Source organism: Lissotriton helveticus, chromosome 6 (assembly GCF_964261635.1).
Source record: "Lissotriton helveticus chromosome 6, aLisHel1.1, whole genome shotgun sequence".
Taxonomy (NCBI): domain Eukaryota; kingdom Metazoa; phylum Chordata; class Amphibia; order Caudata; family Salamandridae; genus Lissotriton; species Lissotriton helveticus.
The window spans coordinates 1,750,951,651-1,751,023,739 of record NC_136067.1 but is presented as its reverse complement, the minus strand read 5'-3'; positions in this window follow the sequence as shown (position 1 = coordinate 1,751,023,739).

Below are 72,089 nucleotides of genomic sequence, written 5' to 3'. Positions count from 1 at the left end.
CGAGATTGTCGCTGCCCGCCGCATCTACGTGTTCGCAAGTGTTTACTCCCGCGATGCGTGATCACGGGCCTTTATGACGTACTCGCGTTGCCAAACTCTCGCTGTGCAAGGTGGCAAGCCTCGATGACGTCGACAAACTCCCGCGGGATCCTGCAGCAAGATCCAAAATGGCGCAGCACACGCAAACATGGAGAAAAACAACTCTGCAAACGCTGAATGACGGTAAGTGAACGCTGCGCGCCGCAAAATTGTATAGTATTCTAGTTGGCAAGTGCGACCAAGCAAAAAATCCGCTTGGCAAGGATTTACGAATTTTCGGCAAATTCGCGAGAGTTCGCGGATTGCGACATTTGCCGAAAATCTGCAAAATCCGCGAGCGGAACGGATTTTACGCCCATGCTTACAAATATCCTTAATTGGCATCTCATAATGACGATAATAATACTGTCTATTTGGACAGATCTCTGATTACCACTTTCCTTCTCCACATCTTTAACTTCACCCAGATCCATAAACTTACAGCGTGGGCGACTTCCTTTCAAAGCCAGCATAGGAAATTGTATAAAGAACTTAAAGAAAAATTAACAACACAACAAAGGGACCTGCAGAGCTAATCAGAGCTGCTAGCATACCACAAACTATAAACATGTGCGCCTATTTCTCTCATTTCCTCATCCATGACGATGTGTCCAATATCACGTTTATCACACCTCATTCATAAAATGGAAACACTCTTCACCTAGGCTTCACGCAAAGACTAACACACACCAACATAGAATAGTATGCTACCAGAGTGGATCAGCACTCCACATAGGGCTAGAAAGTAATATAAAAATGCCATTTTACAATTCTCAGTACTACAGTAATTCCAGTGCTATCACAAAATACATCCAGATTGCTAAAACCCAAACTGAATCTCTTTGAGACAAGCTATATCACCCTCTGGCAACATGCAGTGGCCTAAATACCGTATCCATTATTCCTAGAATTATCCACTGTTGGTGAAGTTGTAGCCCCTTTCTTCCCAGGACCACTTTTACAACCATATTTTTAAAGAAATTCCGTGCCAGCTTATACAGTTAGCTTTACAGTCTCTCACTATTGTTTTGGGATTGCTACTATGACTCTTTGTGGCATTCATTGTGATGAATAACATACCAAATAGCCCAAAAGTGGTCATAACGTCAACAACGTTAGTATTCGACTAATTATCACTGTTCCTAGATGATTAGGTTCACAGCAGTTTGACCGAACTCTAGCTCCAGCTCATTGAAAAAAGAACTTAATCAAAACTCACCCTACTTTCTGTTTTCACGTAGGGCACTACACATGAGCACTGCACCATCACCTCACACCTTTTTATAGAACCTTATCTCAATGTAAAGACTTTGTTATAATCTTTTACCCTGCTGTAGCTATACTGGCAATTAAAGGCCTGCTCCTTCTGCTCAGGCCTTTAACAAGGGAACACGCCTTTCCTGGCTGGTACAGCCAAGCAACGGTGGACTAAGGCTATTACATCATTGCACCCTATCAGGGCAGAATGTTCTAACAAAGGCCTCAGTGACTAAGGGAATTGAAATCCTCTCAGGCTCCATGAAGCCTTTGTACACTGCTGTTGCTGTGAAAGACAAACATTAAAATGTTGGAGCTTTTACCAACCATTAGAAAACTGGAGCTTCAATGGAGCTCCCAACACTTCAATGTTGTAATTTGTTTTAGAACATTGGAATGTTGTGAGCTCCATTGAAGACATGGAGTAGCTCAGAGCTTATAATGGCTGGTATATGCCAGAGCTCCAACATTCCAAAGTTTGTCTTTTTGTTTCTCCCTTTTTAATTTAGAATATTTAACCTTTAGTGGTTGGAATGTTCTAATAGCCTTATAGCCCGTTGCCGAGGGCTTTACTTGTTGTTAAAGGCCCTCTCCCTTGTTATAGTACCTCTCCTGCGGCTCGGGCCTGTAGCTCGGGATCATGGGCCATATGTATCGAGGTACCAATTAGCGATTCTGTAATAGCGATTTTTAAGAAATCGCTATTTCAGAATCGCTAATTGATATGTATCAAGAAAATCACATTTTATTAGCGATTTCATGATATTTCTTAATTGCGAATTCGCAAATTGCGAATTTGCAATTAAGGAATACTTTCCCATTCATTTCTATGGGCCAGGAGGCCCATAGGAAGGAATGAGAATGTATTCGCAATTTGCTAATCGCAAATTTAAAATAATTTCAAGGGTGCAGGGATGTCCAAAGGACACCCTGTTGCACCCCTGAAATAAGCATGGGTGCACATACATGCCCTAAGGGAATGTATGTGCATCACATGGCACTTTGAAAAATGCCAAAATGGGCATTTTTCAAGAAATTCGCAAATTACAACCAACTTGAAATTGGTGGTAATTTGCGATTCCTTAGGGACAATTAGCAATTATTTTTAGCTTCATACATTGCATTTAAGGAATCGCAAAATTTGAGATTCCTTAAATGCAATTTCCAGAGGTCTTCCTCAGCAAATTGTCGCTCCTTTAACTCTGGGCATTGCCCATGGGGAAAAAATTGTAAATTTGCCCATTCCTGCAACAAGTGTGGGGGCTCCCATGCAGCAGGATCATGCACCAACCAGTCAGGGGGAGCTTCCAAGCCCTCAAAAGATTCGGGCAGCAAGCAATAACATCTTCACCATACAGCCTCCCTTGACCCACCCCCGCCTGAGTTGCTCCTTGGCGTAGTGGCAGGCCGTATAGCAAGCGTTACTAAGGGGCCCTCGCCCGTGATCTTGAGTAGGATGTTACCCCTCCTGAAAGAATATCCGCACTCACGCGGCAGGCGACTGCTGCTAGATGCTTTTAGCGAAGGCTTCAAGTTACCCTATGTGGGCGGTGAGGCCCCCAGAGAGGCAGAGAATTTGAGATCTGCAAGAGAGTTGCCACTTGTGCTCAAGTCCAAAGTAGCTAAGGAGAGACTGCTAGGTAGAGTAGCTGGCCCCTTTTCCGGCCCACCTTTTAAAAATGTTGTGGTGTCACCACTGGGGGTTGTCCCTAAGAAGGAGCCAGGGGCCTTCAGGCTGATTCACAATCTCTCTCACCCTGAAGGGGCGTCTGTTAACGATGGGTTGGAGGAAGGGTCTTGCTCTGTCTCATACTGCACGCTGGATGTGGCTTTGGATTTGGTGAGAAGAGCTGGTGAAGGGGCTTGGTTGGCCAAGGCCGACATAGAATCAGCCTTTAGGTTGTTGCCGGTGCATCCCAGTAGTCAACACTTGCTTGGTTTCAAAGTGGAGGGAGAGTATTACTACGATCGCTGCATGCCGATGTGTTGCTCAGTGTCTTGTGCATACTTTGAGGCATTCAGCAGCTTCCTCCAATGGGCGTTGCAGTTCAGCTATGGGACCAGCGGAGTATCTCATTACCTTGATGACTTCCTTTTTGTAGGGAGACATGGAACTATGGAGTGTAGCGAGTCTCTGCAGAACTTTCAAGAACTCACCACCACTTTAGGGTTCCCTTTAGCGCCTGGTAAAACCGTTGGGCCTGCGCAGGTTTTGACTTTTCTAGGGATTGAGATTGACACGGTGAAGGGGGAGTGCAGATTACCAGCAGACAAGGTTCGGGATCTGGGTCAGTCCATCGTGTTGGCTCTTGGCCAGGACAAGGTGACGCTAGGTTTCTTGCAAGGTCTCCTGGGGAAACTCAACTTTGCCGCCAGAATCATCCCGGCTGGAAGGGTCTTTGCGCGCAGGTTGGCGAGGGCAACCGCGAAAGTCCGGAAGAGTTATCATTTGGTGAGACTTAGTAAAGGCATGAAAGAGGATCTTAAGATGTGGGCAACTTTCCTGGCAGATTTCAACGGCTCTGTTGTTTGGAGGGCACCTTGGGCAGGATCCCCGGAGCTGGCTATGTTCACAGATGCATCAGGTAGGGAAGGATTCGGTATTATCCTTGACACGGACTGGTGCGCTCAAAAATGGCCTAATGTGTGGAGGAAGAAGAGGGTGACTTCTAACATCACTGTGCTAGAATTGTTTCCTATCGTGGTAGCTTTTCACCTTTGGCCAGCTAAGCTAGCGGCGCGTAGGGTCATAATGTGGTCAGATAACCTGGCTGTTGTTCAGGCCATCAATTCGCAGTCTGCTTCTTGCCCCTTAGTTCTTTGCCTACTCAGAGAGTTGATGAGGGTGTGTCTGGTTTGCAATGTAGAATGTAGAGCGCGGCATATACAAGGGATCCAAAACACAGCTGCTGACGCTCTTTCTCGCTTCCAGTGGCACAGGTTTCGGGAGGCGTGGCCGAGAGCAAAGGAAGAAATGACAAGATTCCCAGAGCACCTGTGGTTCATTCTGAATCTGAGAGGCGACTAAGATGTCTAGGCGAGCTGGCGTTGGCGCCTCGAACAGTCAAGCGTTACCGGGCAGGAGTGCAGAAATTCTGTGCTGTCACCGGAGAGTGGGAACAAGAGCAGCCTTCTTAGAGTCCAGGACTCATGATTTTATCCTATGGGCGAAGGATGAGGGCAAGTCACAATCTTGGGTGTCGGGGCATTTGTCAGTCATTAGTCACCGCGCTAGACTAGGGGGACAGCCTGACCCAACCTACTCCTTTTTAATAAAGTCAGCGCTGAAGGGTTGGTCTAGAAGCTAGCCCCGCATTCCGGATAATAGAGCAGCGATTGATTTTGCAACTTTGAAAGGCATGCTGGATTACACAGACAGGGCCACAAGTTCAGCTTTTGAGGCAGCTCTTTTTTCTGCAACTTTTGCACTAGCCTTTTTTGGCGCGTTCAGAATAGGGGAGATGGTGGCCACCTCGAAGAATGACAAATCAGGCGCAGCCTTGTGTAGACAGGATGCCACTTTAAGGGGGGATTGTCTGTCTATCAGGTTGAGACAATCCAAGACAGACCAAGGAGGGGCGGGCAGGCTAATAGTGTTGAACAGGTTGGAAATTGCCAGGTACTGCCCCGTGCGGCTGGTTGAGACTTACCTTGCACAGCGGCCCCCTGTGGAAGGCTACTTGCTGATCCATGCAGATGAAACACCCCTGACAAAGTACCAACTACAGCGCATTATGGACACTTGCTTAGACTTATCTGGCAGCAAAAAGAAAGGGAAAAGGTTCTGTAGCCACTCTTTTAGGATAGGAGCTGCAACCACAGCATTTCAGGCAGGTTTGCCAGTGGAAAATATAAAGCAGGTGGGGCGCTGGGAGTCTAATTGTTATAGAAGATACATCCGCACTTGAGGGGTGACACAGTGTATTTTCTGCCTGTAATTCATTGTAAATATTAGATGTGTGACTGTCAGTCAGTATATTTGATTGCAGTGTTTGCAGTGTTTAATTTTGAGTGACGTTAATAAACATTGTTTTAAGCATCTGCATCTTTTATTTGTTAGGCAAATATGTCTGGGTGGCAGGAAATGTCAGAATCCTAAACATAGCCCGGTGGGCTGACAGCGGAAAATGGAAGCATGGTTTCGCAACTGCAAAGATCAGGTGGATAGTGTCGGCTGACTTACACTGGAGCAGCGTGAAACTTGTATTTCAGAGGTTGTTGGACGGGGGTGAATCTCCTCCAGACGTGTTGATTTTACATCTTGGGGGCGAGGAGCTGGTCCACTTGGAGCGCAGGGTACTGCTACAGACAATGAGGGGCACACTGTGCGATTTGAGCAACCTCTTGGGGCCTTGTGAATTATGGTGGTCTGAAATTACTCCAAGACTGCATTGGAAAGACGCTAGATCAGGGGTGGGCATTGAGACTTCCCGCAGGCGTGTGAACAGAGGCATGCGCAAGTTCACGGAGCAAAGGGGTTTCGGATTCATAAGGCACAGCTTGCTACACACCAAATGCACGGGCAGCTTCGATGAGGATGGCGTTCATCTATCCGAAGTAGGGATTGCTATCTTCCTGCTCGACCTATCAGAAGCAATGGCAGCAGCGGGTTGTAGATAGGAGAGAAACGGGGTGTGGGGGGACTCTGGGACGGCGGCTGCCGCACCCAGAGCCTTGGCGGAGTTACAGGGCAATCCAATACAAGAAGGTACTCAAGGGTACCCTCGACAGGAGCACCGGAAGGGTGCGTGAGCGAATTATCCCCCAGGGAGATCCACGGCAGATCCTGGAGGACCGACGGCGCCCCGTTAGTCCTTCGGGCGGTTGTGCACCTGAGCAACCGGGGGTTGCCAACGCTCCGCCCCCCCCCGAGGGGGGGTGGCCTGAGTAATGGGCGAACGAAGGGTTCGCCGGGGGAGGGGTTAGACCTTCCCCCCAGAAACTGACAACACCCCCAAGGTTAACACCGCGGGGGTTATGACTCATCAGGTGGGCGGGTCGCGAGGGGCGGCCTGCTCTGGATTGCCCGTAAGATAACCCAACATGTTGGCATAAGGTTATGCTAATATAATTGCAACAACTTTCTCCATCAACTTGTGTGGTGTCAGTTATTGGGGAAAGAGTTGGTGGTGTTAAATAAAGGTCTGGGTGGGGGCCGATATTGGCACTATGCCCGGCTGCCCCGGGACACCAAAGGTGGCCACCTACGAGGGCGGCCAACCTTAGTGCCAAGGATGGCAAACACCCTGAGCAGTCTAGTGGTCTGGGGGGACCAGCGGTCCCCCCGTGAGGTCACTTCCTGTAGGAAGGGGGAGGGGATGGGCTATATAGCCCAAGGGGCGAGGGTCAAGCGCCCTCTTTGTTCTTGTGCAGCGGCGAGTGACCCTCTCCCCCTAACCCCAGGCTGACCGTGGGCCACGAGACGACGAACTGCCCAGCGTTTTCCCTCCCATCCGCTTACCCTTTTCTTGGGCAGTTTGGGGGGGCTGTTTGTTGTACTAATGACTTATCTTTGTGTTGCAGGCGGAGTTACAGGGCAATCCAATACAAGAAGATACTCAAGGGTACCCTCGACAGGAGCACCGGAAGGGTGCGTGAGCGAATTATCCCCCAGGGAGATCCACGGCGGATCCTGGAGGACCGACGGCGCCCCGTTAGTCCTTCGGGCGGTTGTGCACCTGAGCAACCGGGGGTTGCCAACGCTCCGCCCCGCCGAGGGGGGGGGGCCTGAGTAATGGGCGAACGAAGGGTTCGCCGGGGGAGGAGTTAGACCTTCCCCCCAGAAACTGACAACGCCCCCAAGGGTAACACCGCGGGGGTTATGACTCATCAGGTGGGCGGGTCGCGAGGGGCGGCCTGCTCTGGATTGCCCGTAAGATAACCCAACATGTTGGCATAAGGTTATGCTAATAAAATTGCAACAACTTTCTCCATCAACTTGTGTGGTGTCAGTTATTGGGGAAAGAGTTGGTGGTGTTAAATAAAGGTCTGGGTGGGGGCCGATATTGGCACTATGGGATCAGTGCATCAGGGGACAGGCAAGAAGCAGCAGCATCCATCGGGATGAGCAATCAACAACACAGGCAGCCCCTACGGCCTGACATAACCATGCTTTCTCCCAACCCAGAGATGTAAATGCCTAGTATAGGTATCCCCCATATCCGTTGCGTTTTCCTCACACATATATCGTACAGGCAAATCCTAAAAATGATTCACTAGCTTTTTCTGCCTCTCTTCTCTTCACACCACACACTAGTACTTAAACGCGGGCACATGCAAGGCTTGTGAAATCACACACGTTGTAATTCTATTCTTGTATTCATTGGTTAGGAAATAGTAGTTTCACCTCCGGGTGAGAGTGTATCATTCACAAAGGTTTAAAGAGGGTCCGGCGTGGACTCTTGTTGCAAGCGCAGAGCAGGTATTGTTGCTCTAGCTGTAAGATCAACATTAAAACAGCAGTTTTATTTCACATTAACGTTTATGAAATACAATCAAAGATAACACTTTGAATGACCTCCTACATTTTCCATAGCAACACGAATTGATGGTCTCAAAGAAGTGCTGGAGAAAGGCTTATATCTATTCCTAAATGCAGGGGGTAGGAAGATTATTGACACTTTTCACTAAAGTTGTGTCACGCTATCCCTTTCTTTTTTTACCCCACGTCCCAGTACACCTTTCCCGGAAGAGCTCCAGATCCAAGCACGGATGAAACCACATGTGGGCTAAAATGGGGGGGAAACTGTTGAGAGACTTATTTCTATCTGGATCAAGAGCCGCTGGGAAGTAAGGCTTTTTTTTTTTATAGGAGAGCATAGGCAGATCCTCTTGCGCCTTTCTAGAGTATTGTGTTTGACACACAGATATCCCACAACAAGTTGACAGTCCCTTGGAACCCCAAGTTTTTCACAATAGTGGACTAATCTATTCACAGTCACTGAGCTGGTTTTATCTGTGGATGGTGGAGCTCGCTGGTTGCTGGGGCAATGAGGGCCAGATTTCACCCTGTGTTTGCTTTTGCTTATGCATAATGTTTACAGTTTACCAAAGTGAGCCCCCCCTACAGAATCTGGTAGCAGCGGGCTAATACCTGCCTGCCCGTCAGCCCACGGTATGAAGCAGCGGCCTGCAGAGCTCTGAGTATACTCATCCCTGCCCAACCACCGTGCACCCCTGTCTGACCAGCTGCCTGCAGGCCACAACCCCAGCTCTGCCAAGGCTTTGTTAGAATTCGTGTTGATTTACTAAATACTTTGGCAACTAAACTTTGGAAATCAGGGGCCCTGCTCTCTGTGCATGGAAGCCCGTATGGTACGATTCAGGATGCAGGACATAGTGTACTGTATTTTGTGCATTGCAGGTGTCGCAATGCTGACCATGATTTGATGTGCAGGGCATGCAGTAATTTGTAAGCTGTGTTGCACCCTCTCTATAGGGCATGGTAGGTTATGCTTGGTGTGTTACGTATTTCAGGGTGCTGGGCATGTGGTACGGCATAGATCAAGACACAGAGCATAAGTTATACTCTCTGGTGCGACGTTCATATGGGGCAGTGCAGACCTTTTTCACACTGTGTGGTGTTTTATGGTGATTGAAAGGCATGGTGTAGGGTAGCAATGCATAGTACATCAGCAGACTTATTACAATTCCCAATTGAACAAAAAAAACACTGTGTGTGTACCATCATGTCTTACACTTACATCGACTTCACAGAGTTGTAGTTAAGGGGGGTTGGAATAGTCCCTGATCTGCCCAGTCCCCACAATTGTTCGGTTCCTAAAATGTCCTCAGTCAGAGAAAAGGCATTAAAACAGCTTTCTCGCTGTCTGGTTCTCTCGGTATGCAACAGGACTGAAAAAGGAGAATGTTAAATGAAAGATGTAATTGCTGTGGCCCCGTTTTACAGCTGCGCCAGAAACCTGATTGCTGCCATGTTTTTCGGTTAGCAATGACTACTGATCACCGTTTTAGGGCCCGATGTAGGTAGGAATCATTTACCGATTTTTAATTACCGAATTTTACCAATTCGGTAATTAAGAATCGGTAAATAAGAAGGGGGGGTATGTAGGAACATCCAGATGTTCCATTTACCGAATCGGTAAATATCTGTATTTACCGATTTGGTAAATACCGACCGGTAATGCTCCATTCATTCCTATGGGCTTTGAAGCCCATAGGAATGAATGGGGCATTACCGGTCGGTATTTACCGAATCGGTAAATACAGATTTTGACAAGGGTGCAGGGGGTGTCACTTTGACACCCTCTAGCACCCCCAAAAAAGGTTCGGGGGCCATGTGGCAGGCATACCTGCCCTAAGGGCAGGTCTGCCTGTCATATGGCACAGGTGTGCATGCACACATGTGCATGCACACCTGAATCGGTATTTTAACATCAAATTGAATTTGATGCTAAAATACCGAATCGGTAAGGCTTGTGGGACTCAGAAGAGTCCCACCTACATACCAAATTTACCTAATCGGTACATATACCGATTCGGTATTTTACAGAATCGGTAAATTTACCGATCGGTAAATTTACCGATTCTGTAAAATATGTGTCCCTACATACCAAAGCTCAAATACCGGTCGGTAACGGCCGAAAATACCGATTTTCGGCCGTTACCGACCGACCTACATCGGGCCCTTAGTCCCAATGCCCCATTTGGTGCATTGGAATAGTAGCTTGCAGTGGACGTATTTGCTTGTTGGCCATTGGTGCTAACAACAAGCTGAAACTTTCAGGGTCTGAAGTATTTTCGGTTTGTGGGGTTTAGCTGAAGTACGTTTTTCGATTTTAGACCAGATGTATTTCTATATGTATTGAATGGCTGCAGTTAGATATTAATTGACATACAACATGTGCACTGTGAACGCCATAATCCACTCTATAAACCGGTTAATTTATAAGCACTCTTAAATACTTTTTGAATTAATTAGTGGAGCTTTTTTACAGTTTTGGAATCTCTTAGATAATTTACTTTCCTGAGCCTAAATAATATATAACATGCCAAGTGCAACATTTCAGACCTTTTATGACTTCATCTAGGAGGTGACTAAACTAGACTACTAGACACATTCTTTAATGTATTACACTATGGCTGAGACCTCCTGGAATCCCAATAAATAGGACACATGCTTTCATGTGTCCATTTTGTCTGTAGGCTCTTTCGGATAACATGAGCCCTTGAGCGACTCTGGTATGTCTTAGGTTGCTTGAGTGTCCGAGTGACGAGATAAGGTCATGTACGCATTTGTTGAAGCCTATCTAAGGAGCAAAATAGTGCTGTACATAATAAAGACTCATGGGTTACGTTTCAGAATCCTATACAAAAGTGGTATTGGGGAGTTGAATAAACAGGGGAGTTCTGTTCATGATGTGCCTGAATGAAATAAAGGCAATCAGCGTATATGATAGGGAACATGTTTTATAGGAGACAAGATAATACAAATACGTGCAGCACGAAGACAGTCAGCATAGCTGCTGAGTGTTCGAAAAGGTGATATTTCTGACAGCTTTTCTTGGTACAAACTACAGAGGAAAATTGTCACTATTCATGCAATATATTCAGTAAAAGTACAGGATTGTGACACTTCAGTATAGAATCCTAGGCCAATCAGAAAAAGCCAACCCTGCAAGATCTGCATGGTCTGAGGTGGTGTGACTTGTTGCTACCCATATTTCTTGGGAATTTCCATTCTAATGAAATGTATTTGCCTTAGTCATTTTCCATAGCAATGATTGCAATATCTAGCATATAACAGTGTTATTTCTAAATATGATGTGCTGAAACACATGCAGCAAAGCTAGCATCCTGGGCTGTTGTAATGTAATTCTTAAGCAAGCCTTGACTTACGAGAGCCACTTTACTTTGAGCCATGGAAAAATACACGCATTTGTAGGGTGACTTTATGTCAACTTTACGAGGGCCTGAAAAGAAAGACATTTGAGGTCCGATGTAGCTAATCCCAGATTACCCATTCTTAAATACCGAATCATACCGATTCGGTATTTAAGAACTGGCAATCGGGATGTAGGTAATTTTACCGAATTAATTACCGAATCAGTATGATTCGGTAATTAATGAATCGGTATTTACCGATTCTATAATTCAATCAATCAAAGCTTTATTTCGATATAAAAAACTATTTTAAAAGCACATAACGATTAAAATACAATACATTTTTTGATTAAAAAACCACTTTATAAATAATCAAAAGACAAGAATAAAAAGACATTAAACCATTTACAGCTTTGAACATGATTTGAAAAAAAGAATCACCTAATGAAATGTATCATAAGACTTTAAGTCTAATCACCCATTCCCAGCTGAGGAATATAGCTACCCCACTGGCCAATGTAGTGTTGGGATCTGTCTGTAAGATTCTTAAGGCAGAGACATGGCTCCTAGTCTCGAGCTGCCAACAAACAGGTTTTAGCCATTTCGATCGGGGTTTGTTATAGGCGCTGCAAACGAAAAAAGGTGCGGAATAGTTTCTAGTGCAACGTTACAGAACGGACAAGTGGCAAGTGTTTGGTGAGGGGGTTTCCACTTAGAAGTGCGTTCACGAACCGGTAGGGTTCCCAATCTAAACTGGATGTATAAGGCCCTATCTTTGGGTTTTCTGATGAAATCCATATACGGTTCAAGAGAGTGTACTGTCTTGTGCAGACGAAACTCGTCTGTGAGTCTACCCAGATTTTCAGCTCTAGAATCTTGGGCATCGACCCACAACCAATATGCTTGCTTGACCTCCAGTTTAGAAACCGATGCACCCGTCTCCCATGCAGCACTAAAACCAATAGCCCTTAACAGCTTCTTAACCTTTGATAGCCAAACAATTTTATGAGACCCCTGCATATTCATAACTTCTCTAAGGCCGTCTGCGTAGCTAGATAGCTCAGGTGTACGCCACAGACGAGCCCAATAGAGAAGCGGACGCAGGATTATAAGGTCTTTAAAAGAACTGCGGCCAAGGTCGTATTGGAGAGGTTTGTTAGGCGTGCCCCTGGGTAGGGACAGAAGCTCCCTATAGAAATTATTTTCAGCCATGACAAGGGAATCGACATTATTGAAACCCCAGAACTCCGCTCCGTACAGTGCGCTGCTTATAGCGTTTGCGGAATAGATCTCCAGTGCAGGGGCTATGGGTCTGGATAATGAGGATCTGTGCTCCCTACCGATAACGCCTACGTTACGTTTATGGTTTAGGGCCATTTTCTCAATATGTGGGTTCCATTTGAGTTGATCGGATATCCTAATCCCTAAGTAGTCCAACATTTTAACACGCTCTAGTGGCTCCTCATTTAGTGTGAGCGTGCGATTTGCTTTCCTACTGGGGTTAAAGTAAAGGAGCTTTGTTTTGGAGGTGTTAATAACCAAACCCCTTAAGTTACAAAAAACACAAAACCGATCCAAAAGCTTTTGGAGCCCCATGGGCGTTTTAGAGACCAATAGCGTGTCGTCAGCAAAAAGCATAGCGGGGACTTTAACACTGGCCAAGCTGGGGGCATCAGCATCGATGTCAGATAGAAAGGAGACAACCCCATTTACAAACAGAAAAAAAAGGGTCGGCGCCAGGATGCATCCTTGACGAACACCTCTGTTTACCGGGATTTTAGCCGTTTTCTGCTCCTGCGTGCCCCACCGGAGGCATGCATACGTTCTGTCGTGCATGCAGGCCAACAGGTTCAGAATGGGCAATGGGAACCCCATCTTCTGCAAAACCACCCACAGACGCTCTCGAGGGACCAGATCGAACGCGGTCTTCAGGTCAATAAAGGCCAAGTACAGACCGCCTTCACCAATGGATACTGTCTTCCAGTGGAGTAGTACCAGCCTAAATGCCTGGTCGACAGTGCCTGTGCAAGCCCTGAAGCCTGCCTGGAAATGGGAGATGATGTTATTCTCCTCCGCCCAGGAGAGGATCCTTTCCAAAAGAACCCTGTCAACCACCTTCTGACCAGCATCGATCAAGCTGATTGGACGATAGTTAGCAAGGTCGCCCCTTGGCCCCTTTTTATAAATAGGGATCACCTCAGCCCCCTTCCATGAACTTGGGACTGGGGACCCATGGAGAAGGGCGTTGATCAAAAGGGAGAAGAACTTGGCCCACTGCTTAGAGCTGGCGCGGAACAGATCGCCAGGGATGCCATCCTGGCCTGGTGCCTTACCTTGAACAATTTTATTAATAGCTGACTCAACCTCTGTCTGCCCTACGGGATCAATGGGGGTCGCGGTGGCGGACAGGGGTGGTGTACAATATACAGAGGGCTCGCTGCTATCGGGTACCCCTAGCCCTTCATACAGCCTCCTGAAATGTTCAAACCAGTCCCTATCCGTAATATGATTGGGTAATGGTTCGGTATCACCATCGTTTGCTCTTCTAACTAAAGCCCAAAACCGCTCGCCATTTTTGGACTGGCTAGCCAGCTTCAACTCTTCCCACTGGGAGTCATCCCAAGCCCTCTTTGCCGCCAATAGTGTTCGCCTGTACGTGGCTCGGGCTAAGCGAACTTCGGCTGCATCATGGGTTTTGATGGCACTTATCAATTTAGATTTAGCCCCTCTACATTCTTGATTATACCACTTGGCTGTGGGTTTCCTACTCTTCAATTGACTTGACCCGCGAGAGTCAAGAAAGAGAGCAGCCATCCTGTCAATTGTCTCCACATAGACCACATCAGCCTGGGCAAGACCTAGATCGTTAATACAAATTGCAGAGAGCTTTTCCGTCTAAGCTCTTGCGATCTCCCCCAGGGAGCTGGTCTTTTGTTCATTAATGGCAATTTTTTGCCATTTAATGAATCTTTTGCAGTTTGAAGGTGCAATTTCTCTGGTCGCCAGCGTTTATCTATTAGTGGGCAGGGGCTTCCCCTCAGTTATGAAATTCCACAAACTAAGAGATAGGGGGTTATGGTCACTATGGATAGATGGAATGACTATCATGTCTGACACATATCTCCACAGTCTCCTGTCGACCAAGATGTAGTCTATTCTGCTGGGGCAAGTGACCCTGTTATAGGTGCAAGCTCCCGCAAAATCTGATGGCGTGCGCCCGTTCACAGCAACCAGTGCATGCTCCATTACCAAGGCATTTAGGCCTTCAACTGCCAGCGGTTCAAAAGTGCAATTAAAATCGCCGGCAATTATGGGCAAAGAGGTCTGGGGAGAAAGAATGGAGTGAATCTGCAAGCAAGGAGATAGTTGGAGATTTGCCCCCCTTGCAGACCTCTGGCATAGATATTAAAGAGCTCCAGAATCACTGCGGCTTGAGGAACCCAGATCGTTAGCCTCATCATATCAGAAGAGGTACTATAATGGTGGATAATTTTACAGTTTAAAGAGATATTGACCCAAATTAACAGGCCGCCAGACGGGCGACCCCTGTTAGAAGAGGTGGCTGGAACGTAGAAAGTGGAATAACCAGACTTGTACACTGGTTCAAGGCACCAAGTTTCTTGAAAAATGCACAGGTCCTATTTTTCAATTAAATCATTCCAGTCGGGAAGTAATATTTTTTTCCCCAAACCCGCTATGTTCCAAGAGATGATATTCAGATAACTATTTTGGCCATTGGTGTGTATTAGGACAGGGTCTTTGCCACTATCATCGGTTGGAACCGGATGGGATGGGTTGTCAGATACTATGAGTTTCTTTTGTCCACATTTGCCAATTCCTGTCAGGGCAAAGTGGTCCTCATCAATCATCAAACACATGGTGGAATTTAAACGCTGGTCATTAGAATTATTATCCCCGCATAACGAGGGAGACAATATTAGAAGTGGGTTGTCAAGACGTTCTGGCGACCTAGATCGACTTCTAACCATGTTGTCTAATGCAGGAGATGTCTAACCGTGTTGTCTAATGCAGGAGATTCTGTAATTGCCATTGATTCCTATGGGCCTTGAGGCCCATAGGAATCAATGTCAATTACCGAATTTGCAAGGGGGACAGGGTGTCACTTTGACACCCTGTTGCACCCCTCATTCTGGTTTGTGTGCCATGTGGCACACATACATGCCCTTAGGGCAGACACTATGATACTCCACTCAGGGCATGTATGTGTGCCACATGGCACAGGTGTACATGCACAGATGTGCATGTACACAGGAATTCGTTACTTACCATGACATAGTATGTCATGGTAAATAACTAATTATTAAGGGCCGGTGGCACTGTTTTCAGTGCCACCCACATCACAAACTTGAGATTCGGTAAATTTACAGATTCAGTAATTTACAGAATCGGTAAATTTACAGATTCTGTAAATATACCAATTCGGTAAATTTAAGGCCCCCTACATCTCAATCACCAAATACCGGTCGGTAACGGCCAAAATCGGCCGTTACCGACCAGTATTTGGTGACCTACATCTGGCCCTTGGTATCAACCCAAAAAGATGGTTTCCACTACCACTGTGGAAAAAGTGTCTGGACGTTTTGGTATTGGCTGAGAATAAAGTGTTCACTGAAAATGTTAGTTTTTATCTCTTTTCATAACTGGAGAAGTGAAGGAGCAAGCCTCATTGTTCTTGGATGTTATTCCAGATGAAGGGTGTATATGTTGACAAGACAATTTGCGAGGTCTTTTTTGTTTTGCACATCTTGTTTTTGGGTTGTGTTGTGTTACGATCTTGTGTTGTGTGTCTTGTATGCTGCCTTGGCTGAGATGGTGAATTTAGGCCAGGTAGGTTAGAGGATGTTTCTACCATTAAGGTGGCACAGCAGCTCTTCATTATAAGGCATGCACGGAGGGGCATCCTGTCCAATCCAAAACAATCTGCCCCACTCCAATCTGGCCAACTCCAATCCAAAACATTCTGCCCAAATCCAATTCAAAACAATCTGCCTCACTCAAATCCAAAACAATCGTCAGCAATCCAATCCAAAACAATCTGCCTCACTCCAATCCAAAACAGTCTGCCCCCTCCAATCTGGCAAACTCCACTTCAATCCACACTTCAATCCATCTCACCCCACTTCAATCCAATACACCCTACTCAAATCCAATCAACCAGACCCCAATCCAACCCACCTCACCTCTATCCAATCCACTTCACCCCAATCCAATCCACCCCAGTCCAATCCACCCACCCACCCCAATCCAAACCAATCCAATCCATTCAATTCACCCCAATCCAGTCAAAGCTAATATACCCCACCTCACCCCAATCCGCCTCAATCCAACCCATCCCACCCCATCTAGTCCACCCCACCCCACTCCAATTCACCCCACCTCAATCCAATCCACCCCAATCCAAACCACCCCAATGCAATCCACCCTAATGCACTCCAATCTACTCCACTCAACTCCACCCCACCCCAATCCAATTCACTGCACTCCAGTCCACCCCACCCCACCCCACTCCAATCAAATCTACCTCATGCAGCCCACCCACTTCAATCCATCCCACTTGACTGCAGTCCAATCACCTGTCTCTACTCAAATCCACCCCACTCCAATTCAGTCCACCCACTCAATCCATTCCATCCAGCACACCACACTCCAATGCACCTCACTCCACTCCAATCCAATCTGATCCAATCCATCCCACTCCAGTCCAGTTAATTTCAATCTACAAATTCAGTGCACCCCTTTAATCCAGTCCAATACACACCCTCTACTTTAATTCACCCACTGCAAACTAGCCTACTGTATTCCAATCCACCCCAATCTAATCCAATCCAATCCACCCCACTCCAATCCAATCCAATCCACTCCAATCCAATCCACCACACCTCATTTCAATCCACCCACTCTGATCCACTCCACCTCATCCAGTCCACCCTCTCCACTCCAACTCAATCTATTCCAATCCAATCACCCCCACTTTCTCAATTCACTCTAACCCCCTCCACCCTATTCCACCCCACTTCATGCTACTCTATGACACTGCACTCTAGAACACGGCACTCAATGACACTCTCTGCCACTGAACTCTGCTCTCCTCTACTCAGCTCTATGACACTCTACTACCCTACTCCACTCTACAACACTCTACTCCAACAATTCCAGTCAACACCACTATACTCCTCCCACTCCACTCTAAGGCACTGGCAACTGCCACATAGCAACAATCCACAGAAATACATTCTACATTTACAATGCCAATAGTTATATCTCTCGCAAATGCGCGTCCAATTAGCATTGCCAATGCTTGTTTTCTGTGCCACAGCTTGCTTTCTAAAAAAGCACTGGAAAAGCAAATGACTCTGCCTTTTAAAACTATGAACTATTGACTTTGCTATTGCTTGTTTTATGTGTTTGCTATTGCTTATGTCTTTGCAGTTATGTACTGCCACTACTGACTTGTACCTGTCAAATCTTCACGCTCTATCATCTAGGTAAGGCATGCTTTTCTCCTTTCCTAGGATGATGGACAAAGAACACAGATACCTTGGTTTCCTCTTCTTCACACTCAATAGTCTGACCCGATTCAGAGGATCCCTGAAATGTCATGGAGTAATCCTTCAATGTCCATGTTCTGCATGGGATCTCTCTAAACCTTCATGTTAGGTACCACTTGGAAGTAGCAAATACAAAATGGATTCTTGGTTGGCTATGGCCTCTTGAGTCACACACAAGCCAAACACATCTTTATCCATTCAGAAAGGATCACACATATGACATTCACATCGCATACAGATGCACAACGCATCCAGTTGCAGGTGACTGTCACAACAGTATAAAAACGCAGGAGATTCCAGTAGGTGACTTTCCAAGGTTAGAACAAGGGAAAAGGTCTGTCCCGCCACTGCAATCTAATGGTCCATGTTCACACACAGTGAGGCGAGCTGACTGTAGTCACGCTTAGCAAGGTGGGATGAACATGGTGTGCCATTGCCAAATGCAGAACCCTGCTATAAGCCTCAATCTTTATCTCCAAAATACCTCCACCACCTATGAACGATCATCGTGTATGCTGAGGCGGTGGTTAAAAATCTACAGCTTGCTATGATGAGCTAGAAGACAGGTTCCATACTCTCCAGAGCCATACAGTGGAACTTTCTCCATTCTAACATTTGAATATTATGCTTGTGTGATTTTATTGCATGAAAGGTAGTGAATTGAGTTCTCAGTGATTATATCATTTTGAAAAATTAGTTTTATTACTTCTCCAGATTTAATGATATAAGAAACTGTGTGAAACTGGTTTGTTGGTTGAATGGGGTGTGCGCCGCCGTCAAATAACAACCACAATTCCTCACAGGGTGAACCACTGAAAGACATCTAATTAACCTGGGCTTAACCTGCCTAGCTTAGCACAAAAAGCAGTCAGGTTTAACTGAGAGGTTTAACTGAGAGACAATGTGTAAAGTATTTATGCAGCACACAAACAGAAATAAAGTGACAACACAACACAAGAAAACTCCCAAACCAATTTAGAAAAATAGAGTATATTTAAATACATTATTTGACACCAAAACAGCAAAGATCCAATCAGTAGAACCAGAGTTTTGATTGAAAGCGAGTGCCAACAAAATCAAAGTGCCAACTGCAGAAATCTAGTCACTGGATCAAAGCAGAAAAATATGGTAGACTGCGATGAAGCTCGTTTCAGATAAAAGAAGTGGATTGGGCTCGTCAGTGCTTACCTCCGGACTCAGAAGAAAAGTCTGGGAGAAAGTGTCTGAGAAGGTAAAGTGCAGCGAGGCAAAGTTGTAGGAGGTACTAAGAAAAAGAAAGAGTGTGCGGTGCACACCTAGTTTTGAAGTTTTAATTAATGTAAAAAATGCTTAAACAGATACTTGTTATTCTGAGAGTGTGTTTGTGTGCTACACAGTGTTGGTGGGCTGCCAATCCCATATGGGAATTAATCCAGAAATGTCAAGCGAGCTCTCACTTGAATGACTGTGTGCACTACTGTATGTAAGTTTCAAAAAAGTGAACAACCTATATGCATTGCTATAAGACTGTTCCTTTGTTAATCATTGTTTAAACAGAACAAAGCCTACACAAGATGGTTGTCAAATGAATTGTTGTTTGTTATTGCACAATTAAAATTCCAAATACAAGTTTAGAACAACCTTTATGTGCATCATACACTGATACAATAGACATTTTCTCAATGAGCTGACATTTTAACTAAGCAGTTTGAACAAAACGCAAAGCATTGCATTCCAGGGTAACCGGATGTATTTCAGGACACCACGGCACTTCTTCGGTCGGCCACTAAAATGAAAAGAAAACACAAGAATGTATGTTCACCTTGTATACAGAAATATCGCATCAATCTTATTCCAAATGTACATTGCTACCAAGTATTTAGACAAAACAGGGTTTGAATATAACATAACCCCTCATTTAATGCAGTAGGAAGCCATCACCAAAGGAGGCCAGTTAGGCAGTGAAAAAATAGAAAAGCTGTGCTAAACCTCAAAACATGTGGCATAGAAAAAAGTGAATTACCTATGATGAGGAACATCAATTGAATAATTGACGGACGATGCACATGAACTGCAAAGCTGACAAATACAAGAATGAGAAGTAAGTGCCTGGAGACCAACAAGAAAGTGATATAACAATACCCTATGCACACAACAAAGAAAATAATTGTGTCTAGGTTGACACACAAATGTAGAAGAACAAAGCTAGCAGGAACAACACAGGGGTTTCCTGTACAGTATTACAACAGTTGAATCCTTTAATTATTTCAAAACCAGCCAGCCGACACGTGTTTTATCGCATTTGGAAAGGTTTTTCGGTGACTCCTCAGGGCCGAAAACAATACGCTCCTTGGTGTGCTGGCAATCTGATGCAAGATCCCTTCACTTTAGAGACTCTGCCACTGCACTTTTCTTAATGAAATATCATTGTTCTATAGGTTGACGCCATAGGCGTTTTCAAAAGGCTGTAAGCCCGGAGAGGCAGTTGCGATGGCAGTCAGAGAGCGGATAACTCCACGAGTATCTGCCGTTTTCTAGATAGGTATATGTGCCAGTAAAAGTAAATCCTCTCAAGGGTCGCCGTGTTCCAATCGTGGACCAACAACAAGAAAGTGCCTGAGAACTGGAGCTAAAAGAGATGAGTGAAGTTACCTGAGTCAGATAAAGGTCTCTTGCAGGTGCACAGCTGGTCACAGCAGCAGGGAATCTTGTGAAAGTCCTTCTGCAGGTCCAGGACTGAACTGAAAAGTGAGTCTGAAGGTCCTATATTTATGACCTTGTGCCCATCCTTTGGAAGGTGGAAGGAAGTGGGAGAAGCTTCTAGAAATACTCTTCGAAGTGCATTGAATTTTTGACACCACTGCCCTGGCTCCAAGCTGGCTGTAGTTACAATGTGGGGTTATTAGGTCATTTGTGTGAATGAAGAGCACACCCTATTCAGTTGTAAATGGGGCTGCCAGCAGATGGCTGTTTATTGCACACCGAATCCCTCTATTGTGTGCCTGTCTTGGAGGAATCTGCAAAGTATAACTGTCAGTTTCACCCAGTCAGGTGACCCAAGAAAGGTTGCAGGCCCAAAAGGAATAAGGCAGGAAAATGCCAACATTCTAAAGTGGCATTTTCAAAATTGTAATAAAAAATCTGACTCTGCCATTAAAGAGGGTTCATCATCACGATTTCATAGATACCAAATATGATATAGCCACCTGCTTCCAATAGAAAATTACAACCTATTCAATGTACTAAGGAATCCCCAATGTTATTCCGATGGGAGGGGCGGCCTCACAGTAATGAAAAACAAATGAAGGAAATCGGACATGTTTTAAGGTGCAACTTAAGTGAGTGGCATAATATGTGCTGTAGTCCCACTGGTAGTATTTAATTTACAAGCCATGGATATAATATATACTACTGTAAAAGGGGCTTAGAAGTACATTAAATATGCCAATTAGGTGTAAGTCAATCAACCCATGTTTAGGGGAGTGAGCACCAGACTTTATCAGTGATTAGCAGTCCCAAGACCAACAAAAATGAATTCAGTAAAAAGTGGAGTTTCAGTATGCTTCCGAGAGACCACGGAGCAGCACGGAGGTATTAGATGGGTGAGGGATTACCTTTGGTCACGTAAGTCAGACTCTAGCCAAGTCTTTAAACCCCCTGGCTAAACGCTCTAAGATATGAGTTCTGGCCTTCTATAAAACTCGGGCGGCCAACTCGTTTTTTAATTCTATTTCACCTACAGTGACAGAAATTTAATAAGTAACCCTCCTCCCCGGCGCTAGCTCATGTGGCACGATAATGATGAAAAAGTGTATGTATTATTCAGAACTTACCATAATGACTATTATATCGACTATGTCTATCTCGAAAAATTCAAGCCTTTTTTGAGTGAATGGATGCATGTATATCGGCCTAATACCCATGTGCGATTGAGTTTAATGTTTGTTTTACTTCTTTGTCATCAACAACCCCCATGTAATGACAAAGCAGGGTTGTGATTGAAATTGGAGCTTAGTAACTGAAAAATATATCACAAATCATGGATTTAACAAATACTGGGCTGATAAAAATAAGAAAATATATTTTTGAGTCCACACTATGATGATGTGTTACATCAAACAACCATTTGGTTGTTGATTTTGCGTTTTTTTGTCTCCTCTTTTTCCTTTACAGGTACCAAATTGGTAATACTTTTTTGAGGTGTTAATCAACCCTTTTTTTACGCTGAACAGCTTATTTTTGCTGTCAGACATTGTGCATAGACAGGCATACGAAATATTACTTGACTAATAAGGAGTGTAGTAGGGATCATATGAGGTCCTGATGAGTATAGCAGCAGGGGACTGCTTACGAAACATGTAGACCAGAACAAGTAGGGAGTAATATTTACCCCCCACTTACTCTCCCTCCCCTTTTTAACATTTCCAGCTAAGGACAGGAATAAAATGTATTTTATCCACTAGCCAGGGAATTTTTAACATACCTTGTATTTTTTGTATTTTTTGCATATTCATGTACACTAGCACACTCCCTACCACTCTCACTACCCTAACACATATAGCCTATCTCACACAAAATCAAGTGCTCCCGCATAGTCCTAGGTCGAAACACGCCCTGCCCCGTAGAGGGACGGGAAGACCCCTATGATGAAGCATGACACTATGGGATTCATAGTGTGTGAGGGGTATTTTAAAAACACCTTGTGCTTCTCCCTTACATTGTTAGGGCTCAGCAATCTCACACATCACAAGGAAATAAAAGAAAAATAAATAGGATAGGGTAGAATCTTGTTGTTTATATACCCTCTAAGTTCACCCTCCAACTAAGAAAGATTAGGGCATGATCTACTTCTGCCCCTGTGGACTACATACCCCTACAGCCATTTTGCATCCCGTGGAGGTCCCACTACTGGGTGGTATCTTTGGATGGACAGAGTCCCCCTGCTTGTGTCCTAGCTGAGAAAAATTAAAGCAGAGGAGTTGGACATGGTGTTGTGGGGATTCTGCACATATACAGAACTATGCACAGGAAAACAGGACCTCAGTGGATAGGGTTGTACCAAGCTAGCACATTAGTACCCAAAATTCCAAACCGACTAGCTATAGTGTCTCATTCATTCTCCGTCTACAGCAAAGCTACCAATGATTAGACAACCCAGAACACATCACTCTGTCTTGGGAATCGCGGGAGCCAGACACTCTTTCGCTCACTCACTCTTACTTGTCCACAATGCGAGTAACCTGAGACGCAGTATAGTTTTAAATGTTTATTTCAATTAACACGCTCTATGGTGCAGTACACAAGCTAACACTAGCAGCAAAATGCATAAACACAATATAGTCAGCATTGTTACAATACCATAGAATACAAACGGGGATATAATTTCTAAAAATCCGCGGAAAAGGACTTAACAACCAAACCACCCTCCCCGTGGTAAGAGATAGTTTATTATAAAAAAGAAGACCTCTAGGCTTTGTCAGCAGACCCCCATACCTCAAGGCCTAGATGCAATGTTCACATCTCAGGACAAGCACAGATCTTCTCTTCAGAAAGGTGTCTCCAAGTGTGTGTGAAAATGTTGGGCTTGCAATATTAAAGCACACTATTTCCAGTAGCGCAGCTGTGTGTTGCTTGTTATGTCTAGGTGCGGGGGACTGACCAGAACGGAATAACAAGGGGAATTGTTGTTTAACCTTGAACAGTGTGTGCAGACTAAACCTCAGAGCACAGCAGAGAACATGCAAGGTGGACAGTTCTCATGTGAAAGGGGCACAAACAGAGTCTTGCGAACTATATGCATGCATTGTCGTGCGCAAAAGCAGCCTCATGGCAGCGAAGCTCATGCTAACTTTTGCAAATGTTGACAATGGACCTATAAGCCATACTACAATGGGGTGCCCTGTGCCACTGCCTATCAGAACCTTTCTCCTTCTTCTCCAAAGGGGCATGGGAACGCTTTCCTTCCCCCTTAGCCTGAGACTTATCTGTGTCTCTCTTTATCTCCCCCTCACTCTGCTGGGCGGGAATCTGAATCACCCTTCTTTGGCTCACCGCAGGTACCCTTTTGGACATTCTGGTGCTGACCCAGAGGTCCACCTCCTCAGCAAGCTTACTGGGGTTAGCAAGCTTGCTATCTACCACACGTTTGTGCAGCTCTGTAAAACAGGTATTGAGCATGTGCTCCTTCAGAATTAGGTTTTACAGCCCACAAAAATCATCGATTTGGCTAGTTGTCACTCAGCCTCTTAGTGCCATGCAGGAATCATCTAATAAGTACACCCAGGACTGGTTTGGGAGTTTGTAGTTGTCCCTGAACCTCTGATGGCATTTATCAGTGGTCAGCCCAACTTTGGAAAAAAGAATGGCCTTCTTGGAGGCATGCTTGCCCTGATACTCTACCTCAAGTGTAAGGAGTGTGTCCCTCCCAAATTGGGCATGTTACTCAACAAGCTACCCATCCACCATACTCCTCTGGGACCTTGCGTACCTCAGAGATACCTCATACGCTGAGTACCATTTATCAATTTCATCTCCCACCGCATAACTGAGCACCATATTCTTGAGTATGAGGACCTTCAACTCTCCAGTGAAGTGAGCACTGCTGGTATGATGCCACCAATATTATTGGATTCCACTTGCATGGCTTTTATGTCCAGCTTCCTGAGACTGAGCTCAGGGACTATTTTCCTTTCTTCCATCCTTAGCTTGGTCAGCTTTAGTTTGAGTTTACTTTCCTCTCTCCTGTCCCCCAGCTCCTCTGGAGTCTGGCCACTGGCAGAAACACTGCTCCTGCCCCATCCTGAACATCCTGGGAATGCTGGTCGTCTGCTGGGGCCGGGTGGGTCTCTTCTTGGAGCTCTGGACTCTGGGCTGGGTTCTCTTTCTCATCAGGTGTTAGCCACTCAAACCATGTGTATGGTAGTGAACACAAGAACATTAGCACTGGTTAGCAGTGTCAAAGTTCACAGAGTCCTAAGGCAAAAAAAAATAATTTAGTAAAATGTGAAGGGAAAAAGGCAACACGTTTGGGGGTGACCCTGTAGAGAGGACCAAGTCCAACAGAAACACATATACGTATATGCTGTGTGCTTTTGGGCTGAATATTAGGAACATTGCAAAAGGAGTCAGATCGAGTAGTATAATAACAAAGAAATATCATAGTGTAAAATCACATTTGAAAACAATCAACAGTTTGAAAGTTTACAGATAAGTTATATAGGTCAATAATAGCAATTGTGTGTATTTATATGGATGGGCAACATAAGGCATTGTTATAATGTTTTGCTTGAGATAGGTTGTAAAGGGTTCTTCAATGCCCTTTGAGTGGGATTGGGGGTTTTATGTGTCTGCGTAGCTCCCACCTCCTGTGCTTGACAGGGAAGCATCTTTCAGACAATCTTTAACATTGGGGAGGGGGCTCTCATCTAACCACACAACAGTCTTTTTTCACCAATAACAAAAGTGCTCCCACCAATCGTCTGATCGGTTATGGAATTTGTTTTGTGTATCAGCTGGGTACATTTTATGGAAGATGTGCCTATTTCTTCTATGGTGAAGTATACTTCTTCACAGTAAATTCAGTTTTATGGACATTCCCAGGCAAAGTGATGATAAGCAGCAGGGCCATATAGACATCTAGCGCATTGCACAGATATTTCTGAATCAATTCGATGTAAATAGTGTGGGAGCAGTATGATTTATCATTGATCTTAAAAGGCTCTTGTTTATATAGTTCATAGATATGATTAATTTGGGTGCAACAATACTTTCATTCATCCACGCTTATGTCAAGCGCTATGCCTGTACCCCAGTGATTCTCTCATTAACAAAAAAAATGTTCTGTATTTCACAGATCCTCAGATTCAGGAGGCTATGGTGGAACACAGGGGGCCTCTGTTAATGGCTAAGGCACTATAGCTGCATAATATCAAGTTGATGGATAGAATGTTTGAATTATTTTCAGCGACTGGTGATCACCAGGACCACATTTCAGATCATCATTGTTCTCCCACTATGCCAATCTGGACAGAGACCAGTCTTATGCAAAGGAATCTTGATTCCGATCCTGTTAGAACAGTCCAACTCAAACTGCCTGACAAGGTCCACTCCAAAAGGGAACACAAGCAAATCCAGGCTGCTTGTTTTTACCATCTTAGTCCATGTAAGTGATATCCTGAGTCCCGTGGCACAATGAGTACTTGACCCACATCCAGGGGTACATATTTGAGCCCTGTGCCACAGTGAGCACTGGGCCCTCATCTGGGGGACCATATAATAACGGAATGAAGTGTTGAGTGCAAAGCCCAGAACTGTGTTTGAACAAACCACCTGGGTCTACAGCACCATCAGGTATGCTTCTCCTAATACCCTGCTTAAGCTGATAGTAGTTGCATGTCAGCGTGTGCATATCACCATACATTTTCAATGGGCCCACATCCAGCTGATTGCATGTATACAATCCCTTTTTGTGGGTCTTTCAACAACCAGCAGTGATGTTGTTCGGCAGGAGTCTCACTTCTCTGTTAACCTTATTGCTCATATTGGTAAAAAATGTATTTGTGTGTCACATACCTCATAGAAATAAGTAACATCCCTTTCATTCTCTTAATCTTTCCAGTCCATATTGTCTTCTTGAGCTCATTCCTAATTCTTTGTACCATGCATCATCATATTACCTTCTTTGCGAAAGGACTTTGTATTAAATAAAAGATTGTTAATGACTGTGGAAAGCAATCACACTCTCATCTTTTAAATATTTAAACATGTTGAATAAATGAGAATAATTCCAGAAAAATAATTGTGCAGTCCCACACCGTCACCTAACGAGAGGTTGTACACATAGATGAAACTGGCATATTCATACTTAGCAATTAAAGGTAAAGGATCCATATGCATAGAGACAGGCCAGTCAGATCTAACCCAGATAGCATCCTGCCGCTGTTCGAACTATCCCTCTTTGAAGGGTCACCCCCCAACTTTTTGCCTTCACTCCTCCTGTTTTCTGAACCTATTTGTTTTGGCTTTTAGGACACTGTGCACTGTACTGCTGCTAACCAGTATTAAAGTGCTTGTGCTCTCTCCTTTAAACATGGTAAAACTGGCTTACACACAATTGACAAATGAAATGCACTTGTAAGTACCTGATAAAGTATTACTACATGGACACAGGGCCTGTAAATTAAATGGTACGAGAAGACCTGCAGCACTTACTATGCCACCAACTTAGGTAGACTTTTCAAACAAGTCTCAAGCTTGCCATTGAAGCCTGTGTGAGCAGTCTTAAACTACAAATTTGATGTGGTAAAATAAAGCTTTTGCCAGACCTAATCCTTCCTTCAGAATAAATATAACGCACTGCTAGGGTATGCCCCTAACGGCTCATAGTGCTAGGTGCATTGTATCTAAAATGTTGGACATGTACTTTTAAGTTTTAAATGTTCTGGTGGTGAAACACTCTCATATTTGTTTTTCACTATTGCAGGGCCTATCTCTCCCAAAACATAATAGTGGGCTACCTTTTTACATTTAATAAGTTATACTTTTGTGTGTGAGCAGGTCATAATGTCATGTTTGATGTATGAGGAATTATAATTTAAAGGCCTCTTTAATTGTAAGATTATATTTTAAGTCACAATTTAGAAAGTTGGCAATTTTGTGTCTTAACCATTTGGTGCCTGCAGCCTGTTTCCTGACTGTAGTTGGCAAATGGCCTTTTTTGTATGCCTCCCAGACAGTATCACAATAGAGGGCCTGGGCGTTGGCAGGATGGGCCACCCTGACTTGATGAGGGGGCAGAGCTGTTATCTGTCACATTTACACTTCAAAGACACTTGCTCAGCTCAAACACAAAGAACGTTGCTCTAGCCTATTGTGAATGTAGACAGGCAGGGACCAGGGCAGGGAGCAAGGAAATTCCAAGCACCTCTGTGGGGGGACAGCTCCAGAAGCTTCCCCAATTTCAAAGCCAGCACTATGTATACAAGTAGATCTCTCAGATCCACTCTTCAGATCACTTCTGGGCCTGTGGAAGAATCAGTTGAAGGACTACTCTGCTGCCCGAAGGACTGCCATGCTGCAAAAGGACTGGCCTGTTGCCTGAGGAAGTAATACTGGTTCTGCTCCTTGAACCCAGAACCACCAGAATGACTCCAAGGGCTGGCTGACTGGCCTCCTGTTCTGAGCTACAGTAACATACAAAGCTCCAAAGACCTGTCCTGCATCTGCATAACTCCTGTAATTCTCACCTGTTGTTTCCACAGGGGCGAGATGCAAGATCTGAAGCAAGGTCCCAGCTTCACTCCACCCCCCCCCCCCCCCCCAATGTCAGCCCAACAGCATAATATGGTAGAAATGGCAGAAGAGGGGAAACAAAACAAGGAAAGAGAGAAGGGAAGACACGTCACCAACACCCATCAGGTATGGATATTCTTGTTGGATGGTCCTTATGTGATTCCTGTAGTGGAGATAAGGTTATATGTATTACAATGAGCATTTAGGAGGAAAATAACACTGATGCCCAATGAATGTTATGCTATAGGATAACTAACTGTGAAGATCCTTATTCTGCTTAGGTATGTCGGTATCTGAAAGCAGGGTCAGTGGCATATATCTATATGGAAGAGATCTGTAATTATGAGCTTACTACTTAGAACAACAAGAGACAGTAATCAAAGAGGTATATAGTATAACTAACCTTAGAGAGGTTCAGCGTGGAATTCAAGTAGGCCCCAGCTGATCAAAATGAAACCAGGGGAAAACCCAAAAATATATTCTCCTGGATAAGATAAAAAAAAACAAGTGAAAAATATACACAAAAAAGTGCTTGGCTAATGTACTAAGAAAACAATGCAACCCCCTTAATCTCAGGAGACAATTTTTTTTATATTTCTTACTTATAACCATCAAGCAATGTCAGCAAGAGAGCAGAATCATCTCCATACACAGTGGAGACTATTTCAGATAAGTACTGTGTGTAATTCATGCAAAGCTAAATAAATGTTGCCACTTAGAAGAGTGTGAATTATTTGTGAATAATCGATTTCCTTTGTTTTATTTTCCAGGAAACATCATGAAGACCCCCACGGCGGCATTGGATGAATCGCCGTAATCAGGAGGAGTGAGAAGGCCCCTTCTCTGTGTTGGGCAAACCGTTGCAATCAGGAAGAGTGAGAAGGCCCCCATGGCGTCAGGTGATACGCTGAGATCAGGAAGGATTCTGCAGGCCACGGAGGGCAAAAAGCAGCAGTGAAGAACAGGATTCGGCGAGAGCTCAACAACAAACGTCGGAGCCACCTAGAAGTAAGTCAGGTAAGAGGAGAAAGGCAGGATGGGAGACACGCAAGTATCGACTAGAACCCGAAGCGCTCTTACGTCCAGCTCAGCCTCTTTTGTTCGTGTCTTGCTCTGCCCCACGTGCGCACGCATCGTGGAGCAGAGCACGTCTAACAGCTGTCAAAGCTCAACTGGACTAGCGTATGCCCTGCAGCTGGCCTCTGCTGGATTGAGTCCTGACTCCCAAGACATACCCCCAAGTACTGGACCCTTGGCTGGCATCAAACTTTACTTCTCCTGGACCAACTGTGGGTTCCCTCAGAACCGACATATTGTGGCTCAACTCAACACATCGCAAAGCAGGACCCTGCATCCCAGCACCTTGCAGCCCTCGCATTTCCTCATCAGAAATGACACAGTGCGAGGCAACTCGATGCAGGTCCTCATATCGCAGCTTCTCATTAGAACTCAGACAGTTAGATCCCTTGATCTGGCCTGCACTCCATCACAGTCAACCTGAACTTGTGACTTTCTTCCAGTACAGCACGACCAGATAACCAGAGTTGGCTCTTTGTGCTTTTGGAGCTACTTTTACATAAATATTTTAAACTGAATATCTCCAGTTCTACTGGTTGGATTTGTGTTGTTTGGGTCTCAAATGATTTATTAAAATGTACTCTATTTTGGTGACGTTTTGTGGTTCACCCTGGTAAGGACTGTGGCTGTTTCTTGAGCAGGCTTTCACCCCCTGACCCAACCAACCAATTTCTCACAGTCACTGGTGAGATCATCATCATATGGGCTAAGAGTTAGGTTTAAATACAAGATACCCAAGATCACACCACACTGAGGGGTCTTATTTACAACTAAAGTGGTTGAGTGCTGCGTTAAGCTAAGAAGGCTATTGACACGATCCAAAACTTTAAAAATGCAACAATACAGTGCAGCCTTGCATTTCTCCCTGCGCTGGTGCTATATTTTGCTGCCTAGCGCCAACACAGGCCGCTTTGCACCACAGTGCAAGGGTGCCTGCGTTGTGGGAAAGGATTGTTTATGTGCAGGAACGTATCCCTTCCTGCACATAAACAATCATAAACAGCAATTTATAACTTCGATGTGTGCGCTTGGCAGCACACATAGAAGTTACAACTTGTCATTTTTAAAATGATTATTTATGTGCAGGAAGGGACACCTTTCTACACATTAACAATCATATATACAGTTTTGCTGTTTCTATGTGTGCTACAGCACACATAGAAACAGCAACAACGAGGAGAAATAAAGCATTTCTCCTTGTTTCGCCTATTTAAGACCAGGTTTTCCCTCTACCTGCAACTGAGCTTACTCAACATTACTTGAAGTGTTTTTGCAACTGTTTTCTCCATCTTTGATATAGGTTTTGTGTATGTGTTCATCAACATTAGTATACTACACTTACAGTATATTTCTGAGTCCTCAGTAGCCTCTACCACGACAACGAAAGCCTCCTTCTTTAGCAGCATACCATACATTGCTGATCATTGAAGAACTCTAGCATGGACCACCCTGCAGGTGTCAAATGGTCACATACTCCGAGTATCAATATACTCCAGTGATATATGGTTAATTATAACACTATTCATCTAGGCAAATATCTAAGCATGGGCGGATTTTGCGAATTGGCAATCCGCGAAATTGCGTATTTACGGATTCGCAAGCCGCAAAATTCGCGAATTCTTGCGAATTTTGCGGATTCCTTTTTTTTTCTGTTCGCAAGTGTTTCTGCCATTTCGCAAGGGTTTTTTACCAGTTCGCAAACGCAAACTTACTTGTCGGGTAGCAACGGTCGCGACCATGTTGTTTCTACTTCTGGTTCATCACAGCACCCTCTGTTTCACCACTGCCACCCTCTGTTTCACCACTGCCACCCTCTGGCTCACCCATGCCACCCTCTGGCTCACCCATGCCACCCTCTAGTTCATCACTGTAGATTATGGGGGAAAAGCACACCTGCCCTGCCTCAACTGACATGAATGAATTAGGGGCTGATTAATGTGTCACTGAATTTGAACTTCCAAGCTGGCACCTGCTTCCTTATCTGTAATTGCTTTCTGTTGCAGTGTAATTTTTGTAATAGGACCTTTGTTGTATACTTGTGGCTATTCTCTGAGCCTGCTGTGAGGGTCAGAGCAGGGTCATAGAATAGTTGCAAGTAGGCAACTGAACTCTGAAGGGGCCCCTCAGGAAGCACTACAGGGAATGGTTACTAATGATAAGATTGAACTTTTGCACCTGCTGAGTGCTTTCAGTTTTGCAAAAATCCAAATATCCAGCAGCATCCACAAAAAGTAACCCTTCCAGGTCAAGAACCAAATCAAAGTGACCAGCACATGAAGAAAGCACTGGGAGGAGCCTGCTGGACAGGAACAGGAAGTTGGAGACTGTGGGGCACTTCCTTCCTCCCACCCCCCCCCCCAAAATGGACTCCTTGCAAAAAAAAGTGCAGGCAAATGTCAACCTTAGGAGTTATTCTGATAAAAATCATAATTTTCAAGGTTTATGCTGCCTGCTGGTGGATTTCTTGTGCGAAATTGCAAATTTTGCAATTGCGAGATTGTCGCTGCCCGCCGCATCTACGTGTTCGCAAGTGTTTACTCCCGCGATGCGTGATCACGGGCCTTTATGACGTACTCGCGTTGCCAAACTCTCGCTGTGCAAGGTGGCAAGCCTCGATGACGTCGACAAACTCCCGCGGGATCCTGCAGCAAGATCCAAAATGGCGCAGCACACGCAAACATGGAGAAAAACAACTCTGCAAACGCTGAATGACGGTAAGTGAACGCTGCGCGCCGCAAAATTGTATAGTATTCTAGTTGGCAAGTGCGACCAAGCAAAAAATCCGCTTGGCAAGGATTTACGAATTTTCGGCGAATTCGCGAGAGTTCGCGGATTGCGACATTTGCCGAAAATCTGCAAAATCCGCGAGCGGAACGGATTTTACGCCCATGCTTACAAATATCCTTAATTGGCATCTCATAATGACAATAATAATACTGTCTATTTGGACAGATCTCTGATTACCACTTTCCTTCTCCACATCTTTAACTTCACCCAGATCCATAAACTTACAGCGTGGGCGACTTCCTTTCAAAGCCAGCATAGGAAATTGTATAAAGAACTTAAAGAAAAATTAACAACACAACAAAGGGACCTGCAGAGCTAATCAGAGCTGCTAGCATACCACAAACTATAAACATGTGCGCCTATTTCTCTCATTTCCTCATCCATGACGATGTGTCCAATATCACGTTTATCACACCTCATTCATAAAATGGAAACACTCTTCACCTAGGCTTCACGCAAAGACTAACACACACCAACATAGAATAGTATGCTACCAGAGTGGATCAGCACTCCACATAGGGCTAGAAAGTAATATACAAATGCCATTTTACAATTCTCAGTACTACAGTAATTCCAGTGCTATCACAAAATACATCCAGATTGCTAAAACCCAAACTGAATCTCTTTGAGACAAGCTATATCACCCTCTGGCAACATGCAGTGGCCTAAATACCGTATCCATTATTCCTAGAATTATCCACTGTTGGTGAAGTTGTAGCCCCTTTCTTCCCAGGACCACTTTTACAACCATATTTTTAAAGAAATTCCGTGCCAGCTTATACAGTTAGCTTTACAGTCTCTCACTATTGTTTTGGGATTGCTACTATGACTCTTTGTGGCATTCATTGTGATGAATAACATACCAAATAGCCCAAAAGTGGTCATAACGTCAACAACGTTAGTATTCGACTAATTATCACTGTTCCTAGATGATTAGGTTCACAGCAGTTTGACCGAACTCTAGCTCCAGCTCAGTGAAAAAAGAACTTAATCAAAACTCACCCTACTTTCTGTTTTCACGTAGGGCACTACACATGAGCACTGCACCATCACCTCACACCTTTTTATAGAACCTTATCTCAATGTAAAGACTTTGTTATAATCTTTTCCCCTGCTGTAGCTATACTGGCAATTAAAGGCCTGCTCCTTCTGCTCAGGCCTTTAACAAGGGAACACGCCTTTCCTGGCTGGTATAGCCAAGCAACGGTGGACTAAGGCTATTACATCATTGCACCCTATCAGGGCAGAATGTTCTAACAAAGGCCTCAGTGACTAAGGGAATTGAAATCCTCTCAGGCTCCATGAAGCCTTTGTACACTGCTGTTGCTGTGAAAGACAAACATTAAAATGTTGGAGCTTTTACCAACCATTAGAAAACTGGAGCTTCAATGGAGCTCCCAACACTTCAATGTTGTAATTTGTTTTAGAACATTGGAATGTTGTGAGCTCCATTGAAGACATGGAGTAGCTCAGAGCTTATAATGGCTGGTATATGCCAGAGCTCCAACATTCCAAAGTTTGTCTTTTTGTTTCTCCCTTTTTAATTTAGAATATTTAACCTTTAGTGGTTGGAATGTTCTAATAGCCTTATAGCCCGTTGCCGAGGGCTTTACTTGTTGTTAAAGGCCCTCTCCCTTGTTATAGTACCTCTCCTGCGGCTCGGGCCTGTAGCTCGGGATCATGGGCCATATGTATCGAGGTACCAATTAGCGATTCTGTAATAGCGATTTTTAAGAAATCGCTATTTCAGAATCGCTAATTGGTATGTATCAAGAAAATCATATTTTATTAGCGATTTCATGATATTTCTTAATTGCGAATTCGCAAATTGCGAATTTGCAATTAAGGAATACTTTCCCATTCATTTCTATGGGCCAGGAGGCCCATAGGAAGGAATGAGAATTTATTCGCAATTTGCTAATCGCAAATTTAAAATAATTTCAAGGGTGCAGGGATGTCCAAAGGACACCCTGTTGCACCCCTGAAATAAGCATGGGTGCACATACATGCCCTAAGGGAATGTATGTGCATCACATGGCACTTTGAAAAATGCAAAAATGGGCATTTTTCAAGAAATTCGCAAATTACAACCAACTTGAAATTGGTGGTAATTTGCGATTCCTTAGGGACAATTAGCAATTATTTTTAGCTTCATACATTGCATTTAAGGAATCGCAAAATTTGAGATTCCTTAAATGCAATTGCAAAATAAGGAATCGCACATTTTGCGATTCCCTATTTTGCACCGGATTTTTATTCATACATCCGATTTAGCAAATTCGCATTCGCAAAGGCCGAAATTCTGCGAATTTCGGCCTTTGCGACCGCGAATTTTTATGATACATATGGCCCCAAGTCTTTTAACAACCAGTATAGCCCTCGGCAGCAGACTATAAGGCTATATTGGATTTCATTAAAATGCTGACTATTTAACTTTTACTTTAATTGTACTCCATAATGTGTGGCCTTTAGCATGATTTATAAACATATGTTTTAAAATGCATAACTACTTGCTGGCTTGAGAGCTGATTCTCAGACCAATTTGTGTGAGACTTGATGTCTCTGTTATATAGCAACACATTTATCATTTAGATAATGGATTCTTTTGACCAGTGTTATACTGGATCTCAGAATTGATGTTTTGCAAATGAATCTGATCTTGGGGGGGGAGTTCCAGTTCTTGCCTGTCTGAACTCTGGCCATGTCTCTTTGTAACCTAGTACTAACCTCTGTGGACTCATTTTATAGCAGTAAAGCTTTTTTTTGCTCCCGGCATTTTAACCTACTGCCTCTATAAGAAAACATTCCTGAGGCGTTGCAGTCTAATAATATATCACTTATACTCTCATTCGTAGAAAATGTGCAATTTTGAGATTTTTCTAATTTCTACTCAACTTTAATGAAAGCATTTCTCCCTACACAACATCCATGTTTCATTTTGCAGAGAAATCTGCCCATAACATCAGAAATTATTTGACAGGAGTGCAACCTCAAAAGTAGATCAGGCCGCTGAGGCATATTTCAAGCCACTCTGAAATCCTTAAACCACATGCCGTCCTCGTCATTCTATCTTGGACGTGTCTACTTCTGTGCAAGGTCAAAGATAATACCTGTGAGCTTTGCACAGAATGATTTGCGCGCGCAGTAGTGTTTTGTGCACAGTTTTTTTTTATCTAGCCTTGTAATGTCTTGGCAGTTTTTTTGCAGAGGCATGGGAAAGTCTGGCTTATGATCACAGTTGGGGTGTCAGATGTTGGCTGCTAGTGAACGCATTCTGATTTTCAGAATTTATAGCCTTGCTCGCCAATTTCTCATTGGAATCCGCTGTCGGTCTCGAAAAGATAGGAGGTTTGGTAGAGTGACCACAGCATTTACAAAATGGCATAATTTAATTTCTTTCTCGAATTCTAAACATGTCATTGTAATGTGTTGGTTCCACACAAAGTACAGCAATTCCCTAAATTGTTTTGCTGCAAATGAGATTAGAAAATTGGAGATCGCGGCAAGGCAATGCATATTTGATTAAAACAAACTGAAAGCCATAAAGCAGGGCTGCATTTACTGTGGGATAAGTAGGTGATTCATCCCGAATAAAAAGACAACCGGCTTGGCATCTTTAACTTCGAGTGCGTTTCGAATCCATTGACGCAATCTAAGGTGGAAATTCCAATGATTAAAAAGCTGCAATAAAACAAATGAGGTAGCATGGTCTTTTAACAGGAACCACACAGGCTCTGGCTTTACAAGTAGGAACTGGCTCATTAAAATGACATGGGCATATTAACAAGGGCCATATCGCCGCTTTAGCGGCACTTTTTGCTGCTAAAGCAGCGATATTTTTATCGCCCTATCAGCAAGCTGTTGCTAACAGCCGTTAGCGACAGCTTTTAGGCGATAGCGACCAGTTTGGGGCCCGCTTTGCATGTCAGTGATATTTATCGCTAATGACATGCAAAGTGGGTGTACCCAAACTGTTAGCGACTGAAAGCAGTCGCTAACACAGCTATCACCTATTAGCAAGGCAGGCTTAGCGATAAAAAAAATCGTGCTTAGCGCGATTATCGCTATAATATAACGCCTGCTAAAAACATGACTTAGCTGTTTATCCAATGGGAGGTGAATTGTCAGGTTAAGCCCCCATTGGCGTTAATGAGTGAATATCGCTGGATTTCCAGCGATATTCACGCATTTCGCCGCTATCGCTGGATATTTTAGCACAATGGAGAAAAACGTTGCTAATTGCATGTTTTCTCCGCTAACATATCCAGCGATAGGCAGCGATAAAAAAAAATCGCTAAGCGCATTTTGCGATAAATATCGCTATTCCTTGCTAATATGCCGCTCAGTTTCTTGCCTCCAGCCGCTGTTTAATCTTTATATCACTTTGTGTTGGAATCGTTCATTTGAGGATTAGAAAAAAAGCTGTAAAGTATACTCATTGAAAACTATTTGGCTTCTGGCCCTGGTACAGGTTCGAATTGGGAGCATAAATAGGCGTAGTCACTAAAAACAAAAGTGGCCCACATTAGTGAATCTATACCTTTTTGTGCACTGTTGCTTGGTATTATGTGAAGAAGGGGAAAAAAACAATCCGCAAAGCGTCTAAAGAGGGTAACAAAATAAAAAAAGGATGCACTCTGCAACTGACAGTGTGAAGACCACGCAAGGCTTTGGTGTGTTGCTTATGGATGTACAGAGATTAGAGACTATGGCCACATGCACAAAGCATTTTTGTGGCCGCCATCGGGTCAATTCTGTGTACGCAAAAATGCTTTTTCCCATGTACAAATCCCTATTTGTGATTCTGTAACCTATTACAGATTGCAAATTGGGTTTGCGATTCCGTATTCCTATAACTGAATCACAGTGGTATGTGTGAATGTTTTGTGACCAAAATGCAGCCGAAAAACCTTTGCATTTATCACATCGTTCAAATAGGTGGTAAGCCATTCACAAATGGGAAAGGGTCCCCAACAGACCCCTGCCTCTTTGTGAATGTTTTAAAAAAAAAATTTTAGGAGCAGGCAGTGGTCCCGCGGACCACTGTCTGCTCTTAAAAAAATGAAAAGAAAACTTTTAATTTTTCTTTTATTAACACATCCTATTTTCCTGTAAGGTAACGGGCTGCAGTGAAAAGAAAAAAAGATAGCTTTATTGAAAAGCAATTACAGACATGGTGGTCCTCTGACCCTAGCAGGCCACCATCCCTGTGATTTTTGCTATTACCAATGGGTCACAAACCGAGACCTACCTCAATAATACTCATGAGGTAGGTCTATTTGCGACCCACTAGGGTTTGTAAAATGTTTAAAACACACATTTGTATATTGCTGTTTGCAATTATCAAATAGTGAATCACGGAAAATTGCTAATTGGTAATCGCAAACAGAATTGTTTGTACATGTAGCCCATAGGCCCACATTTATGAAGGTTTTGCATCGCCATGCACCTCGCAAGGGGGAGTATTGGCGATGCAAAACCTAAGTGAGATTTATCAAGCTAGACAAGGCCACCTTGTGTAGCCCTGCATGGCTGTTAAATCTAGAGTAAGACAAGGCAATGCAAATTACTGCCTTGCATTACTCTGGGGCTGATGCGTAAAATGGGTGGAGCATGGGTGTTCCCACTCATCCAACCATGGATTTTGATGCATTCCCAGAATTACTATTAGTGGTAGACTTGGGAATGTGTCATAACTCTATGCCTCCCCAGATGAGGCGTAATGTTGCTCAGGTTTCAATTCCTTAAAAAACACCTGGCAAAATAAGAAGAGTTTTGTTTATTTTTTATTTTTTATTTTTTTTAAGTTTGAAAAGCTTTATTGAAAAATAAAGACAAAGTAAAACATCATTACAAGAGCGAAAATTGAAGTACAGAATAAGAATGAAAATAAATAAACCTAGCAATCAAAAGACAAAAAAAACCCAAAAGAGGTTAAGATTTTACTGAGAGAAAATGCTTTTATAACTTTTATAATTTTGGGGGGAGGGAGAAGAAGAAAAAAGAAAGAGGGAGAGGAAGAGGGGGAGGGAGGGAGAGAGAAGAGAGATAAAGTACATGATGAAACAATGCAATAAACTGGCAGAGAAAGAAAAAAGAAAAAAAAAATGCAAATGCATGTTGAGAAAGAAAAAACAAAGTATGGAGTTAAGCATCAATAAAATAAATAAATTATTGAGCACATTTAGAGAGAAAATCTGTTAAAGGGGACCATAATAAATCACGTTTAATCAAAAGAGAGGTAGTGGAGGCACATGCACGATCCAACCTATGGTGATGACAAAGTAAATTCCACCAAGCATTATAACAAACATTCTTGGTGTCTTTCCAATTAGCAGTAATAATTTGAAAAGCAATAGCAATACATATATCAATAAACTTACGAGTAAAAGGGGGAACATCCCAAACAGAAGCTAAACCACCCAAACATACAGTGGGAATATCAAAAGGAACAGTGGTAGATAAAACTTTGTTGAGAGTAATCCAAATACGAGATCACATAAGTTGTACTCTGGGACATAAGAAGAACATGTGTTTTAAATCACTAGTTATACAGGAGCAAGACCAGCACCTTTTGGAGACAAGAAGTTTAAATTTAAAAAGGTCACAAGGGGTATAAAATAGCTTGTTATAAAAATAAAATAAAGTCTGTGTGGTGCTAGCAGAGCGGGAGGTGGAGTGCAATTTGGACCAAATAGAATCTCAGGTAGACTCAGAAAAAGAGCAACCAAGGTCGAGTTCCCAAGAGAGTTCGAGCTTTGATTTGAATCTACATGAGGGTGGAAGGGAGAGTAATTTATAAATGGCAGAGGCTTTGTGAGTAGTGTGAAAGTTAGGGGGGGAAGGTAAATACTGGGAAGTATCAGCAGGGGGGGCATCTTGCAGGATAACAGAGCGTAACGTTGGGATGAGAGTATGAAAATGTGAGAAATACTTATTGGAGACACCAAAAAAGTCACGAAGTTCATGAAATGACATAAGAGAGTCATTGAGAAGAAGTTGATTGTAAGTAAGAATTCCTTTATCAATCCATTCCTTCCAAAAAAGAGCTCGATTGCGAGTTTTGTTTATTTAACAACTCGGCCGGGAGAGAGTTACAGGCATGAGGCATGAGGACTGTTTCAATTTACATTGTGTTCATATTAGTCTTTTAAATATTTTTACATGAAGACATAAACGTATCCTGTGCACCTTGTATGGTAAGGAATGTTGGTTGCTGTCTTAGACTCATAAATTAATGGCCAAATAGTTACTACAGGTGGGTCTTGACCTTGCATGGACACAGTGTGGCCAGTGGTGAATGTGTCCAAGTGTCTGGCTTAGGGAGCATGTGATCATGTGCTAGGTCCTAATTTTTTTTTATTTTGACGGTTTTGTATTACTCGAACAAGCCCCTTGCGGGTATCAGAGCGCTTTACAGGGCAAATATAGGTGGATGACATATACATATAAAACACAGAATTATGAGAGTACAGTGCTGATAACTATTAAAAATTAGCATATAGCTACAAGAATGTATAAGTAACAGTTCAAGTGAATTTAGACATGAGTATCTATTTCACTTCTTTTTTTAAAAAGGCCGCAGACGGAATTAGTCTTGTTTCTGGGGGTAAGGTCCTGGCAGCCATTCCTGAGAAGGTACGATTATATGTTTTCTTCTTAGAAAAATGCTGTGGTTTAATTAGAAGATTATCCAAACTCCTGGTAGATCTGTTACCACCCAATAGTACTAGTTTCTCCGCTAGGTACCTCTGGTTTTTGTGATGCAATGCCTTATGTGTCATACAGGTAATTTTTAAGTGGATTCTGATCTCAAAAGGTAACCAGTTGAGGGCCTGCAGGTCAGGGGAAATGTGGCAGTTTCTTTTTTTGCCAGTGACTAGTCTAGCGGCTGTATTGATTGCTGCACATAGTTGAGCCAGGGTTGGATGCGCCTTAGCGTGCGCAGCCAGCCCGACTCACCTCACTTGGTCCTGACGAAAACCTACAAATATTGAAATAGGTTGAAACATGTTGACCATTTTTTCCACTTGAAGTCTGATATTTACTGATCATAACTACGCCAGTGAAAGTATCTATCTTAGTTTTTAATTGTGTCACAGGGCTCAAGTATAAAATTTGTTAGGGAGTACATGTGGAACACCCTTTTAATACGTATCACTATTCACACGCACACAAAAATAACCCAGCTCCGCTACAGTTGCAGGCGTCGAAGCACACCTGAGTGGCACTCGGTCGCTCGGGTGGACCCGATGATGAAGCATGTCACCAACCAGGTTGGTGAGTGAGGGGTTTCTTAAAAAAGAAATGTTTTTTCTTTTTTTCTTTTTAAGCGTGCCTCCTTTTTTCATTTCACTCCTGAAAAGAAGGGACACTCCTCCTTTTGTTTGTTTGAATGATTCGGTACTGTGCCCAGAACGAAAGCCTGATTGGAATTGATCAAGTAGGTTGAAATGGTCTATGTGTGCTGCATGTGGACACATTTTTCGAGCAGTTTGTCCAGGGTTAAGATGTTAGATATTGGGCGATAGTTGTTCAAGTCTGAGGGATCTGCTGTTACTTTCTTTGGGATGGGGGAAGCCTGACCAGCTTTGAGGATGTCTGGGATGGGTACTTGCAGAAGAGAGGTATGGCTATGTGTTCATATCTCATGCGGCATCTGACTTTATGGTATTATTCAAAGCACATGCATCCCCTCTTGCCCTGTGAGCTTTATTGAGGGCAATCTTCCCTGACCATTGTGTTGTTGCTGTGCCTATCTATGGAATCAATCAAGAATGTCCTGCCCATTTGTTTGCCTGCCAGCCATGCACCCTCCCACCCTAGACCCGTCAATCAGGGATCTTGGGCCTAAGCTGCAGGACCTGCCTGACTACATACTTGCATGTCAAGGTAGATGTGGATTTCGGGATGGGGGATTTTATTAGCAGGTATTTTAGTTCATTTTTATCGATAAATGATTTGTTGTCATATTAATATCAACAAGGAGAACTCCTTAGTTTTTCCTCTTTCTGTGTGCTGCATTCAGCTACACACATAGAAAGAGGAAAATGCCTCTCAGGATTGTTTTTGTGCAGGAAGGTGTTCCTTTCAGCACAAAAACATTCATGCTTACAACTACGACACCCTTGTACCATGGTGCACATGTGCCTGCATTGGCGCTAGGCATAAAATATTACACCATTGTTAGTTATGTAAGGACAGAAATGTTTCATATAATGATAAATATGGAGCATTCCTGCTCTCTCGTGTAGCGCAGCAATGTGGCTTTTTGCATTGCTTGAAAACTTGATAAATATAGGCCCATATGAGAAAGATGTTTCAGATCAATTTTGCAGAATCCTGTATGGTTGAATTTAGTGTCTTGTTGAAAAGTTCCTGATTTTCCAACCTTGATAAGAGAGTATAGTAAAATGTGCAAACCAACAAGTTATTTTCAACATGCGTAGTACCATTAAAAGGGTTTTGAATTTACCAGTTTAGCAAGCAACATCCCGGACACCAGTGACCAGGGCCAGTTGTATCAAGATACTGCTCACTGAAAGTGGTTTCAATTTGCGGCTAGTCCTTTTGTGATTAGTATCTAATTTTGCAAGCAGACCCGTGTACTAATCGGTCAGTTCCAAAATTCTGATTTGGTGTGAGTTGCAGTTTGACCTACCTAATTAATATTCATTAGATAGGTTGCAAATTGCAACTCACTCAGGGGTTGACCACTCACTCCGGTTGGTCCACATCAGAGGAATGGTGGCCTGCCAGAGTTAGCAGATCACCATCTATGTGATTTCATTTGACAAACTGAATTTTTTTTTAAACCACCTCTTTTCTCAAAGAAAATATGGATACTTTTGAAAAAAACTGAAGTTTTCGTGTTTTCAAGTTTTCAGTCAGAGTTGACAGCTGTTCTCTGTACCGCTGCTTATTCCCCCTGAAACTTTTACCCCATATCACAAAGAGCAAGGAGTTCAGATGTACCCCTTCTCTTTTGCAAATAAGTTACCACTCCAATTTGGGAGTCTGTAACTTTTTAATGGTTTGTGACTGGAATTCTTGACTATGAGCACTTTATACTCAAGTTTAAGCACCGACTTTCAAACGTATCCGATCTACAATCTCTGCGAAATGAAAGCTTGCATGTATCTCCAGCTGGCTAGATTACACAAAAAATAATGCTCATTACTTCACTTTCTATTTCATTTCCCACAATAATTTTTTCAGTTACAAATAAGGTTAGAGCTTACTCTCAACAGACAATTATTGGCAATGATGTCACCAGCGGTGGCTGGCATGTAAGAAGGGTGGTAAGGCTGGGGGGGTCAAAAATAAAAGTAAAAAATAAGTTAAGAAAAATAATTCCACTTATCTTCCTGGCATGACGTCCTCCTCATTCCGGTCTTCTCGTGGCAGGCAGGCAGACTCAAACGTTGGACCAAGGAAACTGCAGTAACCAATCCTGGCGCTGTTTTCATGCAGCATGAAAGAAGCGCCAGTATTAAAGGGAGTGGCCTCCTTTTTCATTCCAAAGGACCCAAGAGCCCTATGCTGCCTCTAACCCAGCTGTCTAAAACAACTGGATTAGAGAGGTTTAAAATGCACATGCCTGGCTGCCCATTGCAAGACAGCCGGCCAAACAGACATGTGCACTTTAAACTTAAAGTGCCCTGCCCATCAGGTAGCAGCAGAAATCAGAAAGCCCTGCCCCACTCCCCTCCCTCTTCCTGACGCTTGGCCCAGAACTGGATTTGGAGAAATAAAATGGGTAAAAATGAACTTTATTACCATTTTATTTTTCCATAACTCTGACGGCAATTTTTAAGTGGGGCAATGCTCCTCTGCCTTAACAGAGGACCCGTCCCTGGATGTGACATTACTTAATTACTTACAGAAGGGCAGGACCTTAATCTAGTGAAAGGCTTTTATTTGGAATGAAATTAGGACAGGCTTGATAATTGAGAGTAATCCGTGGGTAATTTGCCTTCAAGATGTCCTCAGGGAATTGAAGCAAAATCAGCTATGGGAAGCAATCCCATTAAATTATTTTAAATCAGCAGTTGAAAGTAAGGATACAGGTATGACATTGTCACTGGGAAAGTTATGCTTCTCCTAAGGGTCATCCCTATCGGCTTGAAAATTTTAGGGGATCTAGACGTACACTGCGAATTAATTCTAGACTTCTGAATGTCATTGCCTGCTGCAAAATATATGGATATAGTAAGAATGACTGGCTGGGTTAGGAGGAAGACGAACATGTCTGGTAATTGCATACAGACACGACAGATCACTGGTAAGGCACATGTCTCATAGAATTTACCTCTAAGAAACATGAAATAGATGTTTAAAAACATTACATTTTGGTAGGAGACTGGGACATTAGCTGTTTCCCCTCAAAACTTCAATGATGGGACTAGGAATGTTAATGGTTTATGAAATACATTGTTTAATTTGTTTTATCATGATGATTTAGGTTAGACAAAACAATAAATATGGACTATAAAAGATCTAACTTGGTGATACCTATTTTATCAACCTTTGAAAGAGGAAAAGCTGGGATGCCTACATGACATTTGGAATTGTGAACTTTGTGTTGCCAACATATTTCCACAGCAGAAATCTTAACGCACGTAACTATGTAAATAGCTAAGCATGCTGGATAAGTGTACCAGTATTCTTACTATAGCTCTTGTGGTTTATGCATTTGTTGCAAAGCACTGTTTGTAATCTGTGGGGGTGGGAGAATAGCCAACAGAATTGGCAGCGTTTTGCCCACTCCGCGATCCACTTGGAACTCGTAGTTCCCCCAAAACTCCACCAACCACTTTGTGGCAGGGCTTATTCCCACACTGGGCTCTCCAAGGTTAAGTTGGCGAGAGAGAATTTGCATCCTCTGGCCTGATATCTGGGTACTAGAACGCTTCCCTGCGAGATTTCTCAGTGCAGGCGGTCGCTGCAGGTGGTGACTGTTCACTTTGAGAAAGCTGCCGCTCATGTAGAAAGTCCACTCGAGTGTCAGAAAGAAGCAGCACCCTCTGGTGCGCTGTCGGGTGCCAATCATGCTGATTTTACAGTGCAGAACAAGCTCTTGGAACGAAACATGAGCGCAAGCAGCCTGACATGCTGAAATCCACCCGCTTGCGGAACTCCTCAGAATCTCGCAGAGTTTTTATGTAAATCCACAGAATTCAGAGAAATGAAAATCTGCGAGGTACACCCACCCCTAGTAATCAGATGGTCAATTGAGTAGGTGTCTAGCAGATCTCAGTTTTCAATGCTTGTGCTATAGCTCTTGTGATTTATGTATCTGTTGCAAAGCACTGTGTGTAATCTGCTGGTCAAAGACTTGAATCATACTTGTCTCTTTTGTAATGGATAACCAAATGTAACTTGCATGTCACATGATAAAGTCATGTTACAATAGCTTTTGTTTAATTATGAATGCAAACAAAATCACCAGGGAACTTTGTTTGTGGTTTAATAACACTGCAGCATGGTACATAACACATTTCAGATTATAGACTTACTTCACATAACTATAGGTGGCGCCCTTTATATGCGTTTATATCAGTCTATCATCCATTTAAAAGTCTACAGAAGCAGCAATGATCGGCAACCTTGTAAAGAGTTGTTAGTGTTCAGTCTCCACCAGATGTGCTTGAGAGTGATGCAGACATTCACATTTAATCTCGCCATGTGTAGTACTCTATTATTGCAGCCAAGTTTGTTTCTGCCATTCTGTCTCTCTTCACATTAATTTTAATTAATGACCATGGCCTTTCGAATTTATGTGATCTATCACGAAGAATTGCTGATACCAGAGAGCCATTTCAGATCATTAAAGAACTTAGGAACCTAGCCTCTGAGATCAGGTTGCGATCTCATTTGCAAAAACTGTGTAATGAAATGGCAGGAATTATTTAAAGACAAGATTGAAAAAATCTTTCTTAACTTTGATAATCTATAATCTGTTAAATAAGACTTCCTTACCAACAAGATAGATGTATATACAAATAACAGTAAATTGTTGGTATTTACTCAGTTAAAAGCCAAACTAATTAGGGATTGTCTCATAAAGACCAAATCAGGTTCCCCGATATACCCTTGTCCACCTCAGATTTTGCAGTTGGTCAGAGATGAATTCACTCTGGCACTTACCAATTTGTGAAACATTTCTTTGATGATGGCGGAAGTCCATGTGTGCTGGAAAATGGCCATTGTGAGGCCATTCCTAAAATATATATATTCAAAAAGAATTGGCTCATAGTTGAAGCCTCAAGTTTGTGTTTTAATTGAAAACCGTTAGTTTTTTTTAAGAAAGCCCTCACCCACCAACCTAGTTGATGGCATGCTTCATCATCGGGTCCCATTCAAGGTGCCGAGTGCACCCTGGGTGGGCGATGACGCTGAACAACAGCATAGCGGGTTTCTTTTTGAGTTGTGAGGTGCAGTGATGGTGATGTAAAAACTATCTATGGGGTCCCCTTCACTAGTTTGTTTAATGGTGGGCCCTATGACAGGGTTAGAAATAGAGAAATGCATATATGTGTAGAGTTTTAAGTTTAGACTCAAATATCCTAAGGGTAGATCTACGTGTTTCAGACAGTCTATTTCATATGCTGGCTTTCGTCAGGTCCAGTGAAAAAATGTGTAAACCGGTCAAGGTAAAGTCTTCCAGACCGGATGGTAAAAAAGTGGCGCACGTGCTAAGGTGTGAATAAAAATTGGAGAGATACCTTTATTGTTTCCTCCTACTACACCTCTGGTTGGTAGTACAGTTGAAATTATGGTAGATTAACCATTTAATGACATGACTCCCACAAGGGGGCAGTGCCTGTAGTCAGAAGTTTGTCCGGGTCCACTACCCTCCATTTGTACCTGTTGCAGCCTTCGCCTGGGATTCCGAGGATGAAATAGTCATTAGTAGATCTATCACTTCTCCCACATTACAGGCCGATTTCCCAGCCCCTACCAGCTAAGATAATTGAGAAAACTCTTAATAAACACGTGAAGAACTACCTGGAGATGAACCAGCTACTTGGAAATCTCAATCAGGATTTAGGCCGGGTTAAAGTTTGGAAACTACTCTAATACCCTTAATGGATGACTTGAGGATGATCTTGGACAATGGTCGCTCCTCTGCTCTGTCTTGTCCTTCTAGACCTCTGTGCTGCCTTTAATATGATCTGCCATTCAACTTCACTTCTTGACTAACCAGTTTTGGGATTCTTAAACTAGCTTTCAGTTGATTAGCCTCTTCTTTGACTGATCATACTCAGATGTTCACTCTTCTGCCTTATAAGTCTTCCCCACTTTCCAACTGATGTGGAGTGCCAGAAAACACATCCCTGAGCCCTGTACTGTTTAATATATATTTGTCCCCCATAGCAGACATACTTAGATACTTTGGGTTAAGGATATCATTATACTCTATCGATACTCAGATTATCACATCAATATCGGACCATCTTGGGTCTGCTATGAAGGCCTTTCTAGAATGTGTGTTGAGAGTGGCTAGGTAGATGAAACAAACATTTTTAAAACTGAAGAGAACAACAACAGAGATTTTACTCTCTTTGAGCAAGAATCACCAAACTGGTCACCAGCATGGTGTCCCACTGAGATGGGGATCCCACCCAACCCCGCAAGTGCAGAAAGACATTTTGGCATAACCTGTGGTATCCATCTCCGTTTCAAATTCCAGATCAACAAAGTAACCACTCTTTGTTTTCTGATTGTTGGACTTGACCCTTTTTGCAGGGTCATCCCTGAACTTTTTGCCTTTCTCAAAAAGTTGGTGGTTGTAGGACCCTTGGCACTTTAGCACTGCTATCCAGTGTAAAGTGCGTGTGCTCTCTGTGGTAAACATGGTAAGGTTGTCTACACCTGTTTGGAATATTTAATTTACCTGCCAGTCCCTTGTAAAGTGGGATCTCAGATACCCAGGGCCGGTAAAATAAATGCTACTAGTGAGCTTGCAGTGCTGATTGCGCCACCTACCAAAGTAGCCTTTCAAACCTATCTCAGGCCTCTGCCATTGCAGGGCCTGTGCGTGCAGTGTTACTGCCACTGTGACGTGACACCTAAACTGTGTGCCACGTCTGTGGCCCCACTTTTGCTGCATGTCAATCACCCCTAAGGTAGGCCATAGCTAGCCCTATGGGCAGGGTGCACTGTAGGTAAAAGGTAGGACATGTACCTTAAGTGTGGGACATGTCCTGGTAGTGACAAACAGCCATTTTTGGTTTCCCACTGCTGTGAGGATGCCCTCTCATAGGAATGCATTGGGGATTCCCTGATAAGTGTTTTAGTGGTAATTCCTGATATGAGAGGTGCAGCTTGATCAAGTTTGGTATGGTAGGAATAGTGATAATAAATACTGCACAATGGTGTGCGCAGATTTATTATCACTATTTCAGAAATGCTACTTTTAAAAGTTGGCATTTCTGTGTGCTATGTGTCTGCCTGCCTGATGTGGATTGCATGTCTGGCTTTGAAGTGACAGGGGCTGGTGAGGTGTGTGTGGCTCCAGGGAGGGCAGGGTGAGTCAGCACTAGGCTGAATAGGTGATCTGAATTTGGAGTAGTGGGAGGAGTAATCCCCTGACCCTGAATAGGTATGTGCCTGCTAGGTGAATGCTGGCTCCGCCCCTCTGTGGTGCATCTAAGGATCGAACCCCACATCTGACAAAGGAGGGTGTGAGCACTATACACAGAGGGCTCCAACACCCCCAAGAACCAGTTCAGACTGGTTACCCCAAGCCCGGTGCCAGGGCAGAACAAAGAAGAGATGTAGTATACATATTGGGGCTGTGACCCCATGAAATGTTTTGTGCTTTTTGTGCTTTCTTGTGACTTGTGGCAGACTTGCTTCTGCTGGGCCTAGGAGTAACCACCATGAGGGACTGCCTCCCTGCTGGAGGGCCCTGTGAGCTGGCCTGCCTGGGCCCAGCCTTCTGCCCCAAGGACTTTGGGGACTTGACTTTGCACTACTGAGTCTGTCCCCCCAAGGAGAGGACTTGCACAGGGCTGATTGAAGGATGGATACTTTCCTTCAGGGTGGGCGTCGCTGCCCACCCCTCCATGGCCTGAGCCCAGGTGTGGGCTCACACTCTCCTGCAACTCGTGTTAAGCATCGTTGTGTAGCGCTCAAAAGCGCTGTATCCTACAGGCAGGTTCCTAGAAGGTGATCTGTGGGGGCTCGAGGGAAGGATCACCCACCAAGCGCAAAACGAAGATTCATGCCGGTCCGTAGGACGAGGGAACCTCACTCCGTGGATCTTTCCCGCAAAAGCAGGAAGTCAAGCAACATTGGAAAAAGCCTGACCCTAGGCGGGCCAGCCAGAGCAGCCAATCGTCCCGAGGTGGCAGGAAGTCAGGTGAGCTCGTGCCTGCTTGTAGGAGGGGCTCCCATCTCCGGAGAGAGCCCCGTATGTTGCCAAGCCTGAGAGTAAGTCCAGAAAGGAGGGAGGCAGAGATTTTGCTCCAGGCCCATTCTTCTCTGAGGACTGGTCCTGTTAGAGCCTTGTGCGTCCCCAGAGTGGAGCGGCCGCACCGCAAGGTCGCGGGCTGCCGCAGTAGAGAGAATTGTCATTGGATGGCATTGGGGAATAGAAGCGGTGTTCACAGTTGCACCACCAGATCGCAGACAGCTGCGGGATGGACAGACGCAGAGAAAAGAGCCCTGACTTTTGGACAAGGGCATTACGGGGACGCCCAGGACGGGCCCCCAAGGGTAAGGTCAGACGGCCCGAGGTCATCCCCTATGTTCTAGGTGGGGCATAAGGCCATGAAGTGCGGTCTGTACCATGTCAATGACTACGGTGCACCAATGATGTGATACACGCCTAATGCTTTGTCCTAAGGTGAGCCCTGATGAGGGGGTACGTTAGTTCCCTGTTGCTGGTTGTGATGGTTATGCCTAAGAGGGGCTGATGTCATTATGATGTTCATGCTCATGATTTCCTGACAGTGACCCGATTGGCCCTGTAGTGCATATAAGCCTAATGTGTCTATGCTTAGGAAACTGTTACCAGTAGTGGCTGGTTGTTTTCACTCAGTCTGTGATGTGATGGTGACATGACAGTGGCCCTATTGGCCCTGCCGTGTGTGATTTGTGCATAATGTGTTTATGCTTGTGGTCTATGCACAATGTGTCATATGTCTAATGCTACTGTAATATAATGCTGAAGTCATTATTGTGCCAATAGTTACTGGTTGGGTTATTTACTACTTGTGCTTGTGATGGTTCTGACAGTGGCCCAATTGGCCCTGTCATGTATATAATCCCCTGTGAATATTGTCTAATGCCAGTTGGCACAGTGTACATTGAGTGATTATGATTCAAATGTGTTTTGGAAAATACAAAGGCTATTTTTATATAACCTTATGTGGAGTTTCTTTTGTAGTGCGCCTAGTGTGTTGCTGCTGTGTGTGTGTTGGGCAACCGCATTACACATTGCCACTGGGATACTCCTGCCTGCTCGTGCTAAGCTACCAAGGGGGTGAGCAGGGGTTATCTTCAGCGTGTAACTCCCTTGCCCGGACTAGAGTGGCAGTTTCTGCTTGGCTTAGGCGCATGCCCTAGCCAACTAGAAATCCCAATATTAACACTGATATTGCGATTATTGTGGATAATCTATCTTCTCTCATCAGGCTTAGTATGTAAAACAGTGATTGATGCTTCTGTAGCCTCTCATTTTGATTATGGAAGGCCCTATTTCTGGGAGTCGCCAAACATCTGAAGAACCGGGTTTTAGAACCCAGCGGCGCCAGGGGCACGCCCAAAGTCTTCGGGTTCACCTGTCTTAGAATACAGAGACACGGGATACTTCTGAGTGCCGTCAAAGATCAAATTTATTGTCTGCAGCCAGTAACAGAAGTCCTAGAAATCATCACTGTATGAGTTCTCAGGAGACTGCTCAATTTTACAAAGCAAGTCATCCCTTTTTATTCCAAACATTATGCTTCAGGCAAACATTCCTTGTTTACAGTTTACCAAATGACATGTTTCTACAACAAAAGTATTGCATGACGACAAACCCATTTTTCAGTTGCCCAGCCCATGATCAATCATCGGTCAAACCCAACATTCTTCTTTAGACAGGTCGAACGAACCCATAATAAAAAAGGCCACAACCCAATCATACATAGACCATAAAGAAAGGAGCAGAAACAGGTGAGAGTAGGATAAGGCATATTTGTGTGCAGTAAAACTTTATGATGTCCTGTGCTCTGATCCTTAATCTTGATCAGCTAAAGGGCAGGAACTGGTCTAACAAGGTCAGCTTCAGGCAACAGGGTCAGTTCACTCAGGTCAAACAGAAGTCAGCACGAACTGGAGCTAAGGCGTACATGTCCTTAAAAAGACTAGTTCAGCCACAGTCATCGGCCTATGTGAGGGCACCCACAAAATGGCTGCCATACACAAAATGGAACCCAAGGGTTCAAAACGAAATCCCTAAATACGTAGTGAATCCATCGGTCTAACGTGATGAAAGCACTCATACTTGCCACACTAACTAGTTACGGTTCGCTAATATCAAATTCGTAACAAAACCATGACCTTTATGAAACGGGTTCAGAATTCACGGAACCTCAGACCCTCCTTTTGCCCTTACATAGGCAATAACCTAAACTCACGTCAATCTGAGTCCAGGTCTATATTCATCAGATCATCAAGATGTTGCTGGAGCATAATCCTATTACTTAGTACCTCTCTTGGGACAGGTCTCCTTGCACACGTAGTAGTACAGAGGCCACATATAGCAGGAGCGCACTGATCACAAAGACAGAACAGGAAAAGAATCGCTAAAGCCATCCCAAAGATCATCAGAATCTTCCATCCCCAAGTGGATAACAATCCCCAAAACCATCCCATCAACGACCAATCTCCTTCGTCCACATGTATAGACTCGGAGATCTTATGTAACTAAGAAATGGCCTGGTACACTGTAGGAGCATTGTCTGGAATAAAAACGCAGCAACTCGATTGGATCACTTTACATACGCCACCTCTGTCTGCAAGTATGACATCTAATGCAACTCGATTCTGCAACGTCATAAGGCGATCCGCTTGAAGCTCAGCGGTCAGATTACTAAGGGCACCGGCAGTTTCATTTATGGTGGATTCGACCACTCTCGTCAATTGGCGTAGGTTTCTACTGTTTGCCATAGGTCCCCAAAATGGTAGGAAACCCTTGAAAAAGTCTCCCACTTCTTGTCCAGCGGTATCTTCCTGATCGAAGACACCCCTAACAACTCTCGTTCTGTGGTAATCTACAGCAGCAGTATACGTAGGAGGCAACAAATATGCCACATAACATGTTCCCGAAAAATCAGGGGGCAACCATGTATATGCTCTATCATAGCAGACAAAATACGTGCCCTTAGTTGCTAAAAACGGTGGGGAAGTTTGGGACGCAAAGACATACATCCCAGTACAAACACTCTTCCCTAACTGAGCTCTCGGATTCTTGCCTTTCCCTTGCAGACAAAAATGACCACGATGGGGTACAATCCAAATCGGAGGTGACATTTTTCGTCTCTGAGTCTCACCCAGACTAATACTATATCCGGTTGTATTCCAGCCAACATATGCTAGTAACTCATCCTTGGGAATAGTCTTATACGTTTCGATATCTCCACTCATATCTGTAATTCCCTTCACCAAGGCTTTATTACTTGAGTTATTTCTCATGGAACGCAGGGGATAGACTTCGATGGCATAAATAAACATCGTCTGATATGCCCATACTGACCCATTGTAACTGAATGGCAGAACCAGATAAGGAATACCTCTATCCACAGTATGTGGCATAAGACCACACACCCAACAATTAGTGGTGTTCACTACTAACTGGTGTTGATGGAGAAGTTGCACAAAGGAATTATTCACAAATTCCGACCTTCTAATTTGCTCGTGTTCAGGTAAAATATGAAAAGAATGTAAAGAAACAGTAGCAGGAAAAGACATAGGTTGGGAAGTAGGTGCAAACGGCTGTTGTGTGGCATAGAAAACCAAACCCACACAAGCTAATGCAATATTTAAAAGCATTAAAAAACACATTATTAAAAAACATTTGTTATGAACCAATATACATATTCGGACTTTAGAGTCCATTTTCCTAGCATTCTGGGCAGCGTCAAAAAACTCCATCCTCTAACTGTGCTGTTCGCGGCAGTTAGTTCTCTTCCGCTAAGGAATGCGCCTGTCAGTCTTGGACCAACCAGAACCGTCGACCTTGTGTCTACACGGCTTGCAATCCCAAGTCTTTATACCGCGACCCTACAGCTGAACCCGGATGGTGTTTCGAAAAAGAAAAAGACAAAAAAGTTTCTTGATCTGCCAAAGTGTAAATTCACTACATAAAAAAAAATATTTATTTGTCCATATGTACAATCTTTCTTGGTCTCAAATCGTAGCGTTCTTTGTCTGGCACAGTCTGATCTTTGAATAGAAGATCCGGATTGGTGGTGTCAATCTTGAGATGAGGAGGCACAGCAGCTTGTAGAACATCATCATCCTCACGTTCAGACCGTGTCCATGTCAAATGAGCATCACTAAATGGAACAAATCTAGGGACGTTCTCACAATCAGAATCGGCGATACCATCCCTTACCCACTGATCATATGGTAAAGGCAAAGGAACTTTTTTACAGTGGGTGGCATGCACCCAGTTCTTTTTGCCTGCTACTCTAACAGCGGTTCTAGTAACCAACAAAATCAGATAGGGGCCGGTCCATCTAGGTTGCAAGTTCTTGGTACGCTGAAAATTCTTTACAAGAACGTACTGTCCAGGTTCAAGTACGTGGCCTGGATCTGTAGTAGCTGTCGGCAAACTGTCATAGACCTGTTGGTGGAGAACACGTAATTTAGCAGTCAAGTCATGTAAGTAATCCACCAACATAGGGTATTCAATACTGCTGTATTCTTTCGGACGAGGCACTCCCCAAACATTCGCTGGACGACCAAACACAATCTCATACGGACTAAGTCCCACTCGAGAATGCACAGTCGTCCTTGTTGACAAAAGAGCCAACGGCAAGGCATCTGGCCTTGTAAGACCAGTTCTCGCTTGTACCTTAGCTAGTTTCAGTTTAAGCGTACCATTGTAACATTCAACAAGTTCAGCAGACTGGGGGTGATTCGCTGCGTGGAACTTCTGACTGATTCCCAATCCAGAGCATACTTTCTTCATGATTTGACCCACAAATTCACTCCCATTGTCTGACCATACAATTCTCGGCAATCCATACCTAGGGAAATACTCTCTCAACAAAACCTTGGCTGTAGACAAGGCAGTATTATCTTTTAGGGGGTAAGCCTCTATCCATCTAGAAAAGGCGCAAACAACCACAAGAACATATTTCAGATTGTTGCATCTCTCCATGTGAATATAGTCTAACTGTATCACCTCAAACGGATTCGTCGGAGGAGCAAAATGACCAGCTGGAGTTGGAGTTCCCTTACCAGGATTATATTGCAGACAAATCATACAATGTTTCACCACGTTCTCTGCACATTTCGGTATTCCAGCATTCTGCCAAACTGGAGCCAACAACTTACATATCCCTTTCGAACTTATATGAGCCAATCCATGAGCCATTGTAACCACTGGGAGCACATACGCGTCTGGCAACAACCATCGCTGGTGTTCCGACAACTCAATCCAACAACCTGTAGAATCCAACATACCCGTACTCTCTCTCCAAACATTCATTTCCTTTTCTGTACCTTCAGCCTGAATCATCTTCACACGTTCTATCGTGTCTTCACACATTCCACCAGCCATAACCCATCTTGCTGGTCCTGCAACATACATACGGCTCATCATGTCTTTCGCTGTTTCCTTCTCAACTTCATCCGCAAACGCATTCCCTCGACCAACATCATCCACAACTTTCTTATGCGCACTACATTTCACAATTGCAATCTGCTTTGGGAGAGTGAGAGATTCCAAAAGTTCACTCACTAACTGCCCATGCTGAATTTTAGTTCCATGAGAAGTAAGGAACCCACGCTCTCTCCACAAACGTCCAAAACTGTGCGCAACACCAAACGCATACTGACTATCGGTATAAACATTCACTCGCTTTCCTTCCGACAACACACATGCTCTAGTCAGTGCAATCAACTCTGCTGCTTGCACAGAATTCTGTGGTATGCGTGCTGTCTCAACAACTGTATTTAAAGTTGTGGTAGCATATGCTGCAGTCGTTTCACCATTCGGAAGCTTAAAACACGAACCATCAACCCACAGCCTACCATCAACATTTTCAAAAGGAGTGTCCTTAAGATCCACTTTAGCCTTTGTTTCTTCCTCTATACGAATAAAACAATCATGCTATTCTTGAGCATCCGTGTCTGTAGAGTTCGGCAACAACGTAGCTGGATTCAACACATTACATCTTTTAATGTGAACATGGCAAGCCAACAGTGTCAACTCGTAGCCTGAAAGACGTGCACTAGTAAGGTGCTGTGTCCTAGTACTGTTTAACAAGGTATCCACTGCATGCGGAACCATCACAATCAGCGTATTATCCAATACCAAACCAGCAGACTGTCGAATAGAAATTGCAGCTGCGGCTGTAGCTCTCAAACAACTTGGCAATGCTTTAGCAACTGGGTCTAATGTTGCTGAGAAATACGCACATGGATGCTGCTTGTCCCCAAAAGATTGTGTCAACACTGACAACGCACATCCTTCTCTCTCGTGCACATACAACATAAAAGGCTTGCTATAGTCTGGAGTACCCAACACAGGAGCCGAACACAATGCATCACGTAATTCAGAAAAACTTTTCTGGCATTCATCAGACCAAGGAAGAGGATACGGAGTATCTTTCAGAGTCAATGCTAACAGAGGTTTCGCCAACAGTGAAAAATTGGGGATCCACTGTCTACAATATGACGTAATACCCAAAAAGGCACGAACTTCTCTCTGTGTAGATGGCACACTCATTTGCGCAATTGCTTGAGTTCTTTCTGGGGTTAATTTCCTTCCCTTCTTCGACAAGAGATGACCAAAGTAGGTTACCTCTTGGCGGCAATATTGTAACTTCGAAGGCAACACTTTATGATGGAGGTCAGACAAATATCGCAACAACGAAAGAGTAGCCTCTTTACAAATCTCTTCGTGATCAGCAGTAATCAACAAATCATCGACATACTGAATAAGAGTAGAACCAACTGGTAACACAAACCCGTCAAGCTGAGTTTTCAACGCTTGACTATAAATTGAGGGGCTTTCGCAATAGCCTTGGGGAGCTCTCTTAAACCGGAAGCTTCGGCCTCCTAAAGAGAAGCCAAAAATATCCCTACTCTCCTCAGCAATAGGAATACTGAAGAAAGCATTCTTCAAGTCGATGACAGAAAACCAAACTGCCGAAGCAGGAATCAGAGTCAATAATGCGGTAATATCAGGTACCACGGGAAACTGTGGCACGACAATCTTGTTGACCTCTCGAAGGTCAATCACAAAATGGTACACAGGTGGCTGAGAAGCATCTGTACGCTTAAGAACAGGCAAAACCGGGCTATTGCACAAGTTACCTCTTGTTTCCTCAACCACACCCTTCTCAACCAGATCATAGACAATTGCTAAAAGAGCTCTCTCACCATCACTCGAGATCTTGTATTGTGGTATACGAGGCAACTTAACATTCGACTTTAGCTTAACAACATACGGTGGAATCTGCAAAAGACCAACATCATTTGGACCTGGAGCCCAAAGCGTTTCAGGAAGCGAACGCAATTCCAGTGGCAAACAATCTTTAGACAAATACATTGGAGAAATCACTTTCTTACCAAGAGTAAGTTGTACTCCCGAAGGAGAACAATGCAATGTCGCATACAATCTTTTCAGCAAGTCCAATCCCAACAAATTCTCACCACAACCAGTCGTTAGAATAAGTGGAGCTTCCAATTCACAAGGGCTAATAGAAAGGGACAAAGGACTAGAAACCGGATTACGAACTGGGGCGCCTGAAAATCCTACGGAAACATTGTCAAGCCACACAAAGGTGCGCCAGGGAGTTTAGAATGCATAATAGAACTCTTTGTCGCGCCAGTATCCAAAAGAAAGGTTCTACTACACCTGATGTAATCACTTCAACATACGGTCCACTCTGATCTACTGGAACTGACACTACTCCCTTACTTTGTCCATGGCTGTCCTAGTTATCATTATAACCAACACTCTCACCTTCAACATAGTAATCCTCAACATAGTACTGAGGAGACTGACCACTCGGAACACTCTGTCTATCAAAATAATTCGCAGAATTCTGTAGGGAAGAGGAATGCTCATTCTGGGGGATCACACCACGACCTCTTCCTCTAGGCGCTTGCTGAAAACCACCACAACCTCTCTGACCAGGTGCACCATTCGCACGCTGTAACAAAGTCGGACAGTTATTCTTGAAATGACCTTCCTCTCTACAGTAAGCACACTGATTCGGGCCAGGAAAGAATCGCTGAACATAAGGCTCAGGCTTCTGTAACAATCTCCGAAATTGTGGAGGTTGCTGAAACTGAGGCTGATTCTGACGAGGCGGATAAGCTTGCTGCAAAATAACTTTCGTCTTTAAATCCTTAGTTTTCTTCTCTACTTTATCCTTCTCATCTTTATCCCTATTCTCGTAATATTGAGCAGTAGCCAATATCTGGGCCGACGAAGAAACGGCCCATGAACTCTCAGAGTCCTTCAACTTATTAGAAAGTTCGGGAAGCAAATTAAAGACAAATTTATCCACGAACAACCTTTGACCACCTTCCGTACTCATATCCTGACCACTGTGATCAATAAACGTCTCTTCAAACCTAGTGAAGAAGTCAGACACACTCTAATCTTTCTTCTGCTTGCATGCTGCTAACTTATCCCAATTCACTCGTAAAGCAGGCATCATCGTCTTCATCAAAGTAATAATTCTACCAGGTAATTCTGCAACTAAGGGTTCAGGTTTAGCACCTCCTACTTGTCTACCATCTGCAGCAACAATATTCGCCCAGGTATCACCTAACTCTGCTGCATGATTCTCATGACGAATCTTCGCCCACAAAGGTTGCGGAACTACATTACCCATCAACATGTCAACGTCGGCTAAATTCATTATACACGCATCTACTGTCTGAGACAACTCTTTGTAGTAACCAGCAGGATTCTTACGAGGATCAGGTAAGGTCTGCTTAAGAGCCAAGACCTCTGCTCTCTTCCAAGGGACATGTACCCATATTCGCTGAAAATGAGGCAAAACAGGCAGATTAGCAGTTACGTCTCCTTCTTTCCAAAGTGGAGGAACCTCTCTCATTGGATACTGTCTCACTTTCCTCCTAACAGAGGGATCAGGTTCATACAACGTCTGAGACGGAAGTCTAGATCTAAAAGCCAATATCGTCTCTACAGCATCTGTAACATCAGTGTCCACTATCATCCCTTTAGCAAAATCTGACTGAACATCAAGCACATCCTGCGGAATCGGACCCAACTCATTATCTTCCCATTCCTGACGCAGGAAAGCACACATCACATCGAAAACATAACTTTGCTTAGGCGGTTCCCACTGAAAGAAAACATCCATAACCACTGGCAAATTATACCTTGAAGCATTCAAAATCCATCTACGAGCCAACAAATCCAACACTGTCCGTTCCTCGGAACTCGGAAGCTGACTACGACTCTGCTTACGTTCCGAAACAGGGGTCATATTCAATGACCGAAACAATGGAGAGAGCAGACTAGCAACAGTCTCGGTCATTCGTTTTTGAGCAGAAGGAGAAGAAGCAGACATAAGAACAGGAGAACAAGTATTCTGAGGCAAAGAAGGTGTAGGCATAAGAACAGTCGGAGGCGAAGAAACAGAAGTAGAAGGCAAAGGAGCTTGAGGCAAAGCTGGTAGCAAAGATGGCGACCCTAGAGCGGGTTGCACAGGAGAAGGTAAAACCATCTGTGGAGCACCGGGTGGCTGAACAACAGCAGGAGGTTGAACAACAAAGGGTGGAACAACCGGTGGTAATGGAGGCGCAGTAGCACCCTGCACATAAGGAGGTGGCAATCTTAGTAAATGAGACATCATAGGATCTTTTTCAAGATCTTCAATCGCTTTCGGAGGAGAAGACGGCAAGGCCAGATAACATTTATCTATGGCCATGCAACGTTGCCTATCTGACACCTCAATTGCTTTATCTTCTTCGTTTTCTTTAAACTGCCTAGCAGCTTGCATTATTGATACATCCTTTTCTCTTTTATCTCTTTTAGCTTGTTTAATTTATCGTTGTCTGGCTTCTTTACGCCAAAGGCGAAAGGAGTCAAACATTGCCGGCTGGGCTTTCTTCCTAAATAATTTAGTTTCCAAATTGTCTAAAATCTCTGTATTAAAGCTACTATGTTGGGCCATTGTAAGACACCATGTTTTCTAGTGTAGTGGACCCATACTTCATTGAACGTAATGGGGCCCACGCCGTGTTTAGAATAGAGATCATAAGTCGGAGTTCCAACCGGAGGTATCGGACACGAATCCTCCAATCGGTAATCCCTGTTGCAACCACAACCAAACCAAGTACCTAATTTGCTATGATTAGGCATCTTCGCTCACTAATCGAGCTTCAAACTTCAAGGGATTATCTCTACCGATACACTCATAAATATACAAGACCCTCGGCTTTGGAAATTGCAATTTTCAAATCAAAACTAAGGGCCAAACAAACTAAGAACCAAAAACTAAGGACTGGGAGCAACCCACTTATAGTTAACTGAGGTATCAGTCACGCCACCAGAAGACCCGTCTATCGTCTCGCCGTACAAAGCATCACAAATGGGTCCAAGACAGGGCGACAGTCAGGGCAGCAGTCTTTCGTAGCCATCAGGAAAGCGGGAAGCCTCGCAGCAAAGACCTTCAGTCCACATTCGACATGCCGGGGTCGATGAAGTGGTGGCCGTCCTCCAGAATTTCCTCACGAAGCTCCTCACGATCTTCAGGCTTGGACTGGTACCGCTGAAGTCACCCACGTTGGAAGCGCCAACTGAAGAACCGGGTTTTAGAACCCAGCGGCGCCAGGGGCACGCCCAAAGTCTTCGGGTTCACCTGTCTTAGAATACAGAGACACGGGATACTTCTGAGTGGAGTTAAAGATCAAATTTATTGGCTGCAGCCAGTCACAGAAGTCCTAGAAATCATCACGGTATGAGTTCTCAGGAGACTGCTCAATTTTACAAAGCAAGTCATCCCTTTTTATGCCAAACATTATGCTTCAGGCAAACATTCCTTGTTTACAGTTTAACCAATCACATGTTTCTACAACAGAAGTATTGCATGACGACAAACCCATTTTTCAGTTGCCCAGCCCATGATCAATCATCGGTCAAACCCAACATTCTTCTTTAGACAGGCCGAACGAACCCATAATAAAAAAGGCCACAACCCAATCATAAATAGACCATAAAGAAAGGAGCAGAAACAGGTGAGAGTAGGATAAGGCATATTTGTGTGCAGTAAAAGTTTATGATGTCCTGTGCTCTGATCCTTAATCTTGATCAGCTAAAGGTCAGGAACTGGTTTAACAAGGTCAGCTTCAGGCAACAGGGTCAGTTCACTCAGGTCAAACAGAAGTCAGCACGAACTGGAGCTTAGGCGTACATGTCCTTAAAAAGACTAGTTCAACCACAGTCATCGGCCTATGTGAGGGCAACCACAAAATGGCTGCCATACACAAAATGGGACCCAAGGGTTCAAAATGAAATCCCTAAATACGTAGTGAATCCATCGGTCTAACGTGATGAAAGCACTCATACTTGCCGCACTAACTAGTTACGGTTCGCTAATATCAAATTCGTAACGAAACCATGACCTTTATGAAACGGGTTCAGAATTCACGGAACCTCACATCGAATACCTCATCTGCAGGGAGTGTTAAGCACAGCTGCCGGACTACTACAGAAGATCCTTAAAAATCTTTCCATATCTAATCACCTAAAAGACCCACTTTGGCTGCAGGTGTATAACTCATGGCCTAGAAACACTCGGAAAATATTTATGCATTTCCAACTGATGCGATCTCTACATTCCCCTACCAAACACCTCTAAGTATTACATACAATTAACCATTCTAAGCAAAGTGGAAGAACCTTTTCTCATCTGTCAGCTAAATTGTGAAACTTTTTCCCTATACAGCTGAGAAACATAAAATGTGCCTTTTCCAGAACCATCAAGACTTCAGCATTCCCTCTTCTTTGGCCTGAATCTCCTTCTTCTAACTTGGTGCCCTTAGACATCTGCTTGCTCTTTACAAATTAAATTTCCTTCATTCATTCATTCAGTGGGTTATGCATCAGTTGACAGGGCATGCACAGTATGGCCATACCCTGAACAATTAAAGTGGTGGTCATTCTCTTGTACGGCTCTCTTTAGGCCCAATCTCAAAATCTTGCAACATCATAACTCTCTGTTACGTGGTTGATTCTGCTGACCCCATTGTAAGGCAAATTGAGTCAGCCAATGCCTGTAGCGTGCTCACGTCGAGATCCTGAAGGGTGTGACTTGCCAAGGCCAGGGTTAAAAATGTCAAAGATTGCGTAATGCATTACTACATTCATCATGATGGAGCGGGGCTGCCCTCGCTGAGTTGCAGCAGCCACGGAAGGGAGATCACATGCTGATGGGCAGAGACTGCCCCCACAGTAAGAATACTCCATTGGCTATGACTGGAACCGTGAGAGGTGGGCCACTGGAATATAGCAGCGATCATTGCCGTGGACTCTCTGTTGCTACACACACCAGTGAAATATGATGCAGGGTTGGCTCTGATCCCCCCTGCTTTAGACACAAGGGATACATTTGCGACTGGTCTGTGGTGAGGTAGTGGATGCTGTCACTCATTCAGGAGTAAGCCATGGGGTAGAAGAATGAATTGACTGCAAATGTGTACTGGCTTCTCTTTCTGGGGTGTGGGCTGTGCCTTGCTAACTGGGTGTTAGTGAGAAAGGCCACCCCTGTGAACATAAATACTAATGATCCTACAGTCTAGTTAGTATATCCATGGTCCTTGGTGTTTACCAGGCTCTTGGGGAATGGTAGAGGCCCTGGGGCCCAGACTTCCCTCTTAATGTTGGGGCTGTTTTGCTTCTCTCCTCCACCATCTCCATACCATCTCAGACTGAATAAGAAATGATGGCCATGGACAAGCCAAAACAAGCGCCTTACCTGGCAAAATTCGACAAATTTACAAAAGCAATTAATGCTATGGAACACTCTTCAGGAGGAGAATATGCACCAAGTACAGCATCTAATGGTGTGGCTCAAAACGTCTTGGACACAGTGATGATCCTCCAAACCACGGACAATGCAGATTCTACAGACTAAAATTGAAAAATGGGATTGGATGTGGTCCAGGGTTTCAAAGCCACAGTTGGTTACTGTTTCATCTTCTCCATGTCCCACATAGAGTTAGAGGAAGATGCAAAATGTAGGTCTCACTGAACAATATTAGCGTGGTAGGCTTTATGGAGAAAGTGTAGGGAGCCAACCAGAATGCTTTCTGGATACCTGAGTTTGTTCTTGGGTATCAGAAACTGAGCTCTCCTCATACATAATGATTTCAAGAGCTCATCGAGCGTCAGCATACAGATCTACTATTGTAACTCTACCTTGACTATTTATTTCTAAAATATTTAATTATAAGGACTGGTTTTACATCATTCAAGGGTCGCACAAGAATGTAACCAACCACTATGGTTCTCTAAACTTCCTAGATTATATGAGGTTTTTATAGCAGCAACAAAAGAATTTTGAAAGAGATAAATAAAAGCCGATGCCGCCAAACTGGAATACTGGTTCCTTTAGCTGCTGAAAATGAAGGTGCTCTTAATCTCAAAGGCGTGCTTGATGGTGTAATGCCCTGATCCATGGCCTCAGACTGTACACTAGCAGCCTTTAGGTGCAGCCTACATGCCGCAGCAAGTCTCACCCAGCGCTGTTAGAAATATGATCATATCATGCCTATCCTGATGGGACTCATTGGCGCCCCTTGCCTTACCGAACAAAATTCAAAACTAGCTGCATTATTTACAAAGCCATTATGACCAGCACCCCCACTTATTTTGCCGCCAAGCCCACAATCTCTGGTGCCTATAGGGAAACGTGCAGGCAAGCCACTGTCAGACTGGAAATCAATAAGTGTAAAAAAAAGTCAGCAGGCCTTTTTTTATCTATGCGCTCAGTACCTAGAACACCATCCTGATATCTAATTATAAATCTGATATTTGTATAGCACAAACTACTCATCCATAAGGGTCTCAAGGCACTTGGGCCATCAGGGTTGTGAAACTGAGCTGTTGCCCAGAGTCACATGTTGCTGAGCTCAGCTGCCACCAGGGATCGACTGTGAGCCCTGCACTCCGGAGTCTGCTGCCCTGGCCGCTGTGCCACACCTCTCCCTCATATCCATAAGGAGTGCTCCAATGTTACTCCAATTTGGGAATGAGTTGAAGACCCACTATTTTAAGGAACAACCTCACAATGAAGTAACAACATAATAAACAGTGACCTCTCTATCCATAGTTGACTTTATGCTTGCCTTTGAACTTGTAAAGTGGTGCACAGTCTTTTCAGGTAGGTCAGCACTATAAAAATACTATATACATACATACATACATATATACATCCATACATATTTTGTTTACACTCCTGCTTTATCATAGGATTGGCAGATGAAAGTAAACTACAAAAAGAGATTGTTTATCAGACCACACTCCTGTGACTAGGACTATCTCCCAGAGAATGGCACTCAGAGAAAGTTTACTGGTAGACGGCAAAGAATATCAGCGTCTGGAGTTGGTGGACATGAGAACTATCTACATTAGAATTCAGACAAGGGCCTGATCACAAACTGCAGTTTGTGGTATGTTTAGTGGTACCGTACTACAAAGTGCACTTTTATAGCAACTTACACTTTTGAGTAAATTAACAACATTGCTGTATGCACAAACCTCACTTTTGAAGTGATTTACACGTTTGTAGTAACTTACACTTTTGTTAGTAAGTCCCTATCACCATTATTTTCTATTTGAGGCTATTGAAGTACTTGTGGTTGGTCGTGTTTGCTGCTGGACATACTAAAAATGTGTAACTTACTACAAAAAGAAGCAAACTTACTCAAAAGTGTAAACTTGTGCAAAAGTAGAAGTTACCTTTGTGAATACACCAAAAGCAACAAGAAGACGGAACATGAGACAAGTGACTGAATCCTGAAGTGCCTGATTTTGCACACAGCTGAGTGTTGACTCTGGCGTCGTGGTAATATTGCAACAAAAGGCCTCTTTGAGTTTGACAAAGATGTACTACAGGACAACCCCTTTGTTTGTCTTCTTATTCATGATAGCTCTTTCTGCCCTCCATCCACTCGTTTCCACTTTTCCTTCTTTACTCCTCCTCTCTCTAACCACACATGTTCTGGTGTAATATCAAAGTTATGTTGAGGTGTTGGATTATGGAGTGTTTCTTGTAGATGTTTCAAAATCACTTCATATAAAGGACTTGAAAACTCTTGATTAAGAAGTATTTAAGAAAAACTTCACATTTTGACGTTTAAGGTTGGGGGAGAGGGAAGGGAAGTTCCATGTTATGTTAGGTCTTACTCCGCAGTTTTAGTCTACAGTCATTTGACACACACATGGTTTAACTGTCCTCCCACAGCACATTTAAAAAATATATAGCAACAATTATATTAATTTCGCATTGTTTTACCTGGCACGTTAATGACTTGCAAAACAAGAAATATGCAGCAGTTTTGAAAGTGGCTAAGCGATATTATTCAGTTGCCCTCCTTTCACATGATACACACTTGATGGGAAATTAATGTAATTTCTTGGCTGCAGTGGGTTTGCCACTGCAGCTCCTGCAGGTTTTACAAGAGTCCTTTGGGCTGGAGATATTGATAAGACTGTATCTGACCTTTCAGATACTACACATGTGGAAGGACCCGATGGGCTGTGGTAGTGCAAAATCATTACACAAAATCTTACAAGTATACATAATTAATACGATTAGATTACAGGTGCCCTGGCCCTCAAACAAAAAATACATCAAATCAAGTTAATCACAGCCATTGCAACAACATATGAAAAAACTAATTTAATCGAGAAAATTCACTTAAAATATAAAATTACAATCACTTCATCAAGTGGTGCTAGAACTATTTCCCTAGTGGGGGCTGGCAAGAGAGTTCCAGGTAGCCCCTTCGTTTCCCAGAATCCTTGTGGTTTTAAACAATTTCGGTACTTATTGAGCAATTAAGTCTGTAAATGGTGAATCATTTTCTAATGGAAAATGATGACTACCATTCTCTAAATTGTTTGAAGTAATTTGGCTCACTGGCACAAACTCTACAGAAAGACCCATAGGAAATTCAACTCCAAGAATTACCAGTTAGGAATCACAATTTACTCATACTCTGCAACTTACAATATGGTGGTCTTTTGCTCTTAATAAAGCCCCAAACCACATAGAGATAATGTATTGATTAATTAATATAAGCCCATCAGAGACATTGTGCGATCTATTGGAAGTTTTGATGCACAACAATATAATCTTTGTGCAATAGTAGAAATGTTGTTGAACTGAAAATTGAGAAAAAATAAACACTAAACCCCCTGTACTTGTAATGCAAGAAAAAAGTATGGTCAACAGGAATACTATGTGCCTTTCAAAAGCAATGTGACATAGAAATCTAAATGTAAATGTACAGGAATTTATATAGCACAAATCACCGAGCAGTTTCTAAGCGCTTGCTTAGGGAACCCGTCCTGGTATTCCCCTGTGAGATAACCCCGGCAGGGTATCCCCAAGGTGAAAGCCAGGCATCCCACCGCGAGGGGCCGTTGTGGAGATAAAACAAGCTATTGCCCAGAGTTGCAGAGTGTGAACCGAGTAGGGACCAGAGCGAGAATTGTCGAGTCCATGGACATTTTAGGACGCAAGACCCCGCCGAGCCAGGAATTGAACCCTGGTCCCAGGCTGACGTCTGCTTCCAGGTCTGCCTCCTCTAACCAGTGAGCCACACTTCTCCAAGCAAGAAAGACTTTGCGAGTGAAGATTCTTAGACTATTGTGACATGGAATTATCACTCTCAGAAAATCAGGCAAAGGCCATGCTTAAAGAATGTTTGTGTTACATTTGGCCATATTTATCGATTGAACAGATTAGCCTTCATTATTGTCTACTGAAATAAAAACCGCTGCTGCATCGGAGTGCTTCCAACATAATCACATCAGTCATCCTGCTTACCTGCTAACATGTAGAAGATATTGAAGACTGGCAACTGATAATGTTTTAAAATGTTTCTTGTTTGAGTTCTCAATATATAATCTGTTAAAATTAACAGATACTGCATGGTTCTTCACTGTTTGTAATGTGCTCTAGTTATGTTGCTATATAACAATGCGTTTGGTCTTCATACTAACTAGAGATACTTAAAGGTCTGTATTTGAAAACGGCGGGGGTAACTAAGAGAACATGTGGTAACACAGAAACTCACACAGAACCCTAGATAATAAATTCAATATCACTTATAGCTATTCCCATATACTGGCCAACCTATACAGAAACTCACTCAGTGATCTGCCTTTGCTTATAGCAGACACACTTATTGCTCACTTCTGAAAATACCCAAAATGTATATCATTCTGCTAAAAGTGACAGTGGAATTCATTCATCAAGAGCTCTGTTGTTGATAAAAACTCACAGATGTGCTGTTGATATTGTGCAGGTTTAATGAGTGTTATGTTCAGATAATACCAAAAATAAACTCAGAGCTCAGCTCTGAATGAGACACTAAATCACCCTGGCAACGGTTCCTCAAAAAAGCCCATGATCAAGTTCTGCTCTTGCTAATGCATAGTGTTCAGCAGACAAAAAAAAGTAGCTTAGAGCTATGTTCATACAAATAAGAGAATTATTATGTACCTGGTAAAATCGTTTCCTATCCACAGCTGTGCGATGCATGGAGTCTCATATAGAGTCACCCCTGATAACTCAAATTGAGCTCTGCTTTGCTCATAATGTTACACCAAATGAATAGCTGACAACTCTGTTCTTGATAATACCCAGATTAAGGCAACGTCCTGTGCTTGATAGTGAACGAGCCCTCTCAGGCATCTTCTCTTAATAATACTTAGAGCACATGTTCTGCTTGTGACACTAATGTGTCTAACTCTGGCTTTGGCTTGTCTGACCAAGCCAGAGAAAAGGAATTAAATAAAACGACTAAATAGTGCATTTATCAGAAAAAAATACTTTAATCTGTTATCTTGTTCCCTTTGGGCTTTGTGGTGCTCATAGGGCAGAGGATTCTCAAAATAGTTATGTATTTGAATTTATTTTCGGATTTTAGTAAAAGTCTACAAGCAGAGAACAAGAGCAATACAGTTCTTTGTTGAAGCGGGTGAGGTTACACTAATGAACCAAACACGTTTGCAGGTGTTGCCAAGTTGAGACACATTCAATGATCTGTCCCAAATTTTCTGGGAGTGTGTCGGGTGCCTGTAATGAAGCCTTGTTAGAAACAGGCCATCCTAGAAAGGTTGGTTAGTTGCTTATTAGTTGTAGGTATCTTGACTGGCTGGGTTCGAGGGATGAGAAAAAGAACCGCAAATGACTGTGAGCGGAGAATTCTTGTACATTTGGGGACCTATGGAAATGTTTGGAAAAAAGAGTGCTGATTCATTGAAGAAACCTGAAAATATTTTTTCTGATTCTCAGATGCCCAGAGTGGGCATTCCAGATAGGAAAATGTTTGGAAAAAAAGAGTGCTGATTCATTGAAGAAACCTGAAAATATTTTTTCTGATTCTCAGATGCCCAGAGTGGGCATTCCAGATAGGTGAGTACTCGGTGTGAAGAAGATCTTCCTTCAAATCTTTTATACTTATATTTCAGCGCGGATGGCAAATACGTTTTGAATGAAGACTTCAGAAATTAGCATGTTTCGGCCTTCTCTTATCTTTCTACTGCTATTTTTCACAGTCTGTCTTGTGAACTCTTCATTGAGCAGAGCCCTCATCAGGCTTGCTGTATTGAACCATCGCTAGCGTTGATAGCTGGTTATGCCAGGGAGAGTGTATAGGCCAGTTGGAGGTCCAGTAATTTGTTAATTTGAATCTGCCCTGGAATTCTCACTCCTAGCCAATGGTCACACGTTATTATTCTGCAATATTACACTTTACAGGATTATAAAGTAATATAGTTATCAGTGAATTGTTACATTTTCTGAATGCAAAATGTGAATGTACACTCATAAATCAAGCCATATGTATGTTTAAAGGAAGTTTACATGTGCAAACCGATTTATGAATCGGGTCCATAACGTGCACAATTATTGAACTTGTAAGAAAATGCCTCTTTTTCTATGATTACCCACATTTTTGGACTGATGCTGCTAGTTTTTACTTTCTGCCCTAGGACTCTGCTACCAGGCCCCAGCGCATGTGATCTGACCCCTAAAATATGTCAGAATTGGCTATAATCCTAATTGGCTAAATTAATTTACATATAAGTCCCCTTATATGGTACAAAGTGTACCCAGGGTCTGTAGGTTAAATGCCACTAGTGGACTGCAGCACCCATTGTGCCACACACTACAGTGATAATGTTAACATGATCACAGGCGTACCATTGTGACCACATTTCTGGGTGGGTACACAGGCTATAGCACATGGGGAGAAGAGATGTGCCATGTTGGAACTGCTTGGTGCTCCTGCTTAAGTGAATCTCTACCCCTAAGTGCTGGTCCTGAGGTCCTGGGAGCTCTGGATGTGTCAAAGTGTGCTCCTCGTAACATCTTGAGAAACCTGGACTTAGAAATATTTGGCTCCAAAGACAAAGGAAGATCCAGGCCAAATCTGCCAAGTCAATCTGACAAAGATGTGTTATTACTGGTCCAAAGATTTAGGTTGCTTCTCCTCTGAGCTTTTCTGAAGCAGCAAATCCACTTCAGCGTGAAGTCGTGGGGAGGGTTTCAAGGCTCGTGGAGCCCTGTTCGGCAACAGCTTCCAGCCTTGCCTTGCTTGAGGTATCTGAACTCCAAAAAAGTGATTACGTCCGAACATGGAAATCTTCACCAGGAAAAAGAGCAAAAAGAATCTGACTTATGAAGGACCTTTCTTGGATCTAAATTTTCATTGTCTCCAGATCAGTGCTTTCTTTCCAAAAGTCATCAGCTTCACCGGGTCCTTGTTCATCCACTATCCAGCCAGTTGGAGGATTTCTCGACCACCTCCTACCACCCTTTCCCCACTGATGATTTTTGACTTTCATTTCAGGAACTAAGGGCCTGATTACGACTTTGGTGGTTTCTGCACCGGCTTTGGGCCGGCACAGCACCGCCAAAGCCGTGCATGGTCTTCCCCCAGATTACGAGTTCAACTTGCATCTGGCGGGCTTTTCCTTTGTAGTGCCGACGGTGGTGCCCTGCAATGGGAACTCAAAAGCAGATCCAGCACTACATGAACTGTGAAGTTCATGCCGTGCTGGAACTTGGGGTACATGCAAACAGGGGTGTACATGTTGTACCCCCCTGAATGTATCCCCTGATGGGGGTATAAGGGTTCTATAGGGCCCCATTTGTTTCTCCACTGCCAGCATTTTCATGGCAGGATCACTGCCATGAAAAGGATGGCTATGGGGAAACTTGTAATATGCTCAGCGGCCTGGCTGTCCAGCCTTGCACACTGTATACTCCTGTCTGCTGCCCCACTGCCAGAGAATGGTGGTCCCCTGGTGCAGCTGCTGCAGCGGTGGTGGTCTGAGTCCTTGCACAACGGCCACTTCCCAAACTGAGTTTGGGGTTGTTGTGCTGCCTCTCTCACCATCGGCTGCACAAGCCAGTGCCATATCTGCGTGTCATGGAACCTCTCCCCTTCCAGTATTGCGAGTTCAGCTCACAGAGTGTCACACTGTATGGGCCCCTCCTCATCATAAAAATGTCCTACTGACCGACAATCCAGCCAGACCTTAAACAAGGAGGCGTCCAGATAGAGGACAAAATCCCTATTTCCCACCACCAGAGTGAAGGGATAAAGGTTCGTTGGACAATGGTGGAGTGTAAGAAAGGGAACCTTCCACAAGGCTGCTCCCACCAGTGCCCTATCCATGAACAGCCATTTCTTTTCAGATTTAGGGCGTGACCATTCAACTAGATGGGTTGCAAGGCCTGGTAGTAATGCATCAGGCAAACAACCCTCAATCCTCCTCTGAGTGGCGTGTGCCAGCCAAGCTCCCTACTCATCCGTGGGTGCTTACCAGCCCACACAGACTTCTGTATTTCGCCTTGCAACTGCTTCAATTTCCCCTTTAAGGGCTGTAATGGAATATATATAGAATTTTGGGCAGGATCATCAATTTTGTGGCTGTCACTCACTGAGCCAAGATAGCTGGTAAAGCCACTAGCACAAGATATCAGTCTTTACTCGCCCCAGCAAAGCGTTGTATTTTAGGTTCACCACATCTGCTATAGTCGGGGCTAGTTGGAGGCCCAGATATGGAATAGATCATGAGGCCCATTGGATTCAATATGTCCAGGAGAGACTCTCTCGGGTCTCAGGAGCCATCCGAAGTCCCAGTGCTTGAGATTTTGAAAGATTAATATGAAATCCGAGACCTTCCCAAACCGCCTCAACTTGTCCAGAAAACTTGGGCGCGATCTCCATGGGTCCTCCAGTGCCATCAGCATGTCGTCTGCGTAGATTGAGATAAGATGTTCATCTCCCCTGGAATGCACCCCAAATATCTCTGGGTTGTCCCTAACATTCTGAGTGAATAGCTCCATTTATAAGGTGTAAAGGAGGGTGGACAAAGGGCATCCCTGCCTTGTCCCCCGACGCATTGGCAACCTGTCAGAACTCCGACCATTAACCCTCACCATTGTCGATGGGGCCCCATAACCGCTTTAAACCCAGGCTCAAAACCTCTTGCCTAATCAAAACTGCATTTGCGTCTCTGCCATGTAGGGACAGAGGACTCAGTTGAACGACTTTTTGGCGTCTATGGAAAAAAGCATTGTTTCATGTTGCGAGTGGGTGACCTTATCTCTCAGTTGCGAAATCCGCTTATTATGCACAGATTGTCTGGTTGGAATAAACCCAATCTGGTCCGGATACACCAATCCTGGCACAGAGGGTGTGAGCCGGGTCGCTAATAATCCTGTTAACAATTTGAGATCAAAGTTTATAAGAGAAATGGGCCAATAAGACTCAAGCTGGCGTTTGTCCTTGGCTGGTTTTACAATCACCATTATGCAAGCCTCCGCCATAGAGGGGGGAATGGAGTCTGGGCTCGTGATAGAATAAAAACTCTAGTTAGCAAAGGTCGAGTTCCCTGCAGAATGTCTTATAGAAAGCTGCTGAGAACCCGTCAGGGCCAGGCGATTTGCTGGTCTTCAACTGAGATATAGCAGAGATAACCTCTTCTACACGGATTGGTGTTACCAAGCTAGCTGCCTGTTGTTCCTTGAGACGTGTCACCGAGGCCTCAGTTAGATAGCTCTTAATATTTAAGTCTGGGATGTCTTGTGACGTGTGTAAAGCGATGCAGAAGGATCTGAATCCCTCTGCTCCTGGTCTGTCCCCCTCTACTAATCAATCAAACATTTGTAAAGCACGCAGCTCACTCGTGAGGGTCTCAAGGTGCTGAGGGGGGAGCTACTGATCAAACAGCCAGGTCTTGAGGAGTTTCCTGAAGGCCAGCAGGTCCTGGGTCTGTCATTGGTGGATGGGGAGGGTGTTCCATGTCTTGGCGGTGAGGTGGGAGAAGGATCTGCCGCTGGTGGTTGTTTGGTGATGTGCGGGACGGTGGCAAGGGCGAGGTCAGTTTAGCGGAGCTGGCAGCTGGGGGTGTAGAAGGTGAGTCGCTTGTTGAGGTATGCTGGTCCGGCGTTGTGGAGTGCTTTGTGAGCATGGGTTAGGAGCTTTAAGGTGATTCTCTTGTTGACTGGGAGACAGTGCAGGTCCCTACGGTGGGGGGTGATGTGGCTGTGGTGGGGGATGTCGAGGTTGTGGCCTGCGGAGGAGTCTCTTCTGGAGTTTGGGCATGGTTCCTGCATAGAAGGCGTTGCTGTAGTCCAGCCTGCTGGTGACGAGGGCCTGAGTGACCGTTCTTCTTGATCCGGTGCGGATCCATCTGTAGACCTTGCAAAGCATACGGGGGTGTTAAAGCAGGAGGAGGAGACAGCGTTGACTTGTTGGGTTATTGACAGAGAAGAGTCCATGATGGACCCCAGGTTGTGTGCATGGTCGGTGGATGTCGGTGCAGTTCCCAGTGAGGCTGGCCACCAGGAGTCGTCCCAGGTGGGGGGGGGTGGAGTAGAAGATGAGGACCTCCACATCGTCCGAGTTTAGTTTCAGGCGACTGCTCTTCATCCATTCAGCTGCGACCCTCATCCCTTCGTGGAAGTTGGTTTTGGCGGTGGCGGGGTCTTTGGTGAGGGAGAGGATCAGCTGGGAGTCGTCGGCGTATGAGACTATGTTGGGGTCATGCAATCGGACGATGTTGGTGAGCGGTGTCATGTAGACATTGAAGAGGGTCGGACTGAGGGATGATCCTTAGGGTACACAGCAGATGATCTTGGTGGCTTCGGATCGGAATGGAGGGAGGTGGACTCTCTGGGTTCTGTTGATGAGGAAGGAGGTGATCCAGTCCAGGGCTTTGTCGCTGATCCCTGCTTTGTAGAGGCATGTGTGAAGGGTTTGGTGGCAGACGGTGTCGAAAGCGGCCGAGAGGTCCTGGAGGATGAGGGCCATCGTGTCGCCGTTGTCCAGCAGGGCCCTGATGTTGTCGGTGGCGGCGATGAGTACAGTTTCGGTGCTGTGGTTGCTGCGGAATCCGGATTGGGATGAGTCCAAGGTGTTGTTCTCTTCGAGGAATTGGGTCAGTTGTCTGTTGACGATCTTCCTGATGACTTTTGCCGGGAACGGAAGCAGGGAGATGGGCCGGAAGTTCTTGAGGTCCTGTGGGTCTGCAGTGGGTTTCTTGAGTAGGGCGTTGATCTCTGCTTGTTTCCAGCTTTCTGGGAAGGTGGCAGTCTCGAATGAGCTGTTGAAGATCTTGCGGAGTTGGTGTGCGATGATGGTGGTCGCTTTGTTGAAGATGTGATGGGGGTAGGGTTCTGATGGTGAGCCGGAGTGAATGGTGTTCATGATCCTGGTGGTGTCTTCGTCGTTGCTGTGGTTCCAGGA